The following is a 64,538-nucleotide window of genomic DNA, read 5'->3' as shown; positions in this document are numbered from 1 at the left end:
TCAAAAACATGCAGTCCTTAGTTGTAAAAATCTTGATAAACTCAGATAAGTTCTTATGATTCATATGTATAGTTAGCTAAATGGTGCTGGAGACCCACTACTTATCTCTCTGAAGTCACAAAAAGACTATGAAAATTTGGGAATTAGTTTGTCTTTTAATAGTAGAGACATATTGGGACAGTCTTGAAAGGAGACCTTAGGACCAATCCTTTAAATTGAAACCCTACCCTCATGATAGATAGACAGTGGGGTTGCAGTTGCAGTATATATGGATAAGTGCTTCTTTAAATTTTACTATTTTCATTGGACGTTCTACCCATTTCTTGTTTGATCCAGCCGAATAAACTATTTTACTGATAACAAAAATGGATCTGATAGAGTCTCAATTTTCACAATGTCTGTCATAGCTACAATAAATTCTTGACCACAATGACTACATCTTTTCCTCCAATAACATATATATTAGTCTGTTTCAGAGAATACACCTTCAGTCCCTAGTTCCTACTTCAACACATCAAAAGAAAGGATGCAAGAAAGAATATCATGTAGAGACTTTGGACCACTGTGGTCCATTCACTTGGTTATGGCATGTGACACCTCTGCGAAACAAGTTCTTGGTGTTTGTAATGTGGCAGGAATCATCAGCTCATGTTTTTGTTATTATATTATACATGCAAACTTTGATTCCATAGATACTATAAGAAAAAAGAAATATAAATTCCTTTTTTCTTTCTTCTCCCTTCTTTTTTTATCAAAATTTTTCAGCTATTTAAATAAAATAATAATATAAATGATCGCTGAACTTTATAATTCTATTTATATACTCAAATTTATTTTATTAAGATAACTAAGAGAAAAACTACTAAAGTACTAAACTTTAGGCGATAAAAAAAACCTTACATGGAACTAATACAATATACTACTTTAATTAATCTCAGTCACAAAACTTTAGTTTATTTTATTTCAATTATTTAACTTCAATTTTAATTACAACTTAATCACATTATTAATATATTGTAATTTCTACCTTTTTTCTTATCGGCTATTTTTATTATATATCAATCTTAATTTGCAAATTGACTAAATTGAACATAATTAAAGATAAATGATTGAAATAAAATAAATTAAAATTTTATGGTTAAAATAAAAATAATATAAAATTCAGTGACTATTTATCTTATTGTTCCAGGTAATAGGCTTAGTTATCTATTTGATCTTCAATTTAATTACATTATTTTAATTTAATTCAATTTGCTCTTAGTTTGAGATTATGATATTTATTTCTGTTTTAATATTGAAGGGATACAAATTGAAATTTTCAGTTGAATATACTGAAATATCATGGAGAGGGATAATTAAATAATCAATTTAAAGAAAAAAAATTGTTGAATCGGCCGGCATATATGTTAACTCATCGAATCCTCATCATTTCATGTCTCCTTCTCCCCTTAAACATTGTTTGTCCAAATCTTTCAAATTCCTTTAACACTTGCTTTAGCAAAAATAATGGTAAAGTAAGATTTTATAAAGTAAACACAGTTCAACTTACAGAAAATAAGATGAAATTTTTAATTTTATTTTATTTGAGAGCAATTGGTATTAAATGAGGACTTTACAAGATAATGTAAAAGTCTTTTATATATATATATATATATATATATATATATATATATTTAATTTAGAGCATGTCAAGCAAGATCCTTACAGGTAATAAATCATTCCCTCAAAAGTTTTAATGCTGCTGAATATCTAAAATTCGAACTTCAAACATTGCTTAAGTTAAAAAAAATTATTACTATCCCATCTACATTATCTACTGAGTAATTTACCCATGAAAGTGTAAGACCTAGATTTGACTTCTATCGTGTTGATGATTGCAAATTCAGAAAAAGTGCATAACCATCATCAACCGTTCTTTTTCCTTCTTGGTATAGGAAATATATTTCCATTCATAAAAAATTAGACCAATCACAAAATGCTAAAAATAAACAAACATGTTCTCGAAACCATATATATATAAAGCTTACAATAATTTCTTACTTTCATTTTCTTAATTACACAGTCCTCATTGAATTCACTTTTTGGCTCCGCTGATTCATTTGAAAGCAAATATTGATTTACAATGAGAAAGCAAAGATCAAATTTTATCTTTCAAAATTACATTAAGTTTGATTAAAATTTATTGAAAAATTCATTTTAATTTAAGAGAAGATATAAAAAAAATTATAAAATATGAAAAAAATATTTTAATATTATAAAATATATTGATTTACTAATGTAGAATTTATTGCTTCACTAATATAAAATTTATTTGAGAATTTTGTCTATTTTAATTTTATAAATTTGATTGTATAAAATCTTAAATTAATTTTTATTTCAATCAATGAATTTTGAATTTAACATTGCTGTAGATAATTAAGTTTAGACTTTTGTACTTTGTTTACAAAGATCATATTTGCTTGCTTTTCTTGATTTCAAAATCTAATTTATGTTTTTATTTATTGGAGTTAAATAAACAGGAATAGATAAAAGTTGGATTTTAAATAAAATCTTTATAATCCACAAAACCTTAAATTTTTGGTGATAGTCATAGTAATGAAGATAAAGAAAGGAAAGAAAAAACTAGTGGGTAGAAAAAAGGTAAAGAAAGGAGACTAGTGATGCCAATGGAATATTTAAGTTAATATTAAAATATCATTAACATATTATTTTGTAGGACAAGAAATAATCATTTAATTCGAAATCATAATAATTAATATTAAGATATAATTGATATGAATAGTTGTTTATAATAACTAAATTGTATAAGATTAGTTCTAATTACCATATACAATATGAGTAGAAGTAGTAAATAAACTTCATGGCATAATAAAAAATAGTATATTAATTAATATATCAACTAAAGTCAAATATAAATATTAAAAGTATAATGTATGCTACTTATTAGGATAAACAGAAGTATTTATTATTATTATTATTATTATTTGAAGGTAAATTTATAATAAATCACCAAAATTTAATTATTTGATTTTTTTAAAATAAAAAGTAATTTTCTAAGTTTACTCAATTATGATATATAATTTGAATAGAATAAGGAAATATTACAAAAAAATATATCTAAATTTTTGAAAATAAAATAAATTTGATTAAATAAGTTTGTCCTATCTTCTTATAGTAAAAGAAAAGAAATTGTTTATATTATTTTAGTTTTTCATGCTCTATAATTAAAATAATATGCTTTTAGTTGCTGATTTTTAATGAATACAACAAATATCTACAACTTTTAACAACTGTGTGAAAGAAATGAATGAAGAAATACAAACGGATGTAAAGATACAATCTAATTTCTATATATATATATATATATATATATATAGAGAGAGAGAGAGAGAGAGAGAGAATTATTAGTGGCTCCATAATTTCTGCCTACATTATTGGTGGTCCTGAGGGAATGCCGGTCTAGCACGAACCCTAGACCTTGGAATTTGGATAATCATTTTAAATGTCCCAATTGAATCAGAAAGAATCACCCGAGTAGAATAAGTTTATCTAAATGAACAGCACACTCTGTTCAATGTTCATCATAAATTGAACTGTGGTTTAAGTGCAGCATCAGACTCAGATATGGCAATGGCTCTTACGTACAGTAATGGTAAGAGAATAGGGACAGGAAGAAAGGAAAAGAAAAAAAAAAACCATCTAGCTAAAAGATGGATTAATATTAATTGTGACAGCTTATTGAAATCATATGCAATATCACCAACATGAATAGGCAGTTGTTGACAAGATGCATGATTTGAAACTTTCTTGGAAGTTAGCTTATATATATGCAAAACAGAAGGAAGACATATATGCAAATGACAGTCACTTTTTTTAAATTAAAAACAAATTAATTAATTATTGTTTTTATATAATCAATAAAAATATAACCATTAAATAATGAAATAAAAAGAATAATAAACAATATAAAATTATTACATAACTGATGTAAGTTGAATCTAAAATACTCCCTTGCCACAAGTTGGTAAGAAGTGATGATAGAGTTTGACATTAAACGTAAGTGATTGATATTCATTGCAAGTTGCCAAGATGTGCGGAAGAAAAGATCATCAAACCACCTCTCAACACACATCTCTTATCCTTTTTACTTAATTCAAAACATACATCTCTCTATCCCTTCCATGAAACTTTGAAAGGCGAGGATCAAACTAAATAATGGGGCGGTGTGTGTGTGTGTTCCCATCAACACGTGTCGATACCCCATTTCATTTTCTCCTTTTCTGGACGATCTTATTGGTTTCCTTCAAAATATCTCTTCCCACCAGCTGGACCATCCATTTCCATTTGGGTCCCTCTCTCTCCTCAGTTCTTTGTCCGTTTTCACTTCGGCCACAGAAGAATTTTTGAACGTTCTTTTTAACAGAAGGTGAGATGGGTGGCCAATCAGCTTCATGCGCACACTTAATAAACCCTAAATCATAACTAAATTAGCTATCATAATTCTTAAATTTTTACCAAATACTTTAATATAACTGTTCAACGAAAAATAACTATCAGCTCATCAAATCTCTGAACTAAATACATTCTTAGACTCAACAACTCTTTATTTATTATTTTTAAAAATATATAAAAAAATCAATCAATCGTCTTATAATGGATTTGATAGGATAATAACAAACAAAGAAAAAGAGACATAGATTCCATTCAAGTCATTCCGTTTTGGGGGGTGCAGGTTATTTTAGAAGTATGTGCTTTCCCCTTTTGGATGAGGATATGTTTTGATTGGGGAATCTGCTACGCATATATAAGGGAGCCAGTACTGAAAAGGCTAAAGCAAAGCATCTATCTATCTATGCCCAGATGGATCCAAGAGGGATTTTTTAAGCTAAATGAATTTTTTTATTTATTCTATCACATACATTTTGCTTTGAGTGTAGTGTAGAAGTGAGAGTGAGTGAGTCATTGAATAATTGATGGTGAAAAGACCTTTACTAGACTTTTCTAATGTGTTTAATTTCGTCCTGCAACTTCTAGCAATACATACATCTTTGTCTTTCCAATCTCTTAAATTGATGAGTCTTTATCACATTTAGATTATACAATACATGATTTCATCTGGCTTTGTAGTTCCATTATTAGTAACCTTTGTGATAATTGTATTTACAAGCTATTTAACTGAAAATTTGACAATACAATTCAATATGATACCGTACATTTCAACATTATTAGATTTTTAGATAAAATGTATTTTTTAATATTTTAATTTTAATAATTTAATATTTTTATTTTTTAATTTAATTTAATAAATAATTTTATTTTATTTTTATAATACTTCTACTTTTTAAAAATAAATATATTGAATGAAATTATATATTAAAAAATATTTAAAAAATATTGAACTGTCTATTAAAATATATTAAAAGTTAATATGATAAAGTGATCAAATAACTAAATATGTTTTTAATCAAATTTTAATTTGTAAATTATATCATGATTGATTGAGTGGAGAACTCATCCTATTTTTATTTTATATTCTAAGTTTTTGAGTAAATGATGAATATTGAAGACACTACATTAAAGAATTCATATATAACTTGCATTTACAGACAACTTAATTAGATGAATACATCCCATATCTTGCAAAGTCCCCATCTTCCATATGTAAATGGATAAATTTCAATTCCCATACAATAAAATGGTTCACATATCAGCTGAAACTTTTTTTAATAAAAAATAATTAACTAAAAGAATTTTCACTTGCAAATAATAAAAAATATACAAGATTTACTCAAAAATTAAACGGGCTTGGACGAAAATTATACTAAAGCGAGCGACTCTCGGAATTCTGATGCTGCATCATCATTATTTTCACTAAGAATATTTAAAAGAAGTAATCAAGCCTAACAAATTACTGCATTTACATCCTCTGAAAGTGTTACTGATAAAAGAGGAGCCAGGCTCATGAAATATCTTAGTAGGAAAACTGTAATATATCTTTGTTAAAGTAATTTTGGGCATCTTAATCTGATCTATACTATTTAAACAGTAATTAACTAATTAAATAAACAGAATTTCATGATTAAAGAAACAAAGCTTTTGCAATATTTGTCAAAGAAGCTATCAAGAAAACCCAAAAGTTTCATTTTAGTTTGAACTTGTCATTATAATTTGTTTTTTCCAGTATACTTTAACTGTGACATTGATAAATTTACGATACAATAAACAAGATGAATTCCATTAATTAACAGAAATATGGACTCATATTTTTCAGCCGGATATGTCCATTTATGTGTTAGTTAGCAGAAAGAGAAGAAAACAAAAATATTGCAATTTGTTATTTAAATTGACAGATTTTTACAGTGTATTTAGTTAAAATAAGTTTTACAAAATTATATGAAATTTATTCATAGTTCTAAAATTAATGTGGTTAGTTAAATTTATATATTTAAATTTATAAAATTAGTTATAACTAAACTAAATCCTAACTAAGTGTGAAATTTTTAAATAAATTTTATATTAATAAATTCATATATTCATAGGTTAAAATATTATTTTTTTAGTTTTGTCTTCTCTTTTTGTTTTCTTTTTTATATTTTCTCTTTATGGATTTTTTTTCTTATTCATGATCATTATTTAATATATGAAAACGAATTTCAAACAATACACCCTGACAAAAACTACTTTTCAAATATTACTTGAAAAAATAAAAGAAGAAGAAGAAGAAGAAGAAGAAGAAGAAGCAAAAAGCAAAACCATGTTCAAATTAGTAAAGTGTATGCAAGTTCCCCAACTTTTCTTGTGTTTTCTGGATTTTTATAAAATGGGCCAATCATTGGAATGAAAAAGAAAAATCCTTAATGAAAATGGATTCATGTAAAGGATTGGGCCTATCAATATTAACACACATATCCAAATACAACCCTCACCAAAAAATTTAAGGAAGAAACAACACAAACCAGATTACTTTTATTGGAAATACACATTGCAACAGATTTACCAATTCATTAATCTTAGTTGGAAATCATAAACCAATTCTAACACAATTCCTGACAAGGGAAAATAGGAGATCTAAAATTTAAATCTATTTTGCTTTATAAAAATCTAAAATTATCTCCCATCTTTTTCTAAGGAAAAATAAATTAAAATTTGAAACAATATATTTTTTATTACCTTCTAGGGTGAGTATTGTGTTAGAATAGAGATACTGACAAACCTGTTGCGATGTATGATCTCTCTCTTTTGTAGAACAATGAAAAAAGCTTAAGATTTAGAAACCTGCCTCTTGCAAATATGATATGAGAGTTGAGGTGCTTCAGGAATCCTATTAAACAACAGCCCATTACCAGTGTTCAGCTGCGCTAAATGTCCAGCAAAACAGGCCATCATCCGAACATAGGCGTTTCTAAGTCTTGTCATCATAATCTTGACAGGGGGAACCCTGATGTTTTTTGTTCTCAGTTTCAGCTTCACTGCTCTCATGTTCCATCCCCAAGCGGCAGCTGCTGGTACACTTGTATTCTTCTGCTTGATCAGCCTCTGATATCGTCTTCTTTTCCTGTACCTCTTTATGCTGCCCGCAGAGAATGCATTGCTGAATATCTCCATGGATAAAACCTAGTCTTTTCGAAAGGAAGCAAACAAACTTCGCAGTACCAAATTGTAAGGAAACTACATGGCCACAGTAGATGCTCACAAGTAGCATGGGATATAAGATAAAAGATGATGATGAACTGATGAAACTTTTATATTGTTGGTCTCTAAGTAGCAGACGGAAAAGATAGGTTAAAAAGCAGATTGTACGTAGATGATTTTGGCCATAAATTTGACGCACCAATAGTCAGCTAAGGTTAGCAAACAATTTATACAATTTCCTCTTCAGCCTTAATTTGTCGGTAACAGTTAACAGCCATCTGTTTTTATTTACTCCTATTTGGGAGGTTATGGTTGGGTCTTGTTTTATGTATATAGATACTCATATTATGAGTCTTTCTTACTCGGTTTACAGGAGAAGAAAAGAAACCAATACTTTAATTAAAATTACAGGAAAAATGTATAAATAGTATTATAATTATGTCTCATATAATTAAAATTAATAATATTTGTTTTCCTATTAATAAATCAGGCTGATGCGGCAGCTAAATTTCTCACCAGATAACATGTCACTTATCTAATATATCAATTTATCTTAGTTTAACATGTTAAATTGATGGTTTAAAAGAAACATGTTATATCGATACATTAGACAAAATGACATATTATTTGGTGAGAAATTCTACCGGTGCATCATCACAATCCAACTAAAAATTATTACAAAACAGCTAAAAAATATATAAATAATATCGTCTGATCTGTTAATAAAAAAAATTACTATTAATTTTAATTTATGAATTACACTACTAAATACATACATTTGATACAGTTCATTTTATCCTATAACTGTTTAAGTTGAAACATGTATTTTCTTGAAGGCTATGTTTGTGGGTATAAGTAGCAAAGAATATTTCGTCCCTTAGATTTAGAATTATACGGATAAAATTTTTATTAAATAAATAAATAAGATTTACAAATATAAATCAGTCAAACCAAATCACAAACTCAACCGTATAAATAAGAACAAAATAAACCAAGTTTTATATATCTATAAACTTAAGTGGACCCAATAAAAGACCAATTAAACCAACTGCTGATTCTTAATTATCTTTTATAACTATGTTATGTTTGTCATTCAAGCTTTCCACCATTCTTTCAAAGCATCTCTTTTGACAAATGAGACAAACACCTTTCCCTTTGCAGATGAATGCACAAGGATTGAACCACAAAGTAGTTCTGATATAATTGCTTACCTATAAGAATGACAATTTCGTTAGAGTCAAGCCTTGATGCCATAATCCATATGCGATTATCAATTCATTATATAATTATAAATAAAATTCATTATATAATTATATGTATCATTATTTATTCAATAAATATTAAATTTATGTTAATTAATTTTAATAATAAAATGGTTATTGATACGACAAATATAATATGTGTTTAAACCTAACAAAATAAATTCAATATAGCTCAAATATATATATATATATATATGAAAATTTTAGTTTTGATCTCGACGCATAAATTTTTTTAACAATATAAATTATTAATTTTCTAATTTCACTCAATTATATAATATAGAATAGTTATTTATCTGAATTTTTTGTTTGGAAAATAGGAGGAACAGGCCTATGAGGCGGTGATAATTTAGGAGGAGGCGGTGGACTTGTCATTTCTTTATCACCCAGTTTTCTTGCCCTCAAATCTGCACTGATTTAAAAGATTTTCAAACGTCTTTGCATCAGTGCTTAATAATACGACATTTCAAACAAGAAAGCAAAGACTGGTCAGAGTTTAGGAAAAAGAGTAGGAATCTGAAGGGCATTGCTAAACTGTAGCAAGAGCATGAAAAATCTGAGTATTGTCATTAAAAATTGGCATTATATGCATGATTAATAATGGCAGATATCAGTTTATCTTTCACATACAAACCTGCATGGAAAAGATGGAAGTGATCATCATTATGGCTAGAATGATAGAATAGATCATGAAAGAAGAGAAACCTATGCTTTTTTGAATTAACCCTTTGGCATCTTTGCCCATCATATATATATATATCAAGTTACATACTGTTAAAGCAATAAATAAATGGAAAATGGATCCCATATTTTAAAAAAAAAAAGGTTTAGCACATTTGTCAAATACTCTATAGTGCCATTAATAAAAATAATAATATCAATAAACCTTATTCTTTTATTTTAGTTTTAATTTTTCATTTCCAAATCAATAAGTTTTTTAATTGGGTGATATTAAGTTCTTTTTTATATATCAGATAAATTCTAATTAATATGATACTACATAATTGCATGGTTAAATCTAATTAATAAAAATAAAAGTAATCCGATGTGACTTATAATTTTTATATAAAATTATTCCTTGACTTTAATATATTATGAGATATTTTATAAAAATATTATGTGTCACATTAAAAGAGCAATAATTGAAACAAAAAAAATGTGGAATGTTTAATTTTTTTTTAAAAATAATTATTGCGGGTTCAAACAATTTAGTTAGTTGAGAGAAAAAAATAAGGTATTTGAAAATATTTAACAAACAATTGACATAAAATACATACAATTTTAGTTTTAATAATAATAATGTATTATCTTGTTATTTTATTATACTAGTCATTTAGCTGTGTGTTGCACGACCGTTATTATTATTTTGATTATAAAATTAAGTTGATTGATACAATTTAGAAAAAAATTTAAGATTTAATATTAATTTATAATACTTTAAAAATAAATAGTAAAGTAACTACTTTTAAATGTCATTCTTGATTTTTTAAAATTTAAAATTTTATTAGTGCAATAATATAAAAATTATTCTAAAAATACTTATTAATTAAATTTAGTATTATATAAATTAATTCTATCAATATAATTGATATTACTATTTGTTAAGATTAAAAGTTTATTATATAATTGATAATTTAATTTATTATTGAATATAATATTAAAAAATAATTTAAGATGTTATTTTTTAGAATTAAATTATTATCTAATTAAAAAACTAATTTATTAAAAATATAATTAATATGTTATTTTTAAGATAGTATTATTATTTAATTAAAGAATTATTTATTAGTTAATATGAATTAAAATGTAATCAATATATTATCTTTTACTAATTAAAAATAATGTCTAATTAGAAATATAATTTATTAATTAATAAATTAATACAAACTTATAAAATTTTATTTAGATTTAATATCATGTATCAAAAATAAAAATACATATTAAAACAAGAATCTCATAAATCAAAAATTAAACACACATACCAATAAAATTTTAAATTTAAAAAATTAATATATACATAAATAGATTATAATCTATACGAGTTAACGCGTACTTGGCTGAAATTGGTACCAGACAATCCCATTTTTAACTAGCAAATACAAATATAACACTTAACAAATAATGTCACATATCACTATTTAGTTTAATTTATTTACAAATAATGCAATAAAATAAATCTAATTAAAATTTCTCTTATTTTTAATTTATGAAATTTTCTTGGCTAGATCATCATGGTCTATAAACCACAAGAAATATACACGTAATTCAAACCGTATTTCATTTGACATTTTTTCTTTTCCAAACACAAATAAGCCTATTAACTAAAAGATGAGTGAATAAACTTCACAAATCAGTAATATGTACAAAACAGTCAATAACCTGATACAAAACAAATAGCGTTGCTCTTGTTCCACTGGAGCTATTATTCGGGATCATGATGGTTATAACATTGTGGCAGCTGCCTATGCGTTCTAGCAGGTGTAATTCGGTCCTCTTAAGCGAGCTATATGCAATTCGCGATGGTCTCTTGTTGGCTCCGGATTGTGGTGTTTCTGGACTGCTGGTTGAAAGTGACAATCTTGAAGCCATTCAATAAGTGCTTACCCACAATTCTCTGTCTGAAAATCGACCGTTGGCTCCTGATATTGAAAGGTTGGCAAGAGAGGTAAATGTAATTGATTTTACAGCTGTTAGAAGGAGTGCTAATTCGGTGGCACATGCACTAGCTCAATTGGGTTCTCCTATTAGTAGCGGATAAAATGCAAAAATAGTACTATAATTATGATTATTGTATCTATTTGGTATCTCAAATTCATTAAACATAAAAAATGGTACCCCAACTAATCAATAATGAATCAAGCTACACTTTTCATTCATTGTATAATAATGTGGCAGTCAGATCCTCTCATTAACTACCACATCACCTCTTATTTAAATATAATTAATTTTAGTTAGACAGTGAACATTCTTTTAATTCCTTTACATTGAACTTATACCTTGCAACTGTGTTTAGGGAATTAGAATTTTTAGATTTATTACGATTAATTATTACGGGTCAGTAATGATGTGGAAGTTTAGAGAAAATCTGGTGCCACATCAACACAAATTGGTTTGGAAATATAAAAGTCCTCTTGCCTCATTCATTAATGGTGACCTATAATATAATTTTTTTTGTGATTATTGAGTTGAGCAGCCAAATAAATATAAGTAACATAGTTATAGTACTATTTATACCTACGAACCGTTGGTAGTGTTTGGTACTTCCTGAAGGATGAATGCCCTCTGTAGCTTCATCACCTTATTGTATCTGACTTGATGTAATGTCTTTTGGGTTGTCCTTGTTGACCTTTACCTTGTTTGATTGCACTCTTTTTTTTTTTTTTGGAAGGTTTTATCCCTTTAGGTTTTACTTATAAAAGTTGTTAACGAGGAAATCTTGCAGTAAAGATGTTTATTTTACATTAATGAAGCCCACATAAAAAAAAAAAAAAACAAATAGCGTTGCTAGAATGTCAATATACACTAAGCCATATGCAAGTAATAATACTAAATCCTTAGTTATTACATAAAATGTTAAAGACAAACCACTATTACTGTTACATTAATGATTAATGTATAAACTGCAGCTAACAAATCAATCAGAATAGTTAAGGTACAAGGAAGATGGACAGGCTAGAGTATAATCGTCTGTAACAAATAAAAGAATTGATATATGAACATATAAACTTCTAGTTTCTATTAACTTCACTGTTTTCTCTTTCTTTTCCATTGCATCCTAGTCTAAGCTTGTACCTTGTGAGGATCGTGATGCAGGAGTTTCCATCTCAGAATCAAACGGCATGAATGCAGCTTCTACATCTGTACTCCCTCGCTTTCGGATAGAATTAGCCCTTCGTCCTGCAGCCTGACTCTTTCTCTCTGCTATCATTTCGAAAAAGGCATGCGGTGCCCAACCTACAACATGTACAAGTTAATGTCAGAAAAACAGTAGCAGAAAAGAAACAGGGACTTGTCTTAGGATTCAAACCAAACTGTTTAGTAATACATTAAATGCATACTGAAATGAGAGGGTGTTTATTGTTATTGTTGACTAACAATAAAGGACTGGCACATACCTTCTGCATCATTTGGATAAGGGAAAGACTGCAAGTAACAACATGCAGCTACAGTTGTTCCTGCACTAAAAGAAAAGGGAAAGTTTTCCAAATCGAACAGACATTAAGGGTTTATAAAGAGAGAAAAAAATGATAAAAGAAAAAAGAGTAACCCACTTTTAATTGTTTTACAAGTACAAACCTATAAGAGCTCCAGCAAAAACATCAGTCCAGTGATGCCAATAGTCGTCCACTCGAGAAATACCCACAAGAGTAGCGATTAGTACTGGAAGAAGTACAACACAGAGTTTAGCTATGTGCCCCCTGCGATCGAACACTTTCAGTTTTCCTGATATATACCAAGCAAGGTAAGTGAGACCTGCAAAAGACCCTGAAGATATAATGGGCGATCAGGAACTTGGTAATTCCTTAAAATGGTATTTTTCTAACACTAGCAAGGTCAAGCAAAACTCTGCCATGTTTGGTATAATAATCTTCTGGCTAATTGGCGCATCGAAAAAGACTGAGATATGAGCATCTATCTGAAAGTACCTGCTATATGTACTTACATGAAGTATGCCCACTTGGAAAACTTTTGTAACCTTCCTTTACAACTGCGGCATCTCCATGACAAATAACATTCTTGGAAACAGGATCAAATGCCTGCTGATTTCAGATAAAAAACAATTAAAGACCAGTATCGAATATATAAAGTTCAGGACATTGACAAAAATTCTATTTGATTATTATTCATGAAGATGGAGATAGATGGTAGCCATATGTACCTCATTTCCATCAGGAAAACACCGCCAAAAGAAATTAGGTCTTGGACGACCAACAGCATCTTTTATAGCATCAGTGATAACTCCAGTGATAAGAAGAGAAAACAGTAGTCCTGAAAATACAATAATGTAACAGTTAATTAAATAATACAATTAGCTATTGGAATCAAAAAGAATAAAATGAATTACTTTCTTTTTGTTCAAAGTGTACGAGACATACCTAGCATAGCATGATGGAAGTCATAAATATCCTTTCTATAACAATAGTACACAAAAAAGCTAGCCAATGGCAGAATTCCTGCAAGAATCTGTCACAAGATACAAAAGATAGCTGATGATAAAGCCAATGGCAGAATTCCTGCAAGAATCTGTCACAAGATACAAAAGATAGCTGATGATAATGAAAGAATGTGTGCACGGTGCACTTGCTATCTCTAAAACCTGAATTTATTTTGTTTTTCTTTTTGTAGGATTAAGATACATACTGGGACAGTCCAGACAGGAACAGTGTTGGGTTTTAATGGGTATGTTAAATCTGTCATCATTCCTTGCCCAACAAACCGATGAAAAGGTTCTATAATGTTCAAAATGACATCAATGACTATAAGAAGTAGCAGAATTATCCAGTCTTGCAAATGTATTCTTGCCACTTTCACTCCATGAGATCTCACAGTATGTGATCCCAACCAGACCTCTGGCATTTTTCCCAATTCTACAAGAGAAAGAACAAGTGCATCCATCAATTGATAAATAGCAACCCACTCAATTCATCTACTTCCTTTTCTTTTAATTAATTGGGCTTCAACTACATGATGGTCATAAATAAATCTGCCCCATCCTTCCAATAATTGAAATCTAATCCAATGATTTCTAAATTCTAACAAACTTTGACCAAAAACAGAATAATGATGTGCACTCTCAACTGAAGCATTTAATGGAAAAACATGTTGCATGTAATCTGTCCTAAAAGACAAAAAAAAAAAAAAAAAAAAAAAAAGAAACTCAACTTCCTGTATTTATTCTAAAAATTGGAGAGCTGTCAGAAACCAGGATTCAGATTTTCTATATAAACAACTAAATCACAGAAATCAATGTAACTTGGAGGAAATTGTCACAGATTTCTGAGAAGGTTAAAACATCCCCAGCAATAAAAATCAGGCTCTTCTAGAATAGCAAATTGAGAAATAGAAAATTACACACTTTGGCTGAAAATTTAATTTAATATGACTTAGCTATATATATATATATATATATATATATATATATGATGAAGGCAGCTCTGATCCAGCCAATTGCAAGTGAATTGATCCATGCATCTCTCAAAAATCATGTGACCGCATGTAATCCTCTTAATAAATGCTTTTGACCAAAAAATAAGAACAAAATTATTCCAGGGGCTCCCAATCATTGGAAATGCAATCAAAAGAAGGCCTGCCCTAATCAGATCCATTGCTAAATAATAAATGAAAATAAATAATAATAACAATAAACCTTGTCTTTCTAACTAGAAATGCAACATTTATATGTCAGTAGATGAAATGTGGGAAAGAATCAGGGTTATATTACACGATGCAGGAATCAATCAGACCTGAAAGAGACGATTTGATAAGAAATAAAAGGAGAAGAGATTTATCAATTAAAATTGCTCATATAGAAGAAACAGCCATGGCACACGATCCTCGTAGCCGTCTTCCTTATCGGGTAGCTGATTTATAAGTTTTTATTATTATAATAATGATATAATGTAAATTTTCACAAGATAATAGAACAATTCATAAACTTAAAAGAAGTAAATATAAATTTATTTTTTATTAGGGTATTACTATAATATATATATTATGGTGACTCGGATCTAATTATTAATTATTTTAGTTGCCAACTTAAGAGCAGCAGGATGCCAGCAAGAGCAAATTAGCAAAGACACGAAGGCGACGTATACAAAGAACAATAGATTGGGGACTGGAGTTTGTGCTTCAATATTATACAGATAAAGTAAATATAAAATAAGTTTAATTGTACAAAAATATTCCAGGGTGGAAACTAATGTTACGAACTCCATGACTCAGCATGTGAGTGCAAAATAAATTTGCTTGAAACGAGAACACCTTGGTATGTAAAACTATTATGATGCATGACTATACATCTAGCTGTACCAGATCATTAGAATAAACAATTAACTTGAGAAACAACAACAAAAAAAATAAAAAAATCATTAATTCTAAATATAAATTTAATGATAATTAAACTCTGACGCCCACTCTTAAAATAGTTTTATATTAATCTAAGTCTTCACGTGGGATCGACACTATTATTTTCCTATGCTTAAAGAGAGGATAAATTATTGATTTTGTTATTAAAATTGTACATAGATGAGCACATTGGTGGCCGAAATGGCTCCCTTGGGTTCTGTTTTAATCTTACAGACTCGTCGTATTGGAAGGGAAAGCAAAGACTTTTAGGGATGAGGGACTAATCGCTTTCTTTTTAATCCGCCACTTAACTTGTAATATATATATATATATATATAATCTTAATTCATAATCAATTAGCACAACTATCAATTATCCATACGGGTGGCCGGTTATGCATTTTGGTAACCCATGACGTCCAGGCGCGCAGGTCTGCATGGGCCAAAGTCATCCTTGTACAAGAAGGCACCATGCCGTGTCATTCCTCAAACTGCCTCGTTCAAGTCAAGCTGTTGCCGACATGAACCATTAAAGAAAAGAATTTTGATTGGAATGGTGCGGATTTTAGAAGTCATCTCTATATAATACTTTAGCTTCGGTATAGTCGTTCTCTCGCTGGTTAATTCATTAAAGTATTATTTGTTTAAAGAGTCTTTTTAAATTATAAGAGTTATAATGTACTCCTTGAAGAGTTAAATTGTAGAGAGCTAAATTAAATGTATTATAAGTTGTTATATATTTTATTAATTAATATCATTTTTTTTATTTGCTAAATTTTGAAAAGAAATTAACTTAGAAGAAATAAAAATAAAATAAGGAGAAAATATTTATTAGACTTAAATATTTTTTTACTTTTTATATTTAATTATATTTTTTAAAATAAAAAGTACTGTTAGAAAATAGTTTTATCAAGCAAATATTTTATTGATTCCATCGTTATTTGTTATAATAAATTGTTACACCAATTATTCTCCCTTAAAATCCCATTTTTACTATCCCTTCACAAGAAATAGATAGATCAATGATATAAGGACAAGTAATTTGAGCCATGGGTGATCATAAAATTCTCCACTTATATGGGAAAATAAAACAAAACAAATAGTAGAGCTCCTCACATGAATAGTATCCCTCTCACATTTCTTGAACTCTGGTATTTGAAGAATCCATCATACATAGAATCTAGAAAGTGAACCTCGTAAAATTACAACTGCATCAAACTATAAAAACTCTTTCCCATCCAAAGCAACTAAGCATATGATTGTATGAGTATAAAGGCATCAACTCCACATTTACTCCACTTCTTGAATCTTTCCCACCACTACTCCACTCTCCGCCTCAACACAATACAGTAGTCTACACCACATCATTCATTCATGGATCCACCTCCCCTTCCGCCCCTCCCTACTCCGACCGTCTCCGGCACCAGTAACATCGTCAGTCCCACTACCATACACCTCAACTACCCTGACTCCGTCGAGTCCTCCCCGCGTTCCCACGCAGCTGATACTTACAATAACGAACCTCTCCCTCCAGTCCCGGGTGCCAAACTCCGCCTTATGTGTAGCTATGGAGGCCACATTATTCCCCGCCCGCATGACAAGTCTCTCTGCTATGTTGGCGGCGAGACACGAATGGTAGCCATCGACCGTCACTCCACTCTCTCCTCCTTATCATCTCGCCTTTCGCGTGGGCTTCTTGATGGCCGTTCTTTTACTCTTAAGTATCAGTTACCCAATGAAGAACTTGATTCGTTAGTATCTGTAACTACAGATGAAGATCTTGATAACATGATTGAAGAGTATGATCGGATTACTGCATCATCTTCAGCTTTAGCTCCTTCTCGGATACGATTGTTTGTTTTCTTTAATAAACCAGAAACTGTAGCTTCGATGGGTTCACTTCTCGATGATGCCAAGTCAGAGACATGGTTCGTTGATGCACTCAATGGTTCTTTACTTCCAAGAAACTTATCAGATTCTGCTACAATGGAATGTTTAGTGAATCTTGACAGCGATCATGACTTGGAAGCTCAAGTAGATGGTGTAGATGGAAACAAGCAAGAAATAATCAAGAATCAAGTACCAGTACTACTGCACCATGAAGTGCAGGCAACGATGCCCGATTCGCCTATGATGGAGAACGGTTCTTCATCATTTGGTTCATCTTCTTCTTCTCCTTCAATGTGCAACTTGCCGCCTATTCGAGTTCGAGTGGAGGATCAGAAAGTTGGAATAGAGGAACAGTTTGCTCAGATGACCTTTGCTCAAGCTGTGCAAAAGCAATATGATGGCTATGGCCTTTTGGCTACAGCTGTTGCGCCTCTGCCTCCACTTCCTACAGCTGTTGCTGCAGCTGGGATGGCATCTTCGCTTAGTCCTGCCGGTGGTTCTAGTGAGCACTTGAATCGGGTTTTATCAGATGATGAAAGATCGGATCAGGGCGTTCCTGTTACTTTCCGCAAAAAACCACCATTGCCTCTGCAGCCTGTTCAGCACAAGGCTGGTGCCTGTGGTTATAATTTGCCTTCACCAGACTCGGTTGCAAGGTATATATGGTCCCCAATCTGTTTGTTCTTTAGCTTAATAGTATGATATATGTTTTACAGAAAGATCTAATCAGCAGCCTTCCAGAACCAAATTTAATGTTTAGGAGAAAGTTTTCAGGAGGTACAAAATTATAAAAAAGTAATTGATTAGCTGAAATTGATCTTAATCCAAGAAATGGTGTTCATTCAAACAGAGTGGGTTGACTTATAAGATTAAAAAAAAAAAGTAATTTTATGGCTTTAAAGTGATTAACATTTTCTTTTCTATTGATGATCAAACAATGCAGTGACACTAGTAGTATTGCATCTGCAAGTTCTTTCTCTAAGCCTATGCATTATCAAGAACAAGTTGCAACAGGAGACAGCAAGCCCCTTGTCAATCCTGATACAAAATGTGACATCTCAGTTCCAAGCTCTCAAATTCAAATTCAGCAAGCTCAAAATTCTGCATATGCATCGCCTGCACAGTTTGATCAACAACAGCAATTTGTACCCACCAGCACACATTTTTTCCCCCACCCTGCCACAACACCATTGCCAATGTCATCTTACTACCCAATCTATGCTACACAGCAGCAACAGCCTCATCAACCAATTGATCAACATCAGCAATATCCTGTATATGTAATGCCTGTTGCACAAACTCAACCATACATGTCTGTTCAATCTAATCTTATGGATACCACTACAGTTATGACCTCAGGCCGGCCGCCGACACCTAACTCACATCCACCACCTCTTTACCCTACAAAAGTTGCAGCTGGTGGTGCAGCTACCTTAGCTAAGCATGAAATGGCTGCGAGTATGTATAGAACTGCAGTGACACCAACTCCCTCATTAATCCCTATGGCAGCCGGCCAATATCAGCAACAGTATGTGGGTTATGCTCCAAATCCAATGCAATATCCAACTCAGTCCATTGCTGTTGCTCCTGCTGCTGCTAGTGGTGCTAATTATGGTTATGAATATGCAAAAGGCCCAAGTGATCAAGTTTATTACACTCAGATTCAGTCTGCCCCAGTGCCTTCTCAGTACCAAAGTATGAGTCCAGCTGCAGCAGCTGCACTAGCAGATGCTTCAAATCAACTGTCGACAAGCGCCACAACAATGCATCAGAACGGAACCCCACAGCCAATCTAAGTACTATTGGCTCCTGTTCTTGTTGCTGTTATTCATAATATCATGTCTTTAAGTGGAAAGTTAAAGTTTTTGTCTATTTTTCTTGAAGTCTAAGCATAAGATGCATTAAATAAATATACATTGTATAAGTAAATAAATTAGTGCTGATTTTCTTGTCAAATTGGGATATCCAGGCAGTAGGAATCATCAGACTTGTTTCTGTCAGAATAGTTCTTCTATTGGTTTCTTTGACAATAAAGTTCTTCTTACATAATCAGAGGTTTCAATTAGTAGTTCCTTCAGAAAAGTGGATCTACCTTTGGAAATGTAAAAAGAATGTTCTAGGCAAAGATTGGATCCTGCAGTCGAAAAGCTCTTCAATGATGACGTTATTGAAGTTCATTTAATGGATAATTGTTGAATGGGAGCTAAGATAATTATCTTCAGGATTACTAGTTGAAACCATGGTGGGTTGGAAGGCAGTCCAGAGTGGGCTGTGCTTGGGCAGTGGCCGCTGGCATCTGCTAGGGGCCCTTTTCTCGCGCTCTACCGCATGTGCGGCCACTGAATGTTCTTGTTGACTTGGGGGCGAGCAAGACTTGAGCACCGTTTGGGATTGAATTCGACAAATGTATTTTAAACAAAAGCACATATGTTGATAATTTTAAAAATAAATTAAAATAAAAAACAGTTTATAAAGAGATATATGAAATTATTAAATAAAAAGAATTATAATTAATAAAAAATTTCTTTTGACATTTAAAATTTCTTTTCTGGGAACGTTAGTATTTTAGCTACGGAAGAGGTTAGCACCCGTAATGTATTATGCAGTTTGATTAGCCTCTTTTTATGAATTGAAATTTCAATCAGTAAAACTTTTCAGTTTTCATATGTTGTAAATAACTGTAAAAATATTTTATTGTTTATATTCATGTTCATATATTAAGAATTGTATATTTTAAATTAAAAAATATCTTTTAAGGGTGACCGCTTCTAGACAAATCTCATGGCTATCTCTATACCTCTACCTTCTTTATCACTGAACGGTCATTTAGTAGTTTTAGCCAGTGATCCAAGCTATTTTCGTCTTGTACAATGAAGCTTATTCTCTATCGTCTCACTAGCCGACCTTGACTCCTGTTATTTTAAGGTCATATTTAGTATTTAGAGTTTACCTCGATTTGATAGCGTTCTTGTTGTCCGTACGAAACAATGTTTTATCCCTAAATATTCATTTAATTACTACGCCTCAACGCATTTCAAAAAGAATCAGGTAGCTCTGGAATCGAGTGACATTTCACCTATAATCACTACTCATCCGTTGATTCTTCGACATCAATCGATTCAGACCTCCACTTAGTTTCACTCATCGTATAATTTATTAGATGTTTCCTTTTATTTTAGTATAATTTTTTTTCCAATTAAAATTAATTAATTGAAATACCAGCTTTACTCAATATTATTTTCGTAGCACCTGCCATTTTGAATCCCCTCTTAAAAAAGAATTATATATGAATTCTCACTGTATCTAATAAATGAAGTCATAAAATTGCAGATATTCATTTTGGATTTACAATTTGATGAATTCAGATTCCTTTTTTTTTTTCTTCTTTTCAGTAGCCTTGAAATGTAAGGATCATGAGTTTGCTTTGTAAAATAAACACCCAATCACTTCACTGCTACTTTATTAACATCAGGCCTTTTATTGAATGGCATGTGGAGTAGAAACCCATGTCATCATTTTGCAAAATTTGAGTAATTTCTGATACCTGAGTTGACTTCATGTAGAGGCAATGGGTTTAAAGTTTTAAACAAAATGGTACAGTCAGAAACAGAAAGGCCACATGGATACAGAGGAATTGGACACGTTGTCCCCTCTCACAACTCTGCTCTTTCTCGGAATTCAAAGTCTGTATTAATAATAATAATAAATTGGATTAATTTTGGTAGACATGGAGTGAATAATGGAATCAATTCAGTAATCTGTTTGAAATGTTATTATTTAAATTTGCACAGCGTCGAATTTAACAACATTTTTGTACAAAATGACAAAATTTGGGGTTAGATCCAGTTTGGGGCACTGGGGATCTGTTTGATCTTTTTGACATCTTCACTGAATCCAGGGTTTGTTTGAGCTTGTCAAGCAAATACAAAACTAATAATAAAGTACTTTATTAATCTAATACATTAGATACTGTCTCCTCTTTTTTTAATGAAATGCTTTTGTTCTGATATGCAGTTGATAAATTATAATATTTGATCGCCGATAAATTTAATAATTTAATAAAATTTTATTAATTATTATTGTTAATATATTAAAAATAATTAAAATATTATAATTATTTATTTAGTTCAATTATATTGTTGTTAAAGATATTTATAAAATTACACAATAAAAAAATATTAAATTTAAAATATTTCTAAGAATTTCCTTTCTATTATTTTTACATAAGTTTTGCCCTGTCTTAACTTTATTTGTTTATTTTGGATTATTGTTTATCTCCCCCAAATACTTGAAACACAAGAGACTGTCGATAATACACGTATTTTCAAACACATGTCACTTCTTCTTCTTTGTGTCATGCCTCTTTTGTCTTCAATTCTTCCAATACATTTTGCTTAAATACCTAATTCTCATCCTACATTCACTAAATATTATCCAAAAAGTTATATACAACCTTATTTTATAAAATAACTAAATTTATAATTGTTTATTTAAAAGTTTAATCTTTACAATTTTCTTATAAATGCCTTTAGTCAAATTTATTTTTAAAATATTTGATTAATTTATATATTCTCAAAGTAATTTTAAGACTCAAAAATATTTAAAAATAAAAAATAATAATTTCAGAAGCAGTTTTTCTATGTGAAATTCCCAACACTCCTCACATCTATAATAAGGATAATATTTTATACTAACTTTCTTTAATGTAAGAAAATACATAAATTATTCTTCAAAAATATATTTGGGAAACAAAGAATCATAATTATTTTTTTTAAGACAAGTAACTAAAAATTAGCTATTTTTTAAAAAATAATAATGAATAACAAAGAAGTCGAGGATTCCTCCGTCTTATTTTTAATTATGTTTAGTATGATATAATAAAATAATATAATTTTTTAATATAGTAAAAATACAATATATTATATTATAATAATTATTTTATTATTATATTTGATTATAGAAAATATATATTATTTATTTATGATAATTAGTATAATAAAACTTAAAAAATTATTAATTCATTTATATTTTAAATATTTATATCTACACCTCAACATGAATAAATAAATTAAGGTGTTAGAATTACAATGATAAAAAATAATATTATAGATAATATAATTATATATTTTAATATATTAAATTAAAAATAATTAATTATATAATATATTTATTATTATGTCGTATTACAATTATAATAAATAACAATTTCATTATATAATTCACCATGTTATATTAAACACATCAAGTTTCTAAATTTCTTAGTTTTACTTTATTAAATTTTTCTAAAAAAATATTTTATAAAATTCCTTATTTTATGCTTATTTTTTATTAACAATTATTAATTTTAATTAAAATAAAAATAATAATATAGTAACTTACTGAAATAAAATTAAAAAATTAAAAGATTTATAAAATAAAATTAAGAAATTTAAAATCTTAAAACTACATGCAAAGATTCCCACCCCTAAACAAACGCAGTCCACGAGTGTTATAATTTGTTTTTATTGCACTAATAAATAAGGCACTTTTGATACCTCCAAATTTCTCTTTTCCACTTTCCATTCTTTTCCCTTCACTCTATACAATATAGTACACTATCTCTCTTCTTTCCACTTTCCGGAAAACCCACTAATGGTCTCTACCATAATCATCTCCAATGCCAACCACCACCATCCACCACCACCACCACCGTCTCCTCCTCCTCTCTCCCTCGCCATCTTTCCCATATTACCCTTCTCACCTCACCTTCTCTACCAAACTCAACTCTCCCAAGGTCTTCTGTTGCCTGTCTGTACATCATTCAAACAATAACCAACCATCCATCACCACTAACCCCACCCATGTCCGAGTGGTGTTTGCAGCTGGTGGAACTGGAGGACATATAATCCCAGCTGTGGCAATAGCTGATGAGCTCAAAATGGCTAATCCCAGCACACAAATTCTCTTCATAGGAACACCGAACAGCATGGAGTCTGCTTCTATTCCATCTGCTGGCTATGCTTTCTCTTCTATCCCACCTGTTAAGCTACATCGCCCACTCTTTACTCTCCAAAATCTTTCCCTTCCATATCATTTGATCCAATCCACTATTCGTAGCTTCAAGTTACTTAAAGAATTCAATCCAGATATAGTCATAGGAACAGGTGGATACGTTTCTTTCCCTACTTGTCTTGCTGCTTTGCTTAGAGGAATCAAGATCGTGATTCAAGAGCAGAACTCTGTTCCTGGCATTGCAAACTCTATTCTTTCTTCTTTCTCTGAGGTTGTTTTTGTTGCATATAATTCTACAGTTGAGTGTTTTTCCAAGAAACATAAGTGTGTAGTTAGTGGGAATCCAGTAAGGTTATCTTTGAGGCAGTCCGTGTCCCAGGAAGTGGCACGGAAAGAGTTCTTTCCGAGGTCTAGTGGGAAGGGAGAGGCAAAGGTGATTTTGGTTCTTGGTGGGTCCTTTGGGGCTAATACTATTAATATTGCTTTGTTGAATGTTTATAGTCAATTGTTGCTTCAACATAAGAATTGGCTTATCATATGGCAAACTGGTGTTGAGGCTTTTAATGAGATGGAAAGCCTTGTTAGGAATCATCCGCATTTGGTTTTGACTCCGTAAGTTCCTCTCTGCTTCTTTTGTTGATGGATGGATCTCATTGCATTTTCTTAAATAGTAGTGAATTAGCCTCTGATTATAAACAAGGTAGCCTCTTGTTCAAAAGTTGTTCACCAATCTGTGATTTTTTCTTTGTGTGAGAATGACACTTGTTCTCAAGCAATGGTGAAATCATGTTTAATGCAAGAGAAGACCTGTTTATCTCTGCGAAATTAAAGAGAAGAGTGACTTAACTACTAAGCCAATAGGACTGAATGAGATAAATTATTACATCTTTATTGGTTTTCAATATGTATTCCATGAACCTAGCACATAAAAGACAGGATTGCTTCATTGGTTCAGCCATTTCGGGAAATATTAAAAGGATGGCTGTGAACCTAGTCAGTTGCTTGCTTTTTAGCCTTGTAGTTCTTTCTAAATCTAGATTGGGATAAACTCTATTTGGCTTATATAAGTCCATGTTTGTGCTGGTTTTGTAATCTGTTCCAAATTCCTGTTGATAATTCTCACTTCATTGCCCTCAGTGTGAGCTTATTGCCCTTCCTCTTGCTTTTTCTTTTTGGTTCTGAGATTTGTAATTGTACATTTACATTCTCCATGATTTTAAACTATGCAGGTTCTTGCATTCAATGGATTTGGCATATGCTGCTGCGGACCTTGTTGTCTCTAGAGCAGGTGCAATGACATGCTCTGAGATTTTAGCTACTGGGAAACCTGCTATTCTGGTAAAGTAGAAAAAGAAAATCTTATTTCTTTTGTCATGACTTTCCATTGACATAATAGTTAATTTGTTTTGGGTTTTCATTACTGATGTAATAGTTAAAGTCATGTTTGAGATCTGGAGATTAAGTATTCTTCTAAGCTTGCAGAAGCAAAATGGCATTTTCATATTTTAAAGTTTGAAAATGCTTACCAAATTTTACGCACTTGGTTGTTCGATTCAAAAAGGCAGAAGCAAACTTGATAGTTCCTGCTGCTGTGACATTGATATAAAACTTGACAATAACGGCAATGCAATATAATAGATACTTGATTAATTACTATGTCTTTCAGTGCATTACATTAGTTCAAGAAGATCGTTTCCTGTTACTTTATGTAACATGCAAATTATATTGTTTTGCATTTTGTATTAACTTGGCAACTAATGCCAGCCAGCAAAAAACTTTACAATTTTTCTTTCTTGGAGATTGTAATTGCAAGACACTGAATGAAAACATTACTTAGAGGTCATATGAGAAACTTAAACATCTTCTGTTCGATGCTTCAGTGATCAAGATGTTACTTACGTATTAGTTGATGCAAATGCAAAGCCTATTGAAAATGTTCTGCTGTGTTGTTTTAAACTTCCTGAATACCCTGGTCCTAGAAGGGGCATTTGATTGTCTGGGCAGATATATATCAGTATTCGGAAATTTTCGCTTACATGGTATTTTCAATTATGATATGATCCAAAGACCCCAACTTATGCGTACATAATAATAATGTGAAGAGTTCCACGTCATATAATCTTGAAATAAAGACCTACAATGTTTCGCAGCAATTTTGGATAAAAAGTTCTGAATTAGATGCCTTAATGCTTACTAAATTGTCAATTATGGTAATATAGGCATGTCTATTCAATATTACAATACATACCACCTAGAACTTTACTACAAAATCGTGGATATATGTGAGTATGTTGGATTGTGTTATTAAAGCATCAGTTAGTGCCACCAGCAACACAAGTTTGAGCTCAGCTCCCTTGCAGTAGCATCAAATTGGTTCACCATGGATCCTTAGATGTTACAAAATGATCATGACTGGTGATGTCATTTGTATGCACTTTGATGTTTTGATTTGGTATCCTTTGAACCCCACACGTCTTTCATGGCTTCTTATGATTTGTATTTCCATTCTGCTTTACTTTGCGCAAAGCTTCTGGAGTTGGGATGGCGTATTGCGTAAAGAAATAATACTTTATACATTGTGCAGATACCATCTCCATATGCTGAAGAAGGACATCAATTTAGAAATGCTTCTCTTATGGCAGATGTAGCAGGTTCGAGGATTATAACTGAAGATGAGCTAGATTCAACAACCCTGGGAACCACAATTGAAGAGATTTTAGGTATGTTTAATATGTTGCTAAATTTTGCTGACATGCTAAGTTGTTTAACAGGCCTCCTTAATTAATGTCCTCATTTTCATGCTTTGCCATGTCATGCTAAAAGTATATATAACAGCATGCATTACACTTGTATAATGTGGTAACTTAAAATCTTGCTTATGCGATTAGTTTTTTCTTTGTCTATGATTTTTGGGTCTGATAGTCATGAGTAACTAATCCCTTTCTTTCATTTTCTTAATGCAATGTGAAACCACATCTATAAATTGAATATATAAATATTTTTGACTGACCAAAAACAAAAACCTTGCATTATATATAATTGAAACCATCATGCTGTGCAATGTATTAATCATTTCTGCAAAAATATGGGAAATGAATGTCTCTCAGATATATCTAGATGATGTTGTGGTAATAGATACCACTCGAGAAATATACTAGTGAGAAAAAACAGATCTAGAGGAATGAGATAACAGAGGTCCCTTGAAGGAAGGCTTAGAAAAGAACTGAAGAACGGAAGAATGCATTACCTTACAACTTCCTAGCCAGCAGTGGAGAAGTCCAGTGCATTTTTTTTATGTTACTTTACCTGCAGTAGTTGAATGCGTCATATTGAATGTCACAGTTAGACTCATATTTGTTGGCATTCAAGAACACATATTGTTCAAAATTCTCACTGGCTTAACGGCAATAGTCCTCTGACACACATTTTCGGGGAACTTATATAATTCAATGTGCAAACTGTCGGCATCTTTCTGTGGCTTTCTAGCTTTGTTTCTATTTTTGGCACTCCATTGGAAATCAAGATCTAGCCTAGTAAACGATACAATTTCTATCAGAAAACTGATCATATGGTTGATATAGCAGGAGATGAGACTGTGATGGCAGATATGTCAGAAAGGGCTCGAAAAGCTGCAAAGCCAGATGCTTCTGCAGAAATTGCAGGTCATATTCTTTCCCTGGTTGAGACAACAAGGACAAAGAAGTAGCAACAACTTCCGTAGTAAAATAAAAAAAACATTTTCTGCATGATAAATAAACCTTGCTGTAAGTCTTTCACATGATACAAGCATCTTCTCTACCTTAGGAGTGGGAATTTTTACAGCTTCTCAAATGTTTGATAGAAGTTGAAGTTAGAATCATCATGGCATTGTTTCATTTTTTTATCTTTGTGATGGAATCTTCTATAGGTAGTTGTCTTAGAAATCAAAAATTATAACTTACCTTCTTTGCAAGAGGGTTCAGGGTTGTAGAGATTGAACATGGAACTGTTCTTTTCTGGGTGCAAATGAGCTTAAGATAAAATTAGTGGTGGCCTTTGGTTCTGCTTAATGATTCTTTTTTTTTTTCTTTTCCTGTATTCATTCTTCTTTATGCCGAGCAAGCCATTGAATTGAGAATAAACTACTATATCCCAACAAATTATTTTTACAAGACTATTAAAAGAATTTTAGGCAAAATGCATATTTAGATACCTAAACTTTAATTATTTAGTCATTTTAATACTTTAACTTTCTTTTAACCTAATAAACATCAGAATCCTGTTTTTATAACCTCTTTCAAAACTTTTAATTTTTTATTTAACCTAACACTTAAACTCTTTTCCTTATTATCCTTTCGGTATACAAAAAAGAGCTGCAACAGCAACTAAACCCTCACAGACTGAGGAGAAGAAACACCCAACATATCGAGCAGAAGGATGAGAGCTAATGAGTTAGGAGCAGAAGTAAGAACATGATACTAACAAATCCCTGATGAAGCCCCCACAGCTCTGCCTCAGTAATCGAGCAACTTCCCGTGTTCACTGTAAACCCTGACACCCAATTCCCATAACAATCTCTCAGGATCCCTCCTGCCTTTGCTGGTTGAGTTGAAGTGCAATAATAAGCACCATCAGTATCAAGTTTCATAATACCACCCGAAGGAGGAGACCAAACTGATTAAGTTCTCTTCTCTTGTTGTCCCAAAGTCATAATTCCTATCCGAACCCATGTAGAAAGGAACTCAGTTTTAACAGAGAGATCCTCTATCAGGCTTGTCCTCCTAACCGCTACATTCTTGAACAGGTCCATGCCCAGACACGCCAAATTGCCACACAAAAAGAAAACTCCCACTGATTCTGGCTGTTGATATTAAAATGGTCAGTAAGATTTTTGAGAATCCCTTCCTTCAAGTCTACTGCAAAAAATTCCATTTGACAGGAACGGCATTGCACCAGGCACATTATATATAGAATTTAACATTATAATTTTGCATTTTCAAGAAAAAATTATAATTTACAAATACTTAAAAGCAAAACGAAAGATTTAGAAAAGAGAAAAAACAAAACAAAAGCAAGTACTGCGACACACATTTATAAAAGAAAAAAAAAAGGAATTACTATAGATGAGATCTTAATAATTGTAAAAACATATTAGATAATTTTTATCATAGCAAAGAAACAAACAACTGTAATTTTCTCTGAAAACTTTGTTTTTTCTTAAGATTGTTGAGGTGTGAACTTGACGTCTACTTGAAATGATATCCAGTTACCACTATTTCTTTTTTCTCTTAAGTTTAGTAACACTGATAAATGTCTGCCAATGGAATTTTCAAGAAAGAAATATCTATTAATGGGATATTTCAGGGGAAAAAAATCTGTTTAGGAAAAGGAACAGATGGACCCGACCCATGACCCACCACCGCATGATCCTATCCGTTCCCTTGACTATAAATATTTTACATTTCAAACTCAAAAACTAAAAAAAGGAGAAAGAAATAATGGTGGCTTTGCGGTTAAATCTTGGCGTGCCAACAACGTCCACCTTTTATCACCTGAAAAACTCTAAGTCGCCGCCGCCGTTTCCGGCGAGGCTGAGGGCAGCGAATAAGAAGAAACCTGAGATCTGTACAGCGGATGAGTTACACTACGTTCCTGTCTCTACTTCCGATTGGAAACTGGCTCTCTGGCGTTACCTTCCTTCTCCGACTAGGGTATTACAGTCCACATTAATTACAATTTCTATATTTAATAAAGGAATTCGTGAACCTAATTACTTAATTTGATGACCATTTTGTTCCATGGGGGCAGAAAAGGAATCATCCACTTCTGTTATTATCAGGAGTTGGTACTAATGCTATTGGATATGATCTCTCTCCTGAGGTATTCTCTTGGCTTTAGAAAAAATTCTATTTGCAAATGATTTCATTGAAAAAAATACTAATTATAAAATTGAATTTTCATGTTTGGATTTAACATAGATTAGAATTCGTTTTGAGTATTTATAGCCTTACTAACTTGTACTTTAAATTCGTAAACTTTACTATCTTATTATTTGGAATTCAATTGCAAATTCTATCATTTTCGGTAAAATCAATTCCATATAATGAGATACAATTCCAGACCAATTTTTTTAAACAAGTTCTTGTTTATGCAATTTTGTCCAATCCCTACATTTATTATATACAATTACTTTGATCACTACTTCTAAGCCTATTGATAATGCATGCTTGCTTTCATTCAGTCCTCCTTCGCACGCTTCATGTCTGGCCAAGGATTTGATACTTGGATTCTTGAACTTCGAGGAGCCGGTTTGAGTGTATTGAATATGGAATATGGTGAAGGTATTTAGCCTATTAAATGGATGCAAAGGGAAGCAATTTGCGTTTCATGCAGGACCGTGATTAATTAATGGCGTTAGTTGGTATGCAGATACAGAAGCAGTTTCTAAAACTGACAGATTGAAATCCAAGTTGTTGGGAACTTTTATCCGTTTATTTGGAACTCTTTCTGGCCCTTTTTTTGAAGATAATTATTCAGGTCTCTTCATCACATTTCATAAGTATATAGTATGTAAATACTCTTTTTTATGGTTTTATTAGGGCTTGATATTAGGAAGAGAGTGTAAAGATCTTTCTATGAGCAGGGGAAAACTTTACTGTCGCAAAACAAATTAAGGAATTTCGTCAGAAGTTTCTTAATATTATTGAAGAGGGCCAGCATTCTTCTAAATCACAGTTTTTTGACTTTCAAGACCGTTTTTCTAATACACTGGAGGATTTCCTCAAACAAGTTGACTTGATTTTGAAGTATGATTGGGATTTTGATCATTACCTTGAAGAGGATTTGCCTGCTGCGGTGAGGTGACATTTCTTTTGTATAATTGAGATTTACTACCTTGTTGATCTTTGTTAATTCATTTTTTTAATACTTCTATTGGGTGAACATTACAATCTTTTGTTGCGTCATCTCAGATGGAGTACATAAGGACTCAATGTTGTCCAAAAGATGGCAAGCTGCTTGCAGTTGGTCACTCCATGGGAGGCATCTTGCTGTATGCTATGCTATCAAAATTCTGTAAGATGCAATGCTAAATTTGATCACATATCTGTGTGTTCACAATCTTTTCTGCATTGCTTGCATACATTGAAGCAGGGTGGTCTATAAGAATTTTTTACTTCATGGTGGCGTATTGCTGTAGTTGTTGGTCATCTCATTCTTCATTTTTTTCTATGATGAATTACAGACTTAAACTGTTCTAAACTTCCATCTCAATTGAAATTGGCTGACTGAATCAATCAGTTTATTCAGATAATACTTTTCTCTGGAGTGTTGAAATTTGTCAATAGCATAGGAGGCGTTCACAAGCAATCTTTTTGAGTGTGCATGAATAACTCTTTTAAGAAACTTGTTCTAAAACCACTCTCGACTTGACAAGGCTTGTATGAGTAGGTTCCTTGCAGCTGCAGTACTTTCCTTATAAGGCAGATTCACCAATTGAACATTGTACCTTTAAATCTAATTAAAATGCATATTCTTTGTGGGCAATAATGACGAGATTAATTAGGTTCCTGAAACTTGTTCTAGATTTATATTCACTAAGATTTGGTACATTAAGGAGGGGCTTACTCCATTCAAAGGCTTGATCATGTATAACTATAGATCATAAGATGTATTCAATTTGACTTATGTGTCTTGGACTCGAGTGTTTTCTTGTTCTTATATTTTTCTGCTATGAGCTCTCACGCGACTTCAATGATTATGCAATCTTGTGTAGGTTTTAAATTGTTTTTAGCAATGACTATATTGTGCTTGGTTGCAAGTTGAAGTATTGACCTTTGATTACATCTAAATTGTTTTAAGTAGTTATGTTACTGATTGTGGAATAGTATTTCTTGTCTAAAATGACTTTATTCTATAAGGTTTTGAAGGAAGGGATCCCGGATTGACATCAGTGACCACTTTAGCTTCATCACTTGACTACACCCCTTCAAAATCATCACTAAAGCTGCTCTTGCCGGTGGCAAGTATATGAAAATCTAAAATGTTTTAGTCACTAACTTTTTATATGGCTGTAGACTTTTAAATAACAAACTATTTTACTTAATAATGTCCAGGCAGACCCTGCAAAGACTTTTAATGTTCCTATTATTCCAATTGGAGCATTGCTGGCTGCTGCTCATCCTTTTGCATCTCGTCCTCCTTACATCTTATCTTGGTTAAATCCTCAAATCTCTGCTCCAGGCATGATGCACCCAAAATTGTTTGACAAGCTTGTTATGAACAACTTCTGTAAGTACAAAAATGTGTTTCCTTTGTCTTGATAAATTTGTACAAAATTTATGTGCAAGTGTAAATGGCTAATATGCTTCTTTATAGCCATCTAAGAGAGAATGTTAGTCCACATTCTCATGTTTGTAACATTAATCGGAAAAACCATGTCTTATTGGGTGCTGAGACATGGCATGTTCTGGTTGCGTGGAGGGAGTGGGAGCAAGCAGGGGAACTGCTATTTGGTTAAACTTTGTAATTGAGGAGACAGTTTTCGCATTATTATTTGTGTTTTCCCGCAGTTTGGCAAGCCGTTGGTCATTACTTTTGCTAGTTAATCTACTCTACAAACTCTCCACACTTTCTTCCAATGCTCCCTGAATATTGTTAGATATTAGGTTTCGTGTTGATTGCAAGTAACCACGATATAGCTCTTTTAGGTGCAAAATTGCTAGTGTATTTCTAAAAGGACCTCCTGTTCATAATGCTTGGAAACTAATCTAGATTTAGCTTGTCTTAGCTGTTCAAACTTTTTCCGGGTACCTCTATGAATTTGTTGGAGCCTATATCCCTGCTCCAAGTGTCATATATTTAATTTGCAAGCTGCATTTGAATGTTATGGACTCTCATAATCCTGCCCTTAGGTCATCTATGAATTGAACATACCTTTTATTTCTACCTATAAATCCTAGCGAGTAAAGATTATTTTCAAATGATCTCTCCTCCGAGTATTTGGCAAAGAAGTTAACTATCTTTAGATTAAATTGAGATTTTATCCTCCCATTTGATTTTGAGGCCTTTTTAATAGTGATAATGTGCTAGCTTTTCCATTTCTAATGTTCTTCCCCCATAAGTAGCACGTGACAATCTCATCATAATCTACAGGCTCAGTTCCTGCTAAGCTTCTCTTGCAGCTGACAACAGCATTTGAAGAGGGTGGATTAAGAAACCGAAATGGATCTTTCTTCTATAAGGATCATCTAGGCAAAAGCAATGTTCCTGTGTTGGCAATAGCTGGTGATCAAGATCTTATTTGTCCACCAGAAGCTGTATACGGTAGTTTGTTGTTTCATTATTAAGTTACATTTTTAACTTTTAATTTCCTAGTTATTCTTATTCTTTTTTCTTTTTTTTCTTTTACTTCCCCTCTCTGGTAATGGTGATTTTGCGTGGTTTAGAAACCGTAAAGGTCATCCCTGAGCATTTAGTTACTTACCAAGTTTTCGGAGAGCCCAGGGGTCCTCATTATGCACACTACGACCTTGTGGGAGGCCATCTGGTATTTGCTACTTTTATGAATCCTCTTTTAAGATCTTAGATTGTTTCAGAAAATCAGTGATAGCGTGTATATATGGGTGTTATATATATATACTTTGATCAATCAGAGTAGATTTTCAGGTTGAGTAACAATTTACTTGTTTTACAGGCCGCACATCAAGTGTATCCATGCATAATCAACTTCCTCAATCGTCACGACGCATGACTAATTTCCTCCAGATATTCTTTGAAATCTTTTCTTCAATAGCAATTAATTCTTAATATCTTAATATCTTCAACTCCAAGCAAGGATCCGCTTCTTGTTCCTAGTCATTGCATATTGGCATGGAGCAAAGGACAGAGGTCAGGTTTGCCTGATTTATGTACTGCATTATATTTTTCATCATTTGTACACATTATGATAGAAATGTATATACTACGATTGTTAGACATGCACATAATATCGTATAAATAATAAAACATATCAAAGGACAATATATGTGCATCTATATTAAGAGTTGAAAAATCTTTTTATTCTACTTTTTTTTCTTCTATGGAAATTAGATTAAAAGGATTTAATAAATATTTTTTAATAAGACAAAGTATATAATCATTAATTAATTTAATTATTTACCATGTTATTAATATATAATTATATCTAATTAGGATAGAAAAATACATCTAGATAACATTTATTTACGTATTAAACGTACGATTGTTTTGATAAGGTAAAAAAAAAAATCAATTAAATACAAGCTTAGCTTCGTTCAATTATTAAGATCTGAAATATTTTATTTAAATTAATAAGGAGGGGCCTCAGACAGGGGATCCTCTCTCCCCCTACTTATTTCTATTTGTATCTAATGATTTGTCTTTCGCCCTTTGAGCTGTTGTGGATGAGGATATGATGTCTGGTTTGAAAATGAACGGGAGATGCTTTCCACTCTCCCACCTCCTTTTTGCTAATGACACCCTTATTATGGGTAGAACCTTTAAGGACAAAGCAGTCACCATTGCTAACATCTTGCATAAATATAGTAGGGCATCAGGGCAATTGCTATTAATGCTCAAAAGTCCTCGATTTTCTTAGTAAGGGATATTCTAAAGAAGGTAGAAGGGTTGTGCTGAGAATTTTAAATATGCAGTCAATGACCTCAATGGAGAAATACTTGGGCTTGCTTTTGATATGGGGTACTTCTAAAACCGAAGCCCTCAGATTCTTAGAGAATAGGATTGGCTCTAAAGCCCAAAGTTGGAAAAGCTCTCTTCTCTCTCATTCTTGTGAAGAAGTTATGGTGAAATCTATTCTGTCATCCATCCCCACTTATGTTATGAGCTGTTTCAGACTTCCTAAGGTAGTGTATAAAAGGTTAAATAGTTATCTGTCATCTTTCTGGTGGGGTCACAGAGTGGATCAGAAATCTTTTCACATTGAAAGGTGGGAGGTGCTCACAATATAAGGGGAGTCTTGGCTCCAGAGTCAGGAACCTGTTGAATTGGGCTCTTCTAATTTGTTAACCAAAAAGCTAGAAAATCAAATTCATTTTTATCACATGCGATTGCATGAACAAGAAAACAATAGATGTTAAAATATCAACAGGGTCCCACTTTTATAAAAAAATAAAAGACATCTCTTTGTGTCTTCATTAGGGATAATACCCAAAACAAGCTCCCACTTGTATAAAAAATAAGTAAGACTGCCTCTCTGTATGTCTTCATTAGGGATAATACCCACATAACGTAGGTTGTATTGAAGTATAAAGGAATAAATATATAAAAAGTATCCTGTGATTTTACTATTTTATAAATTTTAATATGTGTTTTTTTAGACAAAAAAATTTATATGGTTACAAGTCGTGAGAAAAAAGATATTTTACCGTTAAAAAGTTTTGATTTGCAAAGATTCAATCATCATTACTCTTATCAACTATCATTATCATATTGCTCGTGTCTGATAATGTGCAGCTCCTAATTCATTGTTTGACTGTCAAAATTGCGCTTTAAGAAGTCACTAATCCGATAAAATTGACTTGATAGTGAAACAATAATGTTTTAAGTTGTTATATTCTAAATTCATATTCTGAAAAATGAGTAATACGATAATGATAACTAATCAAAGTAAATATAGTTAAATTCTTACGAAATAATATATTTTAACGAAATTTTTTTTTTTTTTGTTACAATTTTTAACTTCGTAACTAATACTGAAATTTGTCAAATCGTGAAACTATAAGGTAATACTTATCCTTTAGAAAATGCACTCCTAACTTACTAGTGGATTTGGAAGTCTCTCTACCTACCCTTAGAGTGAGTAAAAAAATATAAGCAAATCAAACATACCCAAAAAAAACTCCATGAAACTAAACTAAAAATTTGGTCAATTGGAGTGGTCAGTTGGATTTCTTGTTCTAATTTTTATTTTCAAAGAAATTTAGTTAACTTTGTTGATCCTATAAAACAGAGTGAACTAAATTAGTCAGAAGATGATTATCGGTCGGTCACTAAACTGACCGATTATATATATATATATATATATATATATATATTATTAATTTATTATATATATATATATATATATATATAGTAAATTATAATTTATTATATTATTTTTGTATTATATTTCAAAACTATTTTAAAAATATTTATATTTTGTATATTTTTTAATAATAATTTTTTTATATAAATAACTTCCAAAATTCTCACTTAACTGAGAAGCTAGAAACCAAGTTCATTTTCTTATCACACGGGATGACATGAATAAGAAAACAAATGGGATTAACACAACCATAAAGTCCCACTTGTATATAAGATAAAAGAAAATATATTATATTTCTCTCTATCTTCATACACAAATAGGCTCCCATTTGTATAAAAGAATAAAAAGTAGACTAAGTCTGTATTTATGTCTTCATTAGGGTAACATCCATACAACAGAGGATGTATTAAAGTGTATTTTACAAAAGGGATAATTATTTATAAAAAAAAAAAAGTGTGATGTGATTTTACTATTTTACAGATTCTAATTTGTTATTAATATGTTATTTTTAAAGTAAATCGATATTTTATTACGAACGATATGAATAATATCCGAATAAAGTAGATGGTATTTAATAAAATTTTAGAAAATACACTCTTATCTTAGTGCTTTTAACCATTTGCTACTTAGTCTTTATTATTTGCTTAACACTATATATGGATGTGCGATACTATCAGGAGAAAGGAAAAAAATAGAAAAAGAATTAATTTCGGTCGTATTTTAGCTAACAAAATACTTCTCATTTGTTTTCTTTATAAAAATTGAAATTGATTATAAAAAAAATTAAAATATAATTTACTTTTTTATTTTTATTATTATAATAAAAAATTTAAAATTAATTATACATGGTTTCAATTTTAACTTTTTTTACTTCTTGCATCGTTGGAATGAGATACAAATTGTAAAAAGATTTAAGGTTTGGAGCTTTTTAATTTACTGTAAAGAAATTCTTCCTGGTTAGGTCAGAGGCGGAATCAGTTGATGAGATTGTGGATGAGGTTAGCAACAGATTACGTCAATTAAGCGATTCTCAAAGTGGGAATAACTTTGAAAGTGATGGTTTCTCGTGTCCAAGAAGTGGAATCATTATTAAAGGTTGAGTCGAGAGATGATGTACGCATAGTAGGAATTTGGGGGATGGGCGGGGATCGGTAAATCAACTATTGCCGAAATAGTGTTCAATAAAATCAAGGACAGCTTTGCTGCTCACTATCATGCTGCAAGTGTGAGGGAATCATTGGAAAAGCGTGCACCTAATGATTTACGAGATGAAATCTTTCGTGAATTATTAGGAGATACAAGTTTACGCATAGGCACGCCCCATTTATTAGAACCTTCGATTAAGAGAAGGCTCAGATGCAAAAAAGGTCCTTATTGTTCTTGATGATGCGACTGATTCCAAGGATTTAAAGTTGCTACTGGGAGATAGTGGTTTGTATTGTCCTGGTAGCAGAGTTATAGTAACAAGTAGAGATAGCCAAGTGCTTAGAAATGTAGTCACGGATGAATACATGTTTCAGGTTATGGGATTAAATAATAGTGATGCTCTTAAGTTGTTTAGTCGCCACGCCTTCCGCCAAACCATCCCAAAGAAGAATATATGGAGCTGTCACGAGAGGCAATAAAATATGCTGATGGCATCCCATTAGCTCTTGTTGTTTTAGGCTCCAATCTATATGGCAAACTGATACAAGAATGTAAAGATGAATTGGGAAAAGTTAAAGATATTCCTGATATGAACATTCAAAAAGTTCTGAGAAGAAGTTGCGATGGACTAGAAAGGTTTGAAAAGGACATATTTCTGGATATTTCATGTTTTCTCAATTGGAAAGGATCGTTTTAGGAGGCAACTTTTTCGGAGAGCTTCAGTTTGCATGTAGAAAGAAGAATAAAACGCCTATATGATAAATCTCTCGTAAATAAAGATTATTATGGTAATTTAAGAATTCATGACTTGCTTGAGCAAATGGGCAAAGAGATTGTCATTGAAGAAAGTAATAAAATGCCCGGAGAACAAAGCAGGCTATGGAAGCATGAGGACATCATTCAAGTATTGAGGAATGACTTGGTAAGAACTAAAATGTAACTAGCTTAATTCTTTTTGGCTTTTCGTCATCTCTACGGGAGAACTTTTTGGTCTCAATGGAGAGAAACTAATTGTATATTATACACATTTTCTTTTTTTGGTTAACAGGGGACTGGAAAAGTTGAAGCCATATCACTACATCTGCAGGACGAGAATGAGAAAGTCGAAATAAGTTCTACAGCCTTCAAGCAAATGCACAATGTCAGATTCTTCCAAATTACAAATTTTGTGAATTATCCCGAAAATTCCATGCTCCTCCTTCCCAATGGCCTAGAATTTCTTCCCGCGGATCTAAGATATCTCTCCTGGGATTTGTACCCCTTGAGTTATCTACCATCAAATTTTTGTCCAGAAAATCTTGTTGCACTTGGCATGCGCCATAGCAAACTGAAAGAACTTTGGAATATGGATAAGGTGCTGTATGCTTATATTTGTTTTAAAAAATAACTTGAAATATTACAGATGTGCTGATTTATTTTATTTCATTTTTTTTTTCTGTTTTTCGTTGTTACAGTGTCTTCAAAGTTTGAAAATGGTTGACCACAGTTTCTCTGAGGACCTAATCAGAATCCCAGATTTCTCAAAAGCCCTAAACCTTGAGGGTTTAGATTTGAGAGGATGTTCAAGTTTGGTTGAGATTTCTTCGCCTCCTCAAGCTCGGAGCTCGAGTGATGTACAATTGCAGATTCCGTGTAATATAGAATATTTGGATTTAAGTGGAACAAGAATAGAACAATTGCCCACAAATATTGGGTCTGTGGAGGGTCTCCAATGGCTTTATGTGTCTAAATGTATGAATCTCCAGCAACTGCCAAACTCCATGAATCAATTGAAGAAATTGAGCAAATTAGATTGCTCAGGATGTGAAGGTTTGAAATTGCCTCCTCTGAACGGTTTGAGCAATTTGCGTAAGATAGATGTAGGCAACTTTCATATGTCAGAATTTCCAAACGGTCTCTGCTCTCTTACGTCATTGGAAGATATCATATTACGTGGAAATAATTTCAAGAGCATACCTGCTGCCATCAATGAACTTTATATGTTAAGTTCCCTTGATTTAAGAGATTGCAATAGACTTGAATATATACCTAAGCTTCCACCATCTCTAGAAGCTTTAGACGCGACAGATTGCACTTCTCTAGAATCAGTATCAACTGTAGTATTGCCAAAACATGAGCTGCTATTGAGAAACTGCATCAAGTTAAAGCAAGAAGCAAGGAGTACAATCACAGACGATGTATTGGAAAGTTATCTATACGATAATGAGGTATCTGTCTTTCTCTGGTCAAGATGTTCTTTCAATATCAACATAATGATATTATTTATACAGTAATTTGACTTTTTTTGTACAGGATAAGAACGGCTTTTGTGAGTTAAGTGTAGCCGGAAGTGAAGTGCCGCAAAGCATCAAGTATAAGAATATTAATGGATCTTCTTTGTCAGTCACACTTGACTGCCATGATTTGATTGGTTGATATATTTTGTGAAAAATATCTTTATTATTTTCATATGAAAATAAATATTTCACAATAATTTAAGAAATATATATAAATTTATAATTACAGAATTAATAATAATAAATAAATGAACATTAGATCATAAATAAAGAATATCTTTTACTAAAATAATAACTATTTAAAAATTAATTTAATATAAAATAAATATCGTTATAGTAAATAATAAATATTATCTTATAATTTATAAATATTGATATCCATTATAAAAAGATAATATTTTTTATTATGAAATTATCAATTAAATAATGATGAAATATTTAAATTGTAAAATATGTAAAAAATTAGTTTCATGCACTAATAATATAAAAATTTAGTATATAAAGTGTTCCTAAAAGTTATATTATATTAGTTTTAATAGGTCATTTATTTTATCATTTGTCGAAAATATATTAATTTTTAATTCTAAAAAATATAATTAATTGAAAAATAAAAATAAAATATATATGTTACTAATTATGTTAATTATATATATATATATATATATATATATATATATATATATTAAATTTTGAAATATAATTTTTTTTAATATGTATTACTATGTTTTGACAAATTTTATTATCTGTATTATTTTTAACGCATAAAATTTAAGTTTGTATATAAAAGAAATTAAAAAATATTAAAAATATTTAATTTATTATTATTCATGGAAATATTATATTTATATTATTAGTTAAACTCATAAATAAAATTTATATTTTATAAATATAAAAATATTTATTTAATATGTGATATTAAATTATATAATATAGATTTTATAATATTATAATAATCTCAAATTAAAAAAAAAAAAAAGAACTAAAGTGCGGGATTCCTACACGTATGTCCCTCCTCCAACCCAAACTGCAAGGTGGACCGGTGTGTAGGTCATAAATTGGGATATTCTAGGTAACAACAATAAAGGAAAAATAATTTTAAGCGAGGGTGCTGTCAAAGTTTGGGAGAGGAAAGAATATTATTGATATCTAAAAACATGTTTTCTTACAATGTTTACTATATACACAGAAAAAAAAAATATTACACTAGTTTTACACGTGTCTAACTCCTATTGGTGTCAATACATATTTTATTAGCCCCTCTCAAGTTGGAGTATACAGATTCTGGATGCCCAACTTGGAAATGGAAGTTTGGAACAGAGTTGTAGAAAGAGGCTTTGTAAAGGAATCAGCCAGTTGTTTTGATGAAGGACTGGCATAAGATTGATGATTCCACGTTGAATTTTCTCTCGGATGAGGTGGCAATCAATTTCTATATGCTTGGTCATCGCATGATAGACGGGATTCTCGGCAATTATGATGGCAGACAAGTTGTCACAATACAGATTTGCTGAAGAAAATGGGAGCTGCAAATCTTGAAGGAGAAAGTGAAGCCATTGTATCTCACATGTCACTGCAGCTATAGCTCTATATTGTGCTTCACTTGAAGAGTGTGAGACTGTTTGTTGTTTCTTTGACTTCCATGAGATCAATGTTGAACCGAGAAAAACACAGAACCCAGTGATGGACTTTCAGAAATCAGGGCATGAAGCCCAATCAGAATCATTGAAAGCTTTAAGTCGGAGATCACTTGTTACTGGGAAAAATAAGCCATGTCCTGGAGCCCCTTTCAAATATTGGAGAACTCTATCAGCTGAGGTCAAATGAATTTCTGTAGGGGCTTGAAGGAACTTAGATAACTGTTGTACTGCATACGTTATGTCAGGCCTAGTATGGGTTAGGTACAACAGCTTGCCAACTAGACTTTTATATGTTGTAATGTCTTTGAGAACCTGCCCCCTTGTTCTAGATAATTTTTCAGTGGATGCTATCGGTGTCAGTACTGGTTTTACTCCAAGAAAACTAGTCTCTTGCAAAAGGTCTAAAGTGTATTTTCTCTAACATAGATTAATACCGGTTTTGGACTTGGCAACCTCTAATCTAAGAAAGAATTTTAGTTCTCCAAGATCTTTAATTTGGAAAGTATCATGAAGGAATCTTTTTATCTTTACAATTTCTGTCATGTCCGAACTTGCTAAGACAATGTCATCCACATAAATAGCTAAAGCAATGAAATTTGATCCAATATCTTTGGTAAAGAGAGAGGAGTCTGATGCAACCTGTTTAAACTTCTGAGTATGTAATGCAGCAGTTAGCTTTTCATTCCTTTGCCTGCTTGCTTGTTTCAATCCATACAAGCTCTTTTTAGTTTACAAACTGTATTGGTCTGGGTAGGTTGAAAACCAGGGGGCAAATCCATGTAGATCTCCTCTTGTAAGTCACCATGCAAAAAGGCGTTGTTGATATCGAGTTGACAAAGGTTCCAGTCCTTTGCAGCAGCTACGGCCATAAGAGTTCTGATTGTAGTGATCTTTGCTATATGACTAAACGTGTCGAGAAAGTCAGTTCCAGACCTTTGAGTGTATCTCTTAGCCACAAGCCTTGCTTTATATCTTTCTAGAGTTCCATCAACTTTAAGCTTTGTTTTATACACCCATTTACAACTAATAGTCTGCTTGCCCTTGGGTAAAGGAACTAATTCCCAGGTATTACTTTCTTCTAAAGTAGCTATTTCTTTAGCCATTGCTTGTTTCCAACAAGTATGTGAGATTGCCTGATTATAATGTTTTGGTTCAGGTAATATTGTTGTATTACATATATAGGACTGGTACTGAGGTGAGATCTTTTCATAAGATAGAACTTGAGAAATACGATGTGATGTGGTTTTAGGTTTGGGCAAAGAAACTTCAAAATCGTGAAATTTTGATGGTAAGTGAATATTTCTAGTAGGTTTGGGAGAGGGTTGAGGAACAACACTTGAATTAATTGGAGACTGTATTTCAGCAGTAGATGAATGGAATAGATCAACTGTGTATGAATCTACCCTTTTGAAATCTTCAAGTGGACTTTCATTTTGATAAACAGGAATAAGAACATCATTGGATGGTATTGTAGCAAAAATCTCTTTAAATGGGAACCTGTTTTTTGTAAACGTTATATCTCTAGAAACAAAAATACTTTTATCTTCTAAATTGTATACTCTGTAACATTTAGTGTTTTTAGAAAAATCAATGAAAACACACTTGATTGCTCTATGATGCATTTTTGGATGAGATAAAACATAAGCAAATGCTAAACAACCAAAGACTTTGAGTTGATCATAAGAAGGTTTGACCTTAAAAAGGATCTCAAAAGGAGTTGACTGGTTTAAAACTGGTGTTGGGATCCTGTTAATTAAAAAAGTAGCATGCATGACACAATCAATCCAAAAACAAATAGGAGATTGGCTTGAATCCTTAAACTCTGTGCAACAGAGAGAATATGCTGGTGTTTTCTCTCAACAATACTATTTTGTTGAGATGTATAGGTGCAAGAAGTTTGGTGAACAGTTCTTTTTTATTTGTAAAAATCGATCATTTCAAATTCTTTGCCATTATCAGTTCTAAAGCATTTAATCTTGACTGAGAACTGAGTTTCAACAAGATGGTAAAGATCAATGATTAAATGTCTAGCTTCTGACTTAAGCTTCATAGGATAAATCCATAGGAATCTGCTCTTGTCATCAACTATGGTTAAAAAGTATGAATGACCATATATGCTTTTGACAGGAAAGGGTCCCCAAATGTCTAAATGAACAAGATCAAAAATTGAAGTAGAAAAAGAATTGTTAACGGGAAAAATGGCGTTTTTTGTTTAGCTAAATGACAAACTTCACATTCAAAGCAATTATCATTAATCACAGTATTATGAAACTGATCAAGAGATTTCATTACTTGTTTAGAAGAGTGGCCTAGTCTGTTATGCCACAGAGTAAAAGCAACGACATTATAACTAATGGGAACTGAATTTAAAAACTTCTCACTATCTTCTTGTTGTAAAAGCTGATACAATCCTTCCACTTGCTTAGCTATACCAGTCATCTTCCAAAGTTTCATGTCCTGAATATAACAAAATTTGGAAGAAAAAATGAGAGAGTAAAGGTTGTTTTTGGTTAACTGCGAAATGTAGAAAACCCTATGAAGAATCAAAGAGGGTGATAATTCTACAGTACCTATACGTGTAACCTGAACTAATTCATTATTAGGCAACTTCGCATATTTGTCCAAAACTTTGTAATGCCTTTTGAAAAAACTGAGAGAATCAGTAATGTGATCGGTAGCTCATGAATCTACAATCCATTTCCTATTGTGGAATTACATATAACAACATAGAACAATACCTTTTTCAGCAATAGGATCGAAGATAGAGGATAAAGCATTGATCTGAGAGGTGGCTACATTCTAAGAATCAGCTGCCTTTTCTTAAATCATTGACATCAGACTATTATATACTGATCTCTTGTAAAAGTAATAGGACCATCATCACCAGATTTGTTAAAAGAGTTATGATTGTCATAATTCATTTGATATGCCAATTGTTCAGTAGTTGAAAAATTATAACTGTTAGAAGGAAAAGATGCAACCTAGTTTGTATAACTCTGAAAATTCTTGCTTATTCCCTTGTATCCTGATGGTAATCCATTCTTTCTGTAATACTTGTCAACAGGATGCTCATACATTCCACAGAAAGTGAAGGTAGGCTTCTTGGCTCTATTGTTTGGAAAAATTCCAGAATTTCCAAAAAATCTCTTTTGACTATTACCAAGGTTGAGTTATTGGTTTCCCATCTTCGGCCTAAAATGATTCATATTCTTCAAGTGTTGATTATGTACAAGGTTAAAACAGTTGCTCTACTTCTAGTATTCATATTGAATTTCCCAGTAAGCAGTATATTTAAATCACAAGAGACTATAGCAGCACTCAAAGATCTTTCATGTTGAATCATAATAGCAAAGATTTCATTCACAGGGGGCATTGGTTTCATCATAAGAATCTGAGACCTTTGGACAGAAAAATTCTCATTTAATCCTTTAAGAAACTTTAGGATAAAATCTTATTTCCTATACTTATTAGCAGAACATTCACAAGCATGTAGAGGTCTCAAATTACATATCTCATCCCATAAGATCTTCAAATAGGTATAATAAGCAGTAACATAAAGGTTACCTTGTTGCAGAGAGAAGAATTTTGCTAAAGATCAAAAATCCTTATAAGGTCCCCTTGTGAAAAGCGATCATATAGGTCTGCCCAAAGATCGTATTCATAGTCCAGCCACATTACACTTTGCCAATTTTTGTATTAAGGGACCTCTGTAACTAAGAAAGCACAAGATTGTTGCATTTCAACCAAGCGTTGTAAGAAGGATCTTCTTCCCTGGGAAACTTAATTGAACCATTAATAAATCGAAATTTGTTCTCTAAAATCATAGACATCTTCATAGATCGTGCCCAACTATGATAGTTGTTGCCAGTTAATTGAGAGGAGGTTAACATGAGAGCTGGATTTTCATTTGGGTGGATGTAGTATTCACTATTCTGATCATCGATTTTAAAGGTTTGTGTAGAATTAAAATCTTCAATAGCCATTGAAGAGATTGTGGTGGAGTATACTAGCTGCTCTAATAATTGATCGTGGATCCGAATCACTGCCCACTCAAAAAAAAAACACTAGAATGAACCCCTGTAACAAACGCTTCTTCCGAAACTCAAAAAGCTTCAGGAAGCCAATCCTAAAATGGTCTAAAAAAAATAACTACCGTAATAGCTATAGTTTTCGTAATAGCTAAAGGAAAAGAAAACCACACTAGCACCAACAACTACCTACCAAAGAGTGAGCAAAAATCTAGCCACTACTGGTGCTCCCACTGCTATTCTGCAAGCCATCTGCCTTACCAGCATCCACAATGTTGCTAGCAGATGAGCTCTTAGCGATAACATTCAGTGGTGGAGCTTGTCCAGTCAATAAAGCGAACCCAGGAAAAATAATGATAAAATTTAGACAATAATACAGCAGGCACCCAACCAACCAGTAGAATTTAGACAAAATCAAAATTTTGTCCTGCTCACCAACTATTCGATAAAATTTCCGACTCACCAACTATTCGTCCTGCTCACCAGCTACTCACCAACTGTTCGACAAAAAACATATATGACAACTCCAAGTTATACATCAATATTCTTGAAACAAGAAACAAAATGGCAGGCACACTGAGGCACCACTTCAAGCATTGCCGATGAAACCAAATGTGCGCACCATCTTTGTTTATTTTCAAAGCGAACCGAAGTGAGAGACACCCAAGGAATCATTCATCGCCGTCGAACATCAGTGAGAAAGATCAACTGGTTTGGGTAGGGATCGAAACCCTAAAGGAAAAAGAAGAAGGTAAGAGAAAAATAAAACTCTGATACCATGTCAAAGTTTGGGAGAGGAAAGAATATTATTGATATCTAAAAATATATTTTCTTACAATGTTTACTATATACATACAAAAGAAAATATTACACTAGCTTTACACGTGTCTAGCTCCTATTGGTGTCAATACATATTATATTAAGTGCTGAGCAAAGTGAGGAGCATAATAAAGATGAAGCCAATAATGTGAATAGGAAGGTAAAGATCATGTATTCTAAATTTGATTTTTTGGAGATATGAAATAAATTGAAATCTAAAATAAAGTGATGATTATGCAATTCAAATTAAAGTTAAATGGCTTTCATGAAACAAATTAAAATTAAGTGATCATTTATGTATCCTAAATTAAAATTAAATAACTTTTACGAAATAAATTGTAATTAAGTAAACTAAATAGCCATAATTACCTATCTAATTAGTTTGAAATTAGGACTTGTTATGTTTTTTATATTCTTTATTCTTTGTAATGAAAATCTCTAAATACTCTTTCTCGAATGCAATTAGATTACTTAGATACCTGGTTGTCACTTGAAATAAGTTCTTCTTAAAATGCAGGGCTTGTGAAATGAAATAGTTAATCATGCAGACTTCTCTAGCTAATACTATATAAAGAAGTAAATTATAAAGTAAACTTGTTACAAGATTTTAAACTTTGTAAACTGAAGAGACTTTCGCATTATTATTTGTATTTTCTGATAGTTAAGTAAGGCATTTGAATGTTATGTCCTCCAATAATCCTGCCGTTTGATCATCCATGAATTGAACATATTTATTTGTTATGTGTATCTACAAATCCTAGCGACTAAACATTCTTTTCATATGATCTCTCCTTTGAGTGCTTTGGCAAAGAAGTCGACCATTATCTTTAGATTAAGTAAATACTGTATCCTCCAATTTGGTTTTGAGGCCTTTTTAATGGTGATAAATGTGCTAGCTTTTCCATTTCTAATGTTCTTCCTCCATAATCTACAGGCACACTTCCTGCTAAGCTTCTCTTGCAGCTGAAACAGCATCTGAAGAGGGTGGATTTGGAAACCGGAATGGCTCTTTCTTCTACAAGAATCATATATATATAGCCAAAAGCAAATGTTCCTCCTGTGTTGGCAATTTGTGGTGATCAAGATCTCATTTGTCCACCGGAAGCTGTATATGGTAGTTTAATTATCTCATAATTAAGTTACATTAATTTAACTCTTAATTAATTTTCTAGTTTGATATATCAATTAATAAAATGGTTAGATACTTTATGACTTTGTCTTCACAGACGCACGCGGCCATGCAAAGAAACCTGCGAACAAAAGCCTAAGCTCCAAAGTCATTCCTTTCTTTCTTCCACCTTACTTCATCACTAAGCTTAGAATTATATATAAAATTAATTGCCCCTTTCATCATATATAAATAATTTAGATGATGCTAATAATTTCTTATTCACATATAATTCAATTTACTTACTTTATAAAGAGAGAAAAGAAAAAAGAAAAAGATTTATATATCTCAATTCTAAAACAATCAGCTAGCATGTCTTTTTATCCATCCGCTTCCGATGATGAAACCACATCCAGGAGGAAGCTATTTGGGAGGCAAAGACCAATACGTGAAGTACTGGGTGGAGGAAAAGGTACTGCCTGCCATTCAATTATCCTTCAAAGCCCGTGTTAATGATTTTTCTTATTGTCTTATGATAATTTTAATTAATTAATTTGTATTAAACCAACACTAGTTTTTCTGTTTAATCTCATGACCGATACTTGCCTTTGTTTCTTATCTTTTATTATAATTATAATCATTCTTTTGGCCTTTGTTTCTTCAATTCACTGTTACATTGAAATGTTATGCATCATTGGTTATATCAACTTGCTCAAAATTATGAACCAAATGGTCATTTTGGTCTAACTTATTTCACAATACTTTGGATCGTTGTTTGATATTAGAGAATATTCATAATTAAGCATGCCATTTCACACATTAAACTGCTTGTATTACACTCAGGAGCATAATATTAAACTGGAATATCAGCCAGAATTTAAAAGCTTGAACAAATAAAAGATGGCCAAATAATATTGTCTTTCATGAATAATAATTGATTCTCGTCTCGTGAATACATAATTCCTAAACTTTGGCCTTCGATTTTCGCATGCAGTTGCAGATGTTTTACTGTGGAAAAACAAAAATGTATCAGCTACACTTACGATTGGGATGACACTGATATGGTTTCTTTTTGAAGTGGTTGAGTACAATTTTGTGACTCTTTTCTGTCACATTTCCATCACCATAATGCTTATTGTCTTCATATGGTGCACCGGAGCTGAATTTTTCAATTGGTATACTTCTTTTCCGTTGTACATTATACACACAGGAATGGTAATAAATTATTCTTCATTATATTAGGGTTGATGTAGGTAATTAAGAAGGAGAATGGCAGATACATAGAAAAAATTAATTTAAAATAATTTAAATGCTTTACATTGTTTTCAAGATGTGGTCACCAAGTGGAAAATAGAATCCAATTAACTCGAATTAAGGTTTAATGGAGTTAAGTTGAGTATATAATTCATAATTCAGTAATAACATGCCTATTTTATGTACATTATGAATGGCACTTACTGAATCATCTTTATTGGTATTTGCTTCTAAATGTCTCTCTTGCTAAGATTATTCTTTCCTTGCCACCAATTGCAATATTCAGACCACTTATAATTAAACAAAATACACACATATTATTTTCAGGAATCTTCCAAAAATTCCAAGAAGTATTTTTGAAGAACATGCATTCCACAACCCGGCTTCAATCTTCCACGAAAGATCTAATCAGGCCCTGTCAAAACTCCTTGACATTGCATGTGGAAGAGACCCAATACTTTTCATTCTGGTACTTACCATATAGGCATATCCTACTTTCTGTTTGAGCTTAATTCGTATCAACAACATAATAAGCTGAACATTGCCTTTATATATATGCAGACAACTGTTTCTCTCTATATATTATCTATCGTTGGAGGCTACTTCACCTTCTTGAATTTCCTTTATCTTGGTAAGAACTAATTAATCCATCACACCCTTTCATTTATATTTGAACTATTCATATGATTTCTTGGAGAATTTATAAATCTTTGATTTTTCTTTTGCCGTGATGAAGTTTTTCTTTGCTTGCAAACGCTGCCATTCCTGTACCATCGGTACGAGGCAGAAGTTGATGAATATGCTGGCATTCTGTTTCGACAAGTGAAGAAAATGTATAGTAGGCTTGATTCGAGGGTTCTTAACAAGATACCAAGAGGACCAACCAAGGAAAAAATAAGATAAATTATATTACTTTTCTTTTTCTTTTTTCCCCTTTGAAGTTCAAAGGAAATGCCTGAAGGAAACATTGTGTAAATGAAAATCTTCAAGTTTAAATGTAAACTTAAATTGGTAATTATTATTCATAAATGTTTGAAGGATGAGATATTTTTTTTCAGAAAGTAAATCAATAAGTATTTTCGTTTTATTGTCATGTGCAGTATCTATATGAATAATAGAAAGAATGATTAATGAGTATTTTTCTGAATTTAAAAAGAAAAAGAGAGAGGGAACAAAATTAAAATTAAAAAAGAAGCATAAAATATGAAACTCAGATTAAAACCAGAAAGGTTCGATTAGTGTTACGGGACCGGTTTTTGGTATAAAATTGTAAATTAAAAAAGTCATATAAAAAAGCTTCTATTACAAATCCAATTGAAGTTAATTAATAAAAAAAAAAACCATTTAAAGAGTCAAAAATTATAATGAAATAAGAACATGACGTCTTTATAATAAATAAATGACAATATACCCATTGGATCTAACTTAATTGATATTGAAATCTTCTCCAAGACTATAAAATTTTAAGTTGGAATCTCAATCTAAGCCTAATTAATTTAAAAAAAAAATGAAAAACAATATCAAAAGGTTGAATGTCGTAGTCCAAATGAGAACATCCTCAGCACCACCAAATAGAGGTGGTGGCAATCATGTTAAGTCAGACAAATTAGGGTATGACTCGGGGGATCAACTTGTTATATCCAATAAGGTTAGCTACCTAGCATTCAAATAACCCTTTGTGCTAACTTTTTCTTTTCTTTCCTTTTTTTTTTTTTTTTTTAAAAATATATACATAAATAATTGATACAACATTGTGATAGACCTGGTGATTCAATGTTTTTTTATTTTTCCTTTTGTGGGTACATCATATAGAGAAATAGTAAATTCCTTTTAGATGGCTTTGGCTTGGCAAATATCTTACCATATATATATCAATCAATTAGCATCTTCTTTTGTCTAAAACCTTTTAGCATTTCTCTTGTATATACCAAAAGTCTAGATTCACATAAAGCAACACATGGTAAACGACCCAAAAGAAAAAATAAAAATAAAAAAGGCAGAGAACACATGGTGGAACATATCAAAAGAAAACCAACTAAAGAGCCAACATATCTGTTTATAAGTTTTCCACCATGAAAAGGCAAGAAAACAAACCCATTCCTAATTGGCCTCCACAATCTATAGCAAATTAATTAATTTGTAAAACAACTTAATAAAGTTTCCAATAATGTCACGAGTGTTGTTTTATATGTGGCTTAACCTAAGTTGATGGAAAAAAAAAAAAAAAAAGAAGACTCCACTTTCCTCAAATAATTGCATTTTAAACTCGCATAGGTAATTCGGCTTTGAAGGAAAAGTTCAGTCTGGTTATTGCCTTCCCAAGTCAAATAATAAACATTACCAAGAGAGAAGTGACAATTCGATCATGGACAGCAAGTGGTGGCCATTTTTCTCCACCATGGATGAACGACCAGGATTTATTTGTCACCAAGGTGTCATGTTAGCTTAAAACCCTATCAAATGAAGCTCAATTTAACTTTAATTAACCATCACAAACTAATTACGTATTACAGTATATTACGAGACAGACATTTAATCATCGAAGACATGAATTTAAAACCTTAAGGCCTTATGATTCTAAGAAAGACTCCAGCTAAATCCAAAAGAATTATTGGCGTTGAGATTTGATTGGAATAAGAGTAGCTTAGGTTGAAACATTGGACCAATGAAATGAGACAAGAAGCAGTGTCAAACTCCATCAAATTGTACTAGTATATATATATGTGGGAAAAGAGAGTGGGATTATACTAAGAACCATTTATGCTTTATAGTGGCCGCATTGACCCCACTACCTTCAACTCAAAATTGAAGTCACTGATGGTTTTGCCTGCCAATTCGAGTGCAAACAAAAGAGAATCACATAAAGTTTAAAATAATGCAAATCGCATTACTCTGTGTGTCACACACATTGACCTTCCATCCATTATTATTACTATTATTTTTATTATTATGTTCTTTTCTTATTTCATTCCTTTCGTGGAATATAAGAACCCCATTAACCTGGAGATGGAGCTATTCACACAAACACAGATGGTGAGGCAATGGAAGGAGGCATTCACCATCGAAGGAGGCAGTACTAGCGCTGGTGGTCTAGGCAAGGTTTGTCTAGTCTTGTGGTTAGCTTTGGTAACCCTTTCTCTGCTATCAGCCATAATATTTTCTTGCGCAGAAGGTGTATCTAATAAAGATGATGATAAGTCTCCGGAAGTTGATGCAACCCTTTATGGCGGTGGATGTGCTGCTGGCTGCGGTGCTGCTTGTGGTGGATAAACTTTGCCTAATCATACTCAAAGAAACTATTCAATCTTTGAGAGGCATGGTTTTGATGCTTGATGGCAATTTTAAGATGTGATAGATAGATTGACCTTTTGTAGCATGAAACACGTTGTACCCATTAATATCCTTTTCTTGTCCTAACTATATAAATCTCACATTCTCACTTGAGCATGCAACAAATTTTGAAGTCCTTTGTAATTCACCTCCTGATGTTTAACTGTGCAATTTCTTTCTCTTCACTATCTCTTGAAATTCATAATGCACCGTTTTTCTTTCTTTTGATTTTACTAGGGTTAGTTTCAAGTATTCCTTGAGGTTTGCCCTATTATATACTTTTGTTCTACTGTTTTTAAAAATAGCACATTTTATTCCTCACCCAAATTATTATTGATATATCCGTTAGTGGAGCATAACATAACCAAAAAATAAAATAAAAAACACTTAGTATCTCTTAATTTGATCCCTAACTTAGCATTTTTTATGACAAATCGATGGTCCTTAATAAAAATAACACCTCAGTCCTTTGACTAATTTTGTATACTTTGGGCTAATGGATGATTAATAAAAGGACTATATTATGAAACGCTTGAAAAAGGACTATCTTTTTATAACATATACAAAGTGCATAATAGAATTAATCTCAAAAGGGTATTAATATTTTTCTTTTCTTTTCAATATTGGTTATATATTTATGCATTATTTTAAATATATATCCATATCGAACATAAAAATATAAATAGGGCAACTAGATCATCTCTTCTTCATCATTTTTCTGAAGTTCCTTTTTGTAGTGGAATTTCTTTTTTCTTTTCTTTTCTTTTTTAACATTTTCTCAAATGCTGGGAATCTATGTTAAATTAAGAATGCCAGAAAGGTTTATTAGATAATTGATTTATTCTTATTTTTATTTTTGAAAAAGAAATGGTATTTTAGATATAAGGATTAAAAATGCATCTGACAAGTTCAGATCCACTTTTTAACATGATTATAGATTGTACACATAATTATACTAAATAACTAATTCTTACAAGTAGTAATATTAAGTAATTTATTTAAAAGAAAGACCATTTACTAGATTCAATTTAAGTCAACTATATGAAGTCACAAAATCATGGCTAATAGGAGATTGCAAATTGATGTCCAAAAGCATGGCTTCTTTTTTCTTTTTTGCTTTTGCTTTATTATTGAGACATACGGGATCTTTTAAAATTAATATAGAAAGACTGGAAATAAACTTTATTAATAGGTAAAGAGGAATTTTACACCAAGATGTCTTGTTAAAAATTCTTTTTGAAAATGCAATTTTTTTTAATTTTTTTAAATACGGTATAGACTATTTTTTGGTTTTTCTTTGGTTGGTTTTTGGTAAAATAATCAAAAATTAACCCACAATATGTTTTTTAAACAGAAGTTAAAAAACAATAATTTTGAAAAAAGAAATTTACACAGTTAAAAATAATTTTTTTTTGTTGAGTTTAAGGTAATTTTGAAAAGTTTGCTTTTAAAAATTCCGCAGAGGATTAGACTTTTTTTATCTTAGTAATTTATTGCTTCAACCATAATAGACTTTACAGTGTGGGTCGGGGGCAAGATATACGTGCAGTATACAGTCCCGATATTTTAATTCTGATTTTTTTATTTAAAATTATAATAAAATAAATTATAAAAACTAATAGTACATAATTCTAAAATTATATATTAAATAAATATTTCTATATTTATAAGAATTGATTTTTATCTATGCATTATACAATTGTCAAAATTTTTGATTTTAAATAATAGTATAATTAAATTTATAAATAAAATTAAATAGAGATTTTAATATTTTATAATTATTTATAATATTTTTATGAATAATAATAAATTAAATATTTTTAATGTCTTTTTAAATTTTTTGTATACATAAATTTAAGTTTATGTGTTAAAAATAGTACAAATATCAAAATGTATCAAAATATAGTAATCCATGTTAAAAAAAAAATTATATCTTAAAATTTAATATATATATGTGTGTGTGTGTGTTAAAAAATAAAAAAAGCAAAAAATTCTTTTTCAAAGCATGGCCGACAACTTCCACAAAAGGAGTGAAGCATCTTACTCCATTATCACAAGACAACAAGAAGATGTGGAGCCCCTTATTCCACTAAGAAAAGCATCTAAAGCTCCAAAACCTCTATAAATAGAGGAGTTTTCCAAAGAATGGGGCAGACTGAAAAATACGAAGAACCTCTTATATTCTTCAGGTCACACAAAGAGAAATATAGTGAGAATAGAGAGACTTTGGAAAACTCCTCTATTTATAGAGGTTTTGGAGCTTTGGATGCTCTTCTTGAAGCTTTGGATGCTCTTCTTAGTGGAATAAGGGGCTCCACATCTTCTTGTTGTCTTGTGATAATGGAGTAAGATGCTTCACTCCTTTTGTGGAAGTTGTTGGCCATGCTTTGAAAAAGAATTTTTTGCTTTTTTTATTTTTTAACATTGGGCTTTTGGCCCATTACATAAATATTTTGGGCTGCCATTTCTGGTTTTCAACCCAAGGACTTTATAGAGGTGTCATTTGATGGGCTTGATATCCCAAAACAGTCATCTGCGTTTGAGTCACCATCTAGGTCTATTGCTGCCGAGCTGGTGCTCGAAGAGCAAGATGAAGCTTTTGATTTTCCTTTGAAAGAGGCGGTTTCCGACACTTGTTTGATCAACTGTAAGAAATCTTCTTCTGTCTGAGCCGCCACTAGCTTTGGAATTATGAAGGACTTCTGTGCCAAGAAAGTGGTCTGTTCTTTCGGAGGTGGCAAGAAGCTATTTTTTGAAAGGAAATTTTGTACCAACTTTAGTGATAATTTTTCTTGCTGGTTAAATTTATCCCACCATTTGACTTTGAACCTTCGGGTAAGAATGATTTCTCCATCTGCTGCTTGATTGAAATGGAAATACCATACACATACCCAAGGAAGAAAAAAGTTTGAACAAAATAGAATTAACGGGGGAAAACGTCTTTCTATTTTGTTTGGTTTATAGTGGGCTTTGAAAAGGTTAAACAGAGGTAGAACTTCTGGAATTATGGTCTCAGGAACATTGCCATAAAAATTTCACCATTGTTTAAACCAATAAGGGATCTTTGAAGTTTGGATTGAGCTTGTATCGAAGTAGAAAAGCCAAGAATGGCTTTATCCTTCGTTTTGAAGAAGAAAGGTATTAAACCAAGCTTGTTGGTAATCCCAATAGTTGAAAGAAGTGTTTAGGCTTGATGGGTAGGTTCTTTGGAGGGAAGTTGGGAAAGATCTTGATGAGTGTAAATCCATTCCCCAATCCGTAGGGTGGAGGATTCTTTGTATGGTGCATGTGGAATATGCGGGGTCTTTATGGTCTTTGTGTTTTTTGAAGTGTTTGAACTTTGCAGAACCAGTTTCCTCAAGGATAGACTGGTAGTAGGATTGAGGTTTTGAAACATTCCACGGCTTGAAATACCATCCTGGAGGGAAAATCTTTGAAATCAGTTTTGAGGGGCTTTCTGTGCAGAATCCTTCCTCTATAGTCAAAATTCTTTGAAAATTTTGCTTTTCTATGTACTCGTTGGATTTGAAAAGTTTTGTTTGTGACAAAACAATCTCTTGAGAGTTGGGCTTTGAAATACTTTTAGAGCTCTGAGATAAGTTTTGAGGGAAAATTTCTATCTCAGGTTTTTAAAAAGGGACAGAAAGTATACCTTTACCCTTGTTGGAAGAGGATGGTGACTTTGGAGAGGCTTCGGGTTGAAGTTGTATCAATTGCTTTGAATATTCTTCGATCCTTTTTAGGAATTCAAGATCTTGCTGTGCAAACCACTCCTGAATTTGTAATTGTTGTTGGGTCGGATCTTCCTTGCTTTTGTCGATTTCTTCCTGGATGATCTCCGTCCAGGTTCTGATGGGCTTTGAAGAAGAAGGCAAAATTTCATTCTTTGGACTTTAGACAGGCTTTGAACTTGCTGTCGACTTTTCTTCTTTTACTTTTGATTTTCTTGGCATTTTCATTCCTATTTTTGAAGAAACTCTCTAGTTAGAAAGTCTGGAATTGAATTCGAATCTCCTCTTATGTATTCGATTTCAAAATCAAAAACAGAAAGAATGGCTTGCCATCAGGCAAAAATCTGTTTTGAAGCTATGTTTTGAACATCTTTTTGTAAAACTTCTTTAGCAGATTTACAATCAATCCTTAAAAGAAATTTTTGATTTAAAAGATCGCTTTGAAATTTTGAAATGCACAAAACTATCGAAAGAATTTCTTTTTTGATAGTTGAATAGTTTTTTTGTGTCATTCCAGTGTGCAGAAGTAAACTGGACAATACATTCTTTGTTGTTTTGGATTTGCTTAAGAATTCCACCATATCCTAGATTTGATGCATCAGTTTCAACAATTTTGAATGCAGATGGATCAGCTAGGTGTAAATATGGTATTTCAGAAACTTGTTTTTTTATGCTTTGGACAATCTTTGTATGCTCATCGGTCCATGCAGGGGGGTTTTTCTTTAACCTATCATGAAGGGGCTTTGCAAGACAGTTCAAATTTGGATAAAAATCTATTACATAATTTAAACTACCAAGGAATCTTTGTAATTGTGTTTTTTTTAAAATTTTGTCTGGAAACTTTGAAGAAAAGGCTAGAGACCTTTCAATTGGGGTGATAGTTCCCCGGGAGATATAGTGACAAAGAAATCTAATTTTTGTTTGGAATAAAGATATCTTGGATTTTTTGAAACCACTAAACCATTTTTCTTAACAACATAGAAAAATGTCTCCAAGTGTTTGAAATGTTGCTCTAGAGAATTTGAAAATATCAACACATCATTAATATAGACAATGCAAAACTTTGAATAAGGATTGAAAATGTCATTCGTGATTTTTTGAATTCAGAAGGAGCATTTTTTAATCCGAAGGGCATTACATTCCATTCGTACTGGCCAAATGGAACTGTAAAAGCAGTTTTGTACCTGTCTTTTAGATGAATCTGGATTTGCCAAAATTCCGATTTCATATTAAACTTTGAAAAAATAAAAGCAGAATGAAGCTTTTGAAGAAGATCCTTTTTGTTTGGAATTGGGTATCTAATCCATTTTAGGGCTTTATTCAAAGGTTTGTAATTAATCACCAACCTAGGTGTTCCTCTTTCTATCTCACTATTTTTGTTGACATAGAAAGCTGCACATGACTAGGGGGATCTGGATTTGGTAATCAAACCCTTTTGCTCTAAATCTTTTATTTCTATTCTACAATGGATTTCTAGGGTTTCATTCATTTGGATGGGTCTTGCTTTGGTAGGGATTTGTTTATCAGAAAAATCTTTTTCATATGGTAAATCTACCATATGTTGTTTTCGTCTCCAAAAAGCATTAGGAAGATAAAATAAACTTCATTTTCAATCTTCTTTTGCAAATCAGAGATTTTTCTTTGAACAAAATCATTTTGCATTTGATTTTGAATCCTTTTCAAACTCATATCTTGTTTCAAATGGAAAAGCTGGGTTTGTTTTCCTTTGATCAAAGTATTTATCTCAAAATTGTAAATTGAGTTGGCTTTAATAAGATTGAGATCTCTCTTTTTGGGTTTTTCTATAAAAGGAAAAACAATCTTTGAATCTTTAGCTTTAAAAATAATACCAGCAGTAGTTACTTTGAAAGGAGTAATTAAATTGATAAAAAGGAGTTCCCAAAATAACTGTTTGCTGAAGATCTTTTGTAAGAATAAAAATATTTTTTAAAGCAATATTATTATTTAGCATTGCAGCTTCAGTTTTTCCCGCAATCCTAATCTTTGAACTATTGGCTGAAGTAAGCCTTTCTTTAGTTTCTTGATGATACTTTTTAGGAACCAGCTCATAATTGATACAGTTGAGATCTGCTCTTGTATCAAATAAAGCAATGGTTTCTATTTGGAAATCACCAGGGAAAATGAGTTTTATTTGAATCAAATATTTTCTCGAGATAATTTCTTTTAAAACATTAATGAAATTTTCTAGAACACTTTCAGAAACCTCAAGATTTTGAAAATCATTTTCTTCTTCAGAATCAGAATCGCTATTCTGTTTGAGAATCGGACTTTAGAGCAAAACATAATCATTTTGTTATTTTTCTTTCAAATCTTTGAGCTCTGTTTTGATGGCTTTGATTCCTTTCTGAAGTTCTTGAGCGGTAAGAAGAGGGTTTTTTAGCTTTTTCCCTTTATCCAAAATCATAGTAAGATCATAAGTATTCTTACTAGAAGAGAGGACAAGGGTTTCAGTTTTTAAAATTTCTTTCAAAACTTGTTTTTGGATTTGGGGGTTATTAATATGCTTGATGGCTTCAAGAAGAGCTTCTTGTTGCCTAGTGAGCATATTAATATTCTATGAAATATCTTCAGAATCTGATTCAGAATAATCGAATGAGGTTTTGATTTCATCAATTTGAAATTCTTCCTCACTATTCGAAAATTCTGATTCAGAGGAATCAACAAGAAGAGCTGAAATTTTGCTTAAAACTTCATCTTCTATTTGGAGCTCATGGAGTTTTTTGGAAAACTTGCAATACTTTGAAGTATGGCCCTTCTTGCCACATTTATAGGAAGTAATTTTGCTAAAATCTTTTTTGGAATTTTGTTTTGAAAATTTAGAAGAGGATGGCTTTTTGTAGAAATTCTTTTTGTTTTTTGGAGTCCTTCTATTTTTGAAAAAATATTTTTTTCTTAAAAGATTTGGAAAAATCTTCTTTGCATTTTCCTTTGCAGGTAGGGGAAGGCTCTATGGATTATACTCAAACTGGTTACAAAAACTACCTAATTCTTGCTTAGTCTTCTTCATTTCCCATTTGAGTTGCCTATGAAGTTTAAGGTCATGGCATATCTTCAATCCTTCTTTCTGGGTAAGGCTCACTAATTCACCATAAATGTAGAAATCATAAGGGATCTGGCCATTATGGGCTTCTCTTATGGTATTCCTAACTCTTTCACCTAGTATCTTAGGTAAACCAGCTAAGAATTTCTCTTTCCAGAAAGGTTGGTTTGAATCTTCCCTAAGCATGACTCTGGTTAGGAAGGTATCTTTGTAAGCTTGGAAATTGCTAAGTTTTTTACAGGTTAGATTGCTAAGGAGCTCAGCATTCTTATCTTTTAGAAGAGAAGGGTCTCCTATGAAGTGGAGGGAAATTGTTAAAATTAAGGTTAACACAGCATCCTCAATAGGATTTCCTAGCTCATCTAAAATGGGGATCCCTTCTATTGTGGTTTGGATAGCACCTAGGATTTGGAGCTGTTGTGCTTATGTGAGATGGTAATCCCACCATCCTTTAAGCTGGCCAAAAAATCCAGCTATGAGGAGTTCGGCAATGGCTCTATCAGAGGAACCACTTTGGGTTTTATAAGCATTTGCTGCCATGGTCATCTGTTGTAAGAGACCAAGAATGTTATATTTTGACATTCCATCTATATTCCATTCATAGACGGAAGAGGCGTTGAATCTAGATTGGGTTAGGATATTATTCCTATTTTCTATTCCTAGATCTAGAGCAGTACTCCTAGGAGTATGCCAGGTCAATCTAGGGGCTTGCCATCCCAATCTGTTGATGTTGGAGGGTTTTTCAGTGACACTTTCAAGCTCTGAATCATTGGATTCATCGCATTGGACTTGATCTATAGCACTGATATTCCTACTGCTTTGAGGAGTGTCTGGTACTAGGTTTTTGGAAGACTCAGAAGTGGCTAATTTGCTAAGCTGTTTTCTGACTGCTCTAGCATACTCAGTTTGCTTCTGAAATTGGTCTTGGCTAGGCTTTGAGATTTGGTAGAGTTTGAAGACTGGATTTTTGAGCTTTTCTTATTGGCTTATCTCTTTTGGATGATCAGTGTTGGGGATTGGAGAGGTGAAGACTATAGGAGGTTTTTGGATCTGGCTTTCTATCCTAACAAGCTGCTTCCCTATTGTGTTAAGATAGGTATTCGAGAAATTGTTCTGTTGAACAATGTTCTTGACATTCTTTTCAAGATCTTCTCCTACCAATTTGTAAGGTGTAGCCTCTATTTCATTCTCTCCATAAGGAATGGTTATCTTCCTAAGGGGAGGATGTTCAGACTGGATGGTTTGGTTTTCCCCGACCTTCCATTTTGGAGCCTTGTTTCTTACAGTGACATGACTAATAAGCTTTTCTTTGAAAGGATAAAGAATACTATTTTCTTTACAATAAATCTGAAACCAATCAAAAAATTTGATTTGGACTTTGTTTTGAATGCAAAATTGATAGTATCTTTCTTGAATATTGTCTTTTTCTTATAAAAAATTCTTTAAAAAACTAAAGTTTTTTAGAATGGTTTTTCTTTGAATAGAAATCTTCATGTAAAAGCTTTTTATCAATTTGAAAATCTTTTGAAATCATGTTGATTTCTACTTCTAGATTTTGTGTTATTACAGATGGTGATGGTGAAGAGGGGGTAGAGACGATCTCTATCTCCTCATCTTCTTTCTTTGGTTCATTGTAGACTGGTCTGGAGATATTGCTTTGGTAATCAACATTCTGTAGTATATTGTTTGAGCTTGGTATATCAGATGTTGAAAATCTGGGTTGTGTTTGAGATGGAGTTGGTTCTTTGTAAGGAGCATAAATAACAGAAGGTATTTTTGATACCCTTCCAATATCTAGGGTCGATGTTGAAGAGTCATCATCAGAAAATCTAGAAGAGGTTGATTTCTTGTTGAATGTAAGCTTTACCTTTCCATCTGAAAATTGGGTTATATTTTTGAGATTTGTATTTGGCTCTGTTTGCTTTGGTGATTCAGGTTGGGTTGCTCCTTCAAGGATCCATTCTTCTCGAAGAGTGATATCTTTCCATTGAATGGTTTTTGGAATAGTTGCGTTGGATTTGGAGAGATCTGTTTGTAGGAATAAGGTTTCTCCTTTTGGTGAATGGAGCTTGTGTTTTGAACCAAAAGCAGAAATCATGGTTTTGTAATGTATTTTGAAAATTAAAGCTATCGAAATGTTTGTTTATCAGTGATATGATGCATATTAAAATGAGTTTAAAATCTTTTTTATGCAAATGATGTTTCTTTCCCGGAACCCAATTTGGCTCTGATACCAAGATAGATCTTCTTCTTTCTCAAACTCTTCTACCTCTGAGTCTTCAAGGTACAAAGGTTTAGTAAATAGTGGAAAAATCACTATTGAAGATTTTACAAAGCATATTGATGATTGGGAAATATCCAAAGTTCAAAAGAAACAAATTTATGAGTTTTTAAAGTTTTCTCTCTTCAAAACTGATTTTACTATCAAGACTGAAGAAAAAGATATTCAGATTTCAAAGCCTTTTGAAGAAATTTATCTTTTAAATCCAAAGACCCTCCAGAAGCATAAAGAAAAAGACTACAAGTATATCCATATAGGCCTTGTCCAGGTAGGAATAAAGTCCTTTACCAAAAAAGGTTTAGATACTTCCATCTTAGCAGTCCTTAGAGATGCTAGGTTTATAAATTTTTATGATTCTTTGTTAGGTACTGTTGAGTCGAGCCTGAATAAAGGACCAATTTCTTTCAATTACTTTCCAAACATTACAATTTCATAAAATGATAAAAATATTTTAAAGAGCATCGTTCTTCAAATAAAGACACATAATTACAAAATGCTTGAAGGATCTATTCCGATAGCATTGATTTTTAAAATACATTACAAAGCCATGATTTCTGCTTTTGGTTCAAAACACAAGCTCCATTCACCAAAAGGAGAAACCTTATTCCTGCAAACAGATCTTTCCAAATCCAATGCAACTATTCCAAAAACCATTCAATGGAAAGATATCACTCTTCGAGAAGAATGGATTCTTAAAGGAGCAACCCAACCTGAATCACCAAAGCAAACAGAGCCAAATACAAATCTCAAAAATATAACCCAATTTCCAGATGGAAAGGTAAAGCTTATATTCAATAAGAAATCAACCTCTTCTAGATTTTCTGATGATGACTCTTCAACATCGACCATAGATATTGGAAGGGTATCAAAAATACCTTCTGTTATTTATGCTCCTTACAAAGAACCAACTCCATCTCAAACACAACCAGATTTTCAACATCTAATATACCAAGCTCAAACAATATACTACAGAATGTTGATTACCAAAGCAATATCCCCAGACCAGTCTACAATGAACCAAAGAAATAAGATGAGGAGATAGAGATCGTCTCTACCCCCTCTTCACCATCACCATCTGCAAGAACACAAAATCTAGAAGCAGAAATCAACATGATTTCAAAAGATTTTCAAATTGATAAAAAGCTTTTACATGAAAATTTCTATTCAAAGAAAAACCATTCTAAAAAATTTTGATTTTTTAAAGAATTTTTTACAAGAAAAAGACAGTATTCATGAAAGATACTATCAATTTTGCATTCAAAACAAAGTCCAAATCAAATTTTTTGATTGGTTTCAGATTTATTACAAAGAAAATAGTATTCTTTATCCTTTCAAAGAAAAGCTTATTAGTCCTGTCACTGTAAGAAACAAGGCTCCAGAATGGAAGGTCGGGGAAAATCAAACCATCCAGTCTGAACATCCTCCCCTTAGGAAGATAACCATTCCTTATGGAGAGAATGAAATAGAGGCTACACCTTACAAATTGGTAGGAGAAGATCTTGAAAAGAATGTCAAGAACATTATTTAGCAGAATAATTTATTGAATACCTATCTTAACACAATAGGGAAGCAGCTTGTTAGGATAGAAAGCCAGATCCAAAAACAAAACAACAAAGAATGTATTGTCCAGTTTACTTCTGCACACTGGAATGATACACACAAAAACTATTCAACTATCAAAAAAGAAATTTTTTCGATAGTTTTGTGTATTTCAAAATTTCAAAGCGATCTTTTAAACCAAAAATTTCTTTTAAGGATTGATTGTAAATCTGCTAAAGAAGTTTTACAAAAAGATGTTCAAAACATAGCTTCAAAACAGATTTTTGCCAGATGGCAAGCCATTCTTTCTGTTTTTGATTTTGAAATCGAATACATAAGAGGAGATTCGAATTCAATTTCAGACTTTCTAACCAGAGAGTCCTTCAAAAATAGGAGTGAAAATGTCAAGAAAATCAAAAGCAAAAGAAGAAAAGTCGACAACAAGTTCAAAGCCTGTCCAAAGTCCAAAGAAGGAAATTTTACCTTCTTCTTCAAAGCCCATCAGAACCTGGACGGAGATCATCCAGGAAGAAATCGACAAAAGCAAGGAAGATCCGACCCAACAACAATTACAAATTCAGGAGTGGTTTGCACAGCAAGATCCTGAATTCCTAAAAGGGTCGAAGAATATTCAAAGCAATTGATACAACTTCAACCCGAAGCCTCTCCAAAGTCATCCTCCTCTTCCAGCAAGGGTAAATGTATACTTTCTATCCATTTTTCAAAACCTGAGATAGAAATTTTTCCTCAAAACCTATCTCAGAGCTCTAAAAGTATTTCAAAGCCCAACTCTCAAGAGATAGTTTTGTCACAAACAAAACTTTTCAAATCCAACGAGTACATAGAAAAGCAAAATTTTCAAAGCATTTTGACTATTGAGGAAGGATTCTGCACAGAAAGCCCTTCAAAACTGATTTCAAAGATTTTCCCTCCAGGATGGTATTTCAAGCCCTGGAATATTTCAAAACCTCAATCCTACTACCAGTCTATCCTTGAGGAAACTGGTTCTGCAAAGTTCAAACACTTCAAAAAATACAAAGACCATAAAGACCCCGCATATTCCACATGCACCATACAAAGAATCCTTCACCCTACAGATTGGGGAATGGATTACACTCATCAAGATCTTTCCCAACTTCCCTCCAAAGAACCTACTCATCAAGCCTAAACACTTCTTTCAACTATTGGGATTACCAACAAGCTTAGTTTAATACCTTTCTTCTTCAAAACGAAGGACAAAGCCATTCTTGGCTTTTCTACTTCGATATAAGCTCAATCCAAACTTCAAAGATCCCCTATTGGTTTAAACAATGGTGGAATTTTTATGACAATGTTCCTGAGACCATAATTCCAGAAGTTCTACCTTTGTTTAACCTTTTCAAAGCCCACTATAAACCAAACAAAATAGAAAGACGTTTTCCCCCGTTACTTCTATTTTGTTCAAACTTTTTTCTTCCCTGGGTATGTGTATGGTATTTCCATTTCAATCAAGCAGCAGATGGAGAAATCATTCTTACCCGAAAGTTCAAAGTCAAATGGTGGGATAAATTTAACCACCAAGAAAAATTATCACTAAAGTTGGTACAAAATTTCCTTTCAAAAAATAGCTTCTTGCCACCTCCGAAAGAACAGACCACTTTCTTGTACGAAGTCCTTCATAATTCCAAAGCTAACTAGGCGGAAGAAGATTTCTTATGATTGATCTATCTTGGTATATATATATATATATATATATATATATATATATATAATAAATTATCTATTAAAACTAATATAATATAATTTTTAAAAACTATTTATATACTAATATTTTATATTATTAGTGAATGAAACTAATGTTTTTATATATTTGACAATTTAAGTATTTCATCAATAATGTAATTGATAATTCTATAACTAAAAGTGTTATATTTTTATAGTAGACATCAATATTCACCATTAATAGGATAATATTAATTGTTTACAGTAACGATGTTCATTTTATATTCAGTCAATTTTTAAATATTCATTATTAAAATGAAAGATATTCATTATTTATGCTCTACATATTTATTAATTTATTATTATTAATTCAGTAATTATAAATTTATAAATGTTTCTCAAATCAGGGAAATATGTATTTTCAAATAAAAATGATGTTGATTCTTTACGAAAGTTAGATTCATTATTTTTTTTATGCATATTGAAACAATTTTATGATTGATATAACTATTCATCATTTATAAGTATTAATATTCATTTGTTTATTAACAAATACTCATTATTAATGAACATATATTCACTAATTTATTTAAATGGACATATATAACATAGATATAATATAAATCGTCATTACAATTTGTAAATAAAAACAAAGGTCAAGCTAAAGTTATCATACAAATATTTTATGTCATGGAACAAATATCTTTTTAGTAAAATAAAATTAATAACAAATAAACATTTAGTATAT

The 64,538-nt window shown here is 31.7% G+C and overlaps 8 protein-coding genes across 15 annotated transcripts; 7 read left to right on the top strand and 1 right to left on the bottom strand.

Annotated features, from left to right (window-relative positions):
• Positions 1-12,426: 12,426 nt before the first annotated feature.
• Positions 12,427-15,617, bottom strand: LOC8286386 (lipid phosphate phosphatase 2). 5 transcript variants are annotated; one of them, XM_048371013.1, is made up of 8 exons: positions 15,359-15,617; positions 14,256-14,482; positions 13,991-14,078; positions 13,774-13,883; positions 13,558-13,654; positions 13,191-13,379; positions 13,010-13,069; positions 12,427-12,848 (listed from the first exon to the last, which is right to left on the bottom strand). In XM_048371013.1, exons 2-8 carry the CDS (start codon positions 14,469-14,471, stop codon positions 12,670-12,672), a joined length of 939 nt encoding a protein of 312 aa, XP_048226970.1. In that variant the 5' UTR covers positions 14,472-14,482; positions 15,359-15,617; the 3' UTR covers positions 12,427-12,669. The 5 variants fall into 5 exon arrangements, with proteins under 5 accessions (XP_048226970.1, XP_048226953.1, XP_048226960.1 ...); XM_048370996.1 differs by lacking the exon at positions 15,359-15,617 and having other exon boundaries at positions 14,256-15,016; XM_048371003.1 differs by lacking the exon at positions 15,359-15,617 and having other exon boundaries at positions 13,191-13,367; positions 14,256-15,016.
• Positions 15,618-17,044: 1,427 nt separating this feature from the next.
• Positions 17,045-19,804, top strand: LOC8286387. The gene is made up of 2 exons (XM_002524835.4): positions 17,045-18,504; positions 18,792-19,804. Exons 1-2 carry the CDS (start codon positions 17,333-17,335, stop codon positions 19,642-19,644), a joined length of 2,025 nt encoding a protein of 674 aa, XP_002524881.2. The 5' UTR covers positions 17,045-17,332; the 3' UTR covers positions 19,645-19,804.
• Positions 19,805-23,383: 3,579 nt separating this feature from the next.
• Positions 23,384-27,888, top strand: LOC8286388 (UDP-N-acetylglucosamine--N-acetylmuramyl-(pentapeptide) pyrophosphoryl-undecaprenol N-acetylglucosamine transferase). Of its 2 annotated transcripts, none has more exons than XM_015722791.3 (4): positions 23,384-24,451; positions 25,069-25,177; positions 26,424-26,559; positions 27,421-27,888. In XM_015722791.3, exons 1-4 carry the CDS (start codon positions 23,505-23,507, stop codon positions 27,543-27,545), a joined length of 1,317 nt encoding a protein of 438 aa, XP_015578277.1. In that variant the 5' UTR covers positions 23,384-23,504; the 3' UTR covers positions 27,546-27,888. The 2 variants fall into 2 exon arrangements, with proteins under 2 accessions (XP_015578277.1, XP_002524882.1); XM_002524836.4 differs by having other exon boundaries at positions 23,385-24,451; positions 27,424-27,888.
• Positions 27,889-29,211: 1,323 nt separating this feature from the next.
• LOC8286390 lies at positions 29,212-37,088 on the top strand. 3 transcript variants are annotated; one of them, XR_007216230.1, is made up of 12 exons: positions 29,212-29,529; positions 29,627-29,698; positions 30,060-30,159; positions 30,248-30,355; positions 30,462-30,673; positions 30,790-30,892; positions 31,738-31,838; positions 31,933-32,107; positions 32,972-33,142; positions 33,265-33,365; positions 33,513-33,706; positions 36,846-37,088. XR_007216230.1 is itself a non-coding variant. In XM_015722769.3 (11 exons), the coding sequence occupies exons 1-11, from the start codon at positions 29,317-29,319 to the stop codon at positions 33,567-33,569; spliced, it is 1,413 nt and encodes a 470-aa protein (XP_015578255.1). In that variant the 5' UTR covers positions 29,212-29,316; the 3' UTR covers positions 33,570-33,883. The 3 variants fall into 3 exon arrangements, 1 of the variants encoding a protein (XP_015578255.1); XR_003079777.2 differs by having other exon boundaries at positions 36,841-37,088; XM_015722769.3 differs by lacking the exon at positions 36,846-37,088 and having other exon boundaries at positions 33,513-33,883.
• On the top strand, positions 34,492-37,722 carry LOC8286392 (disease resistance protein RPV1). The gene is given in 5 exon segments (XM_048372729.1): positions 34,492-34,781; positions 36,841-36,877; positions 37,006-37,236; positions 37,238-37,454; positions 37,457-37,722. Coding segments are annotated over 5 exon segments (1,041 nt in total).
• An 89-nt stretch (positions 37,723-37,811) lies between these two features.
• On the top strand, positions 37,812-39,493 carry LOC125370341 (disease resistance protein RPS4B-like). Its single transcript, XM_048375377.1, has 4 exons — positions 37,812-37,947; positions 38,074-38,379; positions 38,480-39,232; positions 39,318-39,493. The coding sequence occupies exons 1-4, from the start codon at positions 37,846-37,848 to the stop codon at positions 39,438-39,440; spliced, it is 1,284 nt and encodes a 427-aa protein (XP_048231334.1). The 5' UTR covers positions 37,812-37,845; the 3' UTR covers positions 39,441-39,493.
• A 7,698-nt stretch (positions 39,494-47,191) lies between these two features.
• Positions 47,192-50,122, top strand: LOC8286393 (reticulon-like protein B9). The gene is made up of 5 exons (XM_015722772.3): positions 47,192-47,365; positions 47,888-48,068; positions 48,475-48,616; positions 48,709-48,778; positions 48,884-50,122. The coding sequence occupies exons 1-5, from the start codon at positions 47,266-47,268 to the stop codon at positions 49,048-49,050; spliced, it is 660 nt and encodes a 219-aa protein (XP_015578258.2). The 5' UTR covers positions 47,192-47,265; the 3' UTR covers positions 49,051-50,122.
• A 998-nt stretch (positions 50,123-51,120) lies between these two features.
• On the top strand, positions 51,121-51,603 carry LOC107261705. Its single transcript, XM_015722783.3, has one exon. The coding sequence runs from the start codon at positions 51,154-51,156 to the stop codon at positions 51,415-51,417; it is 264 nt and encodes an 87-aa protein (XP_015578269.3). The 5' UTR covers positions 51,121-51,153; the 3' UTR covers positions 51,418-51,603.
• Positions 51,604-64,538: the final 12,935 nt, after the last annotated feature.

The sequence above is a fragment of the Ricinus communis genome, chromosome 1, assembly GCF_019578655.1.
Source record: "Ricinus communis isolate WT05 ecotype wild-type chromosome 1, ASM1957865v1, whole genome shotgun sequence".
Taxonomy (NCBI): domain Eukaryota; kingdom Viridiplantae; phylum Streptophyta; class Magnoliopsida; order Malpighiales; family Euphorbiaceae; genus Ricinus; species Ricinus communis.
This window is presented reverse-complemented; position numbering and strand designations above follow the sequence as displayed.

Bases quoted from the DNA above. Each gene is read 5' to 3' on its own strand.
- LOC107261705 (XM_015722783.3), top strand. From the start codon at position 51,154: ATGGAGCTATTCACACAAACACAGATGGTGAGGCAATGGAAGGAGGCA.
- LOC8286388 (XM_015722791.3), top strand. From the start codon at position 23,505: ATGCCAACCACCACCATCCACCACCACCACCACCGTCTCCTCCTCCTC. The intron at 24,452-25,068 runs GTAAGTTCCTCT...TAAACTATGCAG, and splicing joins CCGCATTTGGTTTTGACTCC to GTTCTTGCATTCAATGGATT. The intron at 26,560-27,420 runs GTATGTTTAATA...TGGTTGATATAG, and splicing joins CACAATTGAAGAGATTTTAG to CAGGAGATGAGACTGTGATG.
- LOC8286386 (XM_048370996.1), bottom strand. From the start codon at position 14,510: ATGGATGCACTTGTTCTTTCTCTTGTAGAATTGGGAAAAATGCCAGAG. The intron at 13,884-13,990 runs GTATGTCTCGTA...TTGTATTTTCAG, and splicing joins CTTCCATCATGCTATGCTAG to GACTACTGTTTTCTCTTCTT. The intron at 13,380-13,557 runs GTAAGTACATAT...TTATATCTTCAG, and splicing joins TCCAAGTGGGCATACTTCAT to GGTCTTTTGCAGGTCTCACT.
- LOC8286393 (XM_015722772.3), top strand. From the start codon at position 47,266: ATGTCTTTTTATCCATCCGCTTCCGATGATGAAACCACATCCAGGAGG. The intron at 48,069-48,474 runs GTATACTTCTTT...TATTATTTTCAG, and splicing joins GGAGCTGAATTTTTCAATTG to GAATCTTCCAAAAATTCCAA. The intron at 48,617-48,708 runs GTACTTACCATA...ATATATATGCAG, and splicing joins ACCCAATACTTTTCATTCTG to ACAACTGTTTCTCTCTATAT.
- LOC8286387 (XM_002524835.4), top strand. From the start codon at position 17,333: ATGGATCCACCTCCCCTTCCGCCCCTCCCTACTCCGACCGTCTCCGGC. The intron at 18,505-18,791 runs GTATATATGGTC...CAAACAATGCAG, and splicing joins TCACCAGACTCGGTTGCAAG to TGACACTAGTAGTATTGCAT.
- LOC8286390 (XM_015722769.3), top strand. From the start codon at position 29,317: ATGGTGGCTTTGCGGTTAAATCTTGGCGTGCCAACAACGTCCACCTTT. The intron at 29,530-29,626 runs GTATTACAGTCC...CCATGGGGGCAG, and splicing joins ACCTTCCTTCTCCGACTAGG to AAAAGGAATCATCCACTTCT. The intron at 30,356-30,461 runs GTCTCTTCATCA...TTCTATGAGCAG, and splicing joins TTTTGAAGATAATTATTCAG to GGGAAAACTTTACTGTCGCA.
- LOC125370341 (XM_048375377.1), top strand. From the start codon at position 37,846: ATGGGCAAAGAGATTGTCATTGAAGAAAGTAATAAAATGCCCGGAGAA. The intron at 37,948-38,073 runs GTAAGAACTAAA...TTTGGTTAACAG, and splicing joins AAGTATTGAGGAATGACTTG to GGGACTGGAAAAGTTGAAGC. The intron at 39,233-39,317 runs GTATCTGTCTTT...TTTTTTGTACAG, and splicing joins GTTATCTATACGATAATGAG to GATAAGAACGGCTTTTGTGA.